Consider the following 53,596-nt stretch of genomic DNA (forward strand, 5'->3'; position numbering starts at 1 on the left):
TTTTCAAGTATAGGCATCTGGCCCTCTGGGCTCTCACATTTCCCAGAAGCCAGAGGTTTGGACACCAGGCCTTCAAGTTCTTAAGTGCAGTTTAGATCTAACTCCGAGGCTCCCCGCCCCCTCCTACACTTTGGTGTCCTGATACTGGTTGCATAACAATCACAGTCCCCAAAGCTCTGACATCACCCACTGAAGATTCTCACCAGCCTGGACAGCCAAGGGGGTCTAAGTGTGGCTGGGAATGATGGCGGGGGAATGAGCCTAATGGAACAGCCAGGACCTGGTAAGGGGGGGGGGGGGTCACAGGTCAGCATAAAGGTTAACTAGTAGTGACCCTGAGAGGAAAGCAGAAGTATTTGGGTTTTTTAATTTCCCCTAAGTTCCCACAAGATTTCATTGTTGCCCCACATTCCCCGTCCTCCCCCCACGGGGAATTTCCGATTTCACTTCCTCAAGACTCAAGCGGCCAGAGGGCCTCCACTTCCTTGTGCCCCTACCCACCCTCCCACAGATGCAGCCTCCTCCGAGAAGCCGTCTTTTCTTCCCATGTGTCAGCGGTCACGTGTCTTCACTGCCGCGTCCACCTCGCAATCCCCGGCACCCGCCCGAGGGGGTCCGGCCTCTGGCTGCACTGCCAGATTTCCCCGGGGGCCGCCTACTCCCGCCCCGTTCGTTCCCCAGTCACCACCCGGCCTGGGATGCTCCACTCCCTCGGCCTCCTCTCTCCACTACGTCGTTCCTATCTCTCCCTCTCCCGAAGCAGGTAAAGCAGAGGGGCAGGAAGGAGGATCGGGAGGTTGGGGAGAGCAGTTGGCCGGGGGCGGGGGGGGGCGAGGCCCCCGGGGTTCTGAGCCGGCGGGGGAAGGGCGACCGTTCGCAGGGCGACCGCGGCTGGGGCGCGCAGCCGGGAGCCGTCTCGAGGGCTCTGAAGGCACGTAGGCTCCGGGACCGCTTCGCGCGGGAGCCTCGCTTCCCGCCTTCCCAACCGCAGCACCTCCGCGAGCCGCCCCAGCCGAGGAGGGACCAAAACAGGTGCGGTTGCCACGGCACCCGGGCCGGGGGCGGGACGCGGAGCAAGCGGCGCTCGCGATATTTGGAGCCGGCCAATGGCAGGCGGGGGAGGGAAGGACGTGGCACGGGGTTCGCGGGGGAGGCTGCTTCCTCCGCGGCCCTCCCGCGCGCGCCCGAACGCGAGCCCGGCCCTATAAAGGCCGCCCGGCGGGGCGCGCGCTCCACTCCGCAGAGGGCGCTCCGCGGACCGTGCCGGGCGCCTGCGCAGTGCGGGCCGCTCCCCGCCCCCTTCCCTGCCGCCCCTCCGCCGGCTGGCCCGGCCCCGCCCCGGCTCCGCGCCCTCGCTCGGCTCTCAGCCGCCGCTCTGCCCCGCAGCAGCCAGCCCCGTCCCCGGCAGCATGTTCAGCTGGGTCAGCAAGGATGCCCGCCGCAAGAAGGAGCCGGAGCTCTTCCAGACGGTGGCTGAGGGGCTGCGGCAGCTGTACGCGCAGAAGCTGCTGCCGCTGGAGGAGCACTACCGCTTCCACGAGTTCCACTCGCCCGCGCTGGAGGACGCGGACTTCGATAACAAGCCCATGGTGCTCCTCGTGGGCCAGTACAGCACGGGCAAGACCACCTTCATCCGGCACCTGATCGAGCAGGACTTCCCGGGAATGCGCATTGGGCCCGAGCCCACCACCGACTCCTTCATCGCGGTCATGCACGGCCCCACCGAGGGTGTGGTGCCGGGCAACGCGCTCGTCGTCGACCCGCGGCGCCCCTTCCGCAAGCTCAACGCCTTCGGCAACGCGTTCCTCAACAGGTACCCGCCCCTCGCCCCCCGAGGAGCCGAGCGGGACCCCGGGGCCGCCCTCCGGTCCGGACCCTACCGCGGCCGCGGCCTGCCCCCAGCTCCCGCCCGTCCTTTGTCTCCGAGGCCCTAGCGAGCCCCTCAGCGACCGCTCCCTGGGACCAGGGCCCCTGCCGCTTCGCACAAAAAGCCCATCCGGAGGTCTCCGCCCCCTCCCCCGCTTTTATCACCTCCAGAATTTTCCAGGTTATCAGTTTAACTCCCAAACCTTCCAGCAGATCTCAGCCCCGCTACCCTCAGGACCGGGGTCAGCGTTGGGAAGGTGAGAGAGTCCTGTCTCCACCTCCTCCTAGGGTCGTCCCAGACTGGATGCACCTAATTCATTCAAACCAACCCCTTTCCCCTCTCTCCTTCAAGTGCCTGCTGCCGAAGTGTCATGGAAAAATACGTGAAACTTTTAGTTATTCCCTTTGCTGCTGTGCTGTGCTTCCTCCGTGACCGCTGGTTTTGTGTGGGAGGGAGGGACAGAGAGGATCTGCTGTGGCCTGTTGTATTTGGGGCAGCCCATGAGGTCTCAGACAGAGGGAGTGTGAACACTTCTCCTTGGAGGTCAGCTCTAACGGGGTTTGTGCTCCTTTAGGGGTTGCAGGAAGCAGCCTCAGGCTGTACCACTGGGAGCCCTGGAGTGAGATCTGGGCCCTGAATCCCTCACTAGAGGCTCAGTTTCCCCAATTAGATGGGTGAAGTCTGCCTCATGATCTGGGTCCTCCTCCCAGAGTCTAACCCTCCTGATGCTGGGAATGAAACACTTTGGCCTTCTTTCTTCTTTCCAACAATCAAGTTCACTCCTCTGGAAAGGAACTTGTCCCCACCCTTACCCCCAGCAACCAAAGGACTCCACAGATCTGCTTTTCCTGCCACCACCCCCACCCCCCATTCAAGGAGTGACTCCACATGCCTTTCAAAGTCTGTGTTGGGGGGAAGAGCCTAGGAAAGAATCCTGGACTCCTGTCTTCCAGATCTCCACCCTGTATGATCACATTCCTTTCCAGACACTGTCCAGCTACACAGGGTGAACCAGCTTGCTCCTGATCCAAGCCAGTGGCCAGCCTGCCTCTGTGCACAAGAGCTGACTTTTAGCAGAGAAGACAGGCAGACTTGTGATTTTTTTTTTTTTTTTTTGTCCCTTGGAGGCATTTAAGCCTGTCCACATGTTTGATGGCTGAGGGCATTTGTGTGTCACAGCCGGAGCTGAGTAGAGCCCTTCATGTGAGAGGCATGGCCCTCTTAGCCTTGAGCCCTCCTCTGGAGAATACCTGTGTCTGGGAATTACTGTGCTTATAGATAGGCGACTGGCCCAGACTGTCAGCTGGTGGGCGCCTTAGGATCTTGTGCACGGTTTGGCTGCTAGGCTGAGAATTCCAAGCATTATTAGGTCTTGACTTTCACATAGAACTTTGGAAAGCTAGAAGGAAGGGTAGCTACACTTCCTGTCCTTGGGCCTCCACTTCTGATTGTGAGAGCAGACTGTTTTTGAAAGGAGAAACGAGATGTGCCACTTATTTCTGAAGTTGGAAACCTAAAATTTCAGAGTTGGAAGGGATCAGAGACATCATCCAGGCAACCCCCATCTTGGTGGTTCAGGAAACCCCAGCTCGGAGGACTCTGCTGATTTGTCAAGCTCACTGGGGCAGCTTAATGCAGTGCTGATTGGCCTTTAAGCATCCGGTTCCCACCTGCTGCTTCTGGCCAAAGGTGCAGCTCGAGGATGCTGGGCACTCTGATGATGGTGCCACAGGATTCAAGAACCACACATTTCTTTCCTCCTTCTTTTTTTTTTAAGTAGGCTCCACACCCAACATGGGGCTTGAACCCATGACCCTGAGATCAAGAATCGCGTGCTCTACTGACTGAGCCAGCCTGGAGCCCCTTATTTCCCTCTTGCCACTTCATCTCCAGAGGGCTCCCGATCACTAACAGCCCTGCCAAAGGGGGCCTTATCAGCTGAGGGTTGGGGGGCCATGGGTTTGCAGTGGAGCAGGGGCCCCAAGCTGTGTCAGCCTATGGAGTACACTGAGTGCTGGCTAGCTAGCTAGGGCACACAAAGGGGGCTCTTTTCTGGCTGACACAGCCTCTCCCTGCTGTTTAAAAGACCCATTGAGACATAAACTTGACTTTCTGCCCTTTTTACCCTAAGTGGCTGCTCTAAAACTAAAATCCAATGGAGCAGACCAAGGCAGGGTACAGTCAGGATGTCCTAAGTGCATCTTTGAAAACTCCATTGTGTAGCTGGCACCAGCCACTTGTCGGGTGAGATGCAGTCGGTGTATATCCTTGTTGGTGAGAGATGAAGCGTCTGTATCTGGACTGTTTGCTCCCTTGTTTCCTGCCAAGCTCCCCAGGCTCTGTGGGGCCTCTTATCTCTGTATCTTACAGATGTTCACTTACTCAGAGGTCTCCTTTACAAGGCATTTTTATGTATTGTTACTTCTCAGAGTCAGTTCTATCTCAGATTCTTCTAGTTTGGTCTTTTCTCCATGACCCTTCCCCAGCAGGAGCCCCAGACCTGGCATGTAGTTAATCATGGCGTGGGTGCTCTGCTGCTGGCACTGGCAAGGCCCAGGTCCAAGGTCTGTGGGTCAGCTGTTTTTGCTCTGTTGTGCTTGCAGGCAACACCTCTCACCTTGGCCAGTTATCCTTAGCCTGGCCACTGGTCACTTGGGAGGTTGAGCCAAAAGGAGAACCTTATCAGCTCAGATTCCCCCCACAATTGGAAAGGCAGTTTAAGCCTGCGTCCTACAGACAAAAGGTCAGTATTTTCTTTGCTCACAATATCTTTTTCAGAGAAGTTTTTAAAGGAGCCTGTTCTGGGCTGTTCTAAGCTCAGAACTCAGGCACACATGGCTAAGCACTTGCTCATGAGTTGCCAGCCTCTCTGCTTCACTCGTTCTTCCTTGGCCTTCTCTGGCTTTCAGAGAATGGTGTCTGTACTTCCCCGCCCCACCAATCAGGCCATGTGTCCCCCAGCTTTTACTAGCCGCCCACCGGCAGCTGGGTGGAAGGGGTGGGCTGGTCCCAGCAGCAGGAGAAAAGCTGCTCCCCGCCTTCAGACTGGGAATTTCACCAAGTGGTTGAACATTTTAATATGGAATTCCAAGGTCCCAGTATCCCCTTTCTGTTTTCCTTCTGGAGTTGAACAGTGACCTAGGCTGGTGCAGTTTTCACTAACACATCAGCAACTTGAAAGCTGAACTCTTGAACTCTTGGGGGGAAAGCTAACGTGAGGGAACTGCTGATGTAGGCCTGTTTGAGCTGCTGCTTGGATTCCTGGTCACGGAGTTCAGCTGCCGCCCCTGGGAAGAAGAGAAAACCTCCTTTAAATTCCTAGCTTCTGGGAAAGAAGGCAGAGGTGGAGAAGAGGGTATACAGAAAGCCCCACGTTGCTTCCGGAGCAGTGATAGCTGAGTCTATTTTTTTTTTTTTTTTAAGATTTTATGTATTTATTCATGAGAGACACAGAGAGGCAGAAACACAGGCAAAGGGAGAAATGGGTTCCCTCTGGGGAGCCTGATGCAGGACTTGAACCCAGGACCCCCAGATCATGCCCTGAACTGAAGGCAGATGCTCAACCACTGAGCCACCCAGTGCCCCTGATAGCTGAGTCTTGATGTCTCTTCTGGTTCTTGCTCTTGTGCAGGTTCATGTGTGCCCAGCTGCCCAACCCGGTCCTGGACAGCATAAGCATCATCGACACTCCTGGGATCCTGTCTGGAGAGAAACAGCGCATCAGCAGAGGTAAACAGGCTCTGACACCGTACAGGGTGCCTCTGGTGTGATGTCTGTGATGTGGACCAGATGCTGCCTCTGAATCTTTCCCAGCCCAAGTGAGAACCCACTTGACATCAGACCTGGGTCCACCCTGTGCGCTGAGTCCTGATGGGACAGGAGTTGCTCTTTCTCATTGGCTCTCTTTGTTAAGGTTACTAAGAGCTGTCCAGGGCCAGAGCACAGCCTATTTCAGGGCTCCTGTGCTTTCTGACCCCTGGAGCATGCTGGGAAAGAGGCCAGGCTTGTGAGATGGCACCCTGGGGCTGGCCGTGAGGTCACAGGAAATCACTGGGCTCCAGGTACCTCAGCCAGCATTGCCATTCTGAACGGGCCCTGGGCTCCCCTGGGGCACCCTCACCTGAGCTGGGGTTTAACAGCTTTGCTCCCCGGTGTCATATAAATTCCTGGTGAGCCCAGCAGGCCTGTGAGAGAACACTTGACTCGAACAAGACAGCCAAGAGGAGAAGCTGCGGAGACGTGTTAAATGTTTAGGGGCTAGTGGAAACGTGTTTAATTTTGCTTCGGGGGTGGTGTCAGCAGCTTCCCTGGGTGCTGTGTGCAGTGGAAGGTTTTTGTGCAGAGAGTCGGTGTGCCAGGCCTCTAGTTGTGTAAACTCCTGTCTCGGCTTTGCCAAGCTTTCCTGAAGATCTGGTAAAGGAGGGGCCTGAACTGGGCGATATTTCTGCCACTGTTCCTTTTGCAGATGGGTGGGGGAGCCTTGGGGCCTGAATATTTTCTGGCAGGGGCGTGAGGGTTGGCCAGGAGTGGAGCCTACAGCTGCAAATGTGGAAATGAAATAAGATCACACTCAGGGGTTGAGGATAAGCTGCTGGATTTGTGTATCGTTAACTTGCAAATCTTTCCAGTGTTCCCTTTCCCCTTGGGCTGCCCGGCATTGGCAAGCTTTGCATTTGAAGCCAGCAGCCTGATATTTGGGGGATGTTCGTGTCTGCTGTAGCTCCAAGGGGGTGGGGGCCCTGTTCTTGGTGCTGAGAAACCTTGCTTCTCCTTTTTTCTAGGCTGTGGGCCCCTGCCAGTAAGAGCTTGCATCAGAGCATCCTGAAACTGCCCTGTCTCAACCTGGTTTAAGCTTTTAGGTTCTGCACCCCGGTGACACTCTTGGGCGTTCAAGGAAACAGCTTTTGGACCCCTTCTAAAATGGCAAGGGCTGGGCACTTGCCTGGCTCAGTCAAGGGAGCACGTGACTCTTGATCTCGGGGTTGTGAATTTGAGTCCTACATTGGGTGTAAAGATGGCTTAAATCTTTAAAAAATAAAAAGGCAAGGTCTAGTTTTTCCTCTTACTGCTATTATTGTTCCAGGCCGGTTTTAAGAAATGCCTAGTAAAGCATTCAAAGAAAGACATACAATGGGGAATTGATTCTCTCTTCCCTTTCTGGCCTGAGTTATCATCCTAGGTGGACTTTCTTTGAGGCTCTATAGCATTATCTTTGTAATGACCTGGAAGATTGGATGGAGGGGCTTCTTCTCACTGGGGCTATGGGATAGAGAACTAATGTGGGGAGCAGTGCTCCCAGCCCAGAGTCAGTTGATGTGTACACATCTTCAGATAGGGACAATAGCTCACGAGGAGAGGCTTATCTTCTGTGCAGGTTGTGTTTACTTTGGCTTTCAGAGCTGGGAGTTATGGGATTTGAGGGAAAGGGAAAGGGTTCTTGTGGGACCCCGTGATCTGGTGAAAGGGAACCCAGATGCCACCGCTTGCCACCAGTGCTGGGAGAAGTCTCCTCCCAGCTGGGAGGAGTCTTTGATCACTGAGCCTGTGTCCACAGAGTCTAGCAGGCTGACTGGTGAGGAGTGTAATGTTAATGTCTTGCTGCTTTGGGCACCTCAGCCCTGTCTGCTGGGATGTTTCCCTCCCCTGCCTCCTTTCCCGATTGGCAAACAGGTGGGCAGCGGTGTCCAGACTTGCTCTCTGCGACAGGCACCACCAAGGTGCCGTCCTGCGCTCCCTAGTCGGTGGATTGGCAGATGTAGGGTACACTTTGATTGGGGACCAGGGGAGGATGCAGCATGCAAGGCAGTCAGTCCCAGCCCTCAAGTCATCCGTGCAGTTGGCAGATACTTGGAGGAGGAGGCCAGTGAGAGGCACCAGGGCTCACCCCTGTTTGCCCATGCCCCCTCTGTCCTGGGGCAGCTGCAGAAGGCCTCCCTCACCCCATCATGGCATGAAGGAGGAGGAAGGCTTCTTCTGTGAAATAGCAAGATTAAACTGATTTCACTAGATAATTTCTCTTTCCCTCCATGACCCTAGGTGTCTTGGTTTCAAGTACTTTACCAAAACTTATCCAGGTGGGATTTGCTCTGCAATGTTTGGTGTCAGTGTTTTATCAGCCAGAGAAAGATCATGGCACAGTACCTGAACCTCTCAAGTATGCTAGCTGCGGTCCTTAAGGGATGACTGCTGGGTGGATGGGGAAGGAGTGGATCTCGGCTTTGAGGCCCCACCCATCAGTCATGGGAGGCCCCATGTTGCCCTGTCCAGCAGAGGAAGTCATGGTAGGGCAGCGCGTTCCAGACTCCCTGGCTAGCTTGCCTGTCTGCTCCCTTTGCTGACAGCGTGGAAAGCAGGTGTTTCCCTCTCAGAAAGATAGGACCAATAGAAAACACGGGTCCTGGGCAAGCAGCGAGAGTTTCTGTGGTCTGCCGCCCTTGCTCTCTGGAAACAGAAGGTTCTTCAGGAGGTCACATGTGTGTTAGAGTTGTTAATTACGTTTACTTCCATTTCCCACCCTATCTGCCTGGCCCCTCCTGGCTTTTTCCCCCTTTCCCCATGGTCCCTAATGTGTGCGGGAAATTCCATCTGGAAAGATAACGTAGGCCTAGAGCAGTCAGGCTATAGGCCAGGCTGTGCAACAGGCCACTGAGAATTTTTCCAGGAAGGAGTTGGGGCCTCCATGGGGGTCTCCGGCTGAACTTCCCTATCATGCTAATCTGAGCAACTTTATTTTTCCTAACAGTTTGATTTATTTTTTAAAATTTTATTTATTCCTGAGAGACAGAGAGGGGGCAGAAACACAGGTAGAGGGAGAAGCAGGCTCCCTCAAGGGAGCCTGATGCGAGACTGTCCCAAGATCCCAGGATCCTGACCTGAGCCAAAGGTAGACGCTCAACCACTGAGCCACCCGGGCGCCCCTAATCTGAGTAGCTTTAAAGATAAACGATCTCCTGTGTCAGCAAAGAAAGGTGTACTGTTAGGGACAACATTTATTCTTGAGTGCCGTGTGAGTGACAAAGGGCATTCCAAAGGACATCCTGGACCTGGTGGGGCTGGTACCCTTGGCTCCCGGGCTGCCGCCTGCCTGCGCAGTCTCAAGCTGGAGCAGGGATCTCCCACAGCAGATTCCCAGGAGGCCCGGGCACACTCAGGTGGAAACCCCAGCCTAAGGGTCAGCGGCCTGCCCAGGGCACTCCCTGCCATGTCACTACTTGGCTGTGAGCTGGCCATAACTATTGTGCCTTGGTTTTCACCATGCAAGTCATGTCAGCAGGGAAGTATTACTTAAACTTGGGTTTGGAGACTGATGCCCGGCCGGCCTTGTGCCTGGCTTTCCACAGACCGCCCGTACTGTCGCCATATGAACTGGCTCCACTTAGCTGTCACACAGCCGCACCCGTTGAGGACGCTGCTGCTTTCTAGATGAGGAGGCCAAGGCTTGGGAAGGTTGAGTAGTTTGTGCGAGGCCTCGCAGGCTAGTGTGTGTCTGCAGGCCTGGCAGGAGCTGTGCATATGCCACCCCGTGCTGAGAGGGGATGCTCCCGCTTGAAGGAGTGCGGGGGGGCGGGGGTGCAGATCGGGCAAGTCTTTGACCCTGTTTGGTGGACTGTGCAGGGTTTCTGAGCTCTCCTGACAGGCACAGGGACCACTTCTGGCTTCTCTCCCTGCTTAAAATCAGACTCGGAGCCAGAAATGGACCTGAGGTCCAGGGCTTGACCATGCTGGCAAGACCAGAAATTGGCCCCCAGACCCCCTGGGGATGGGTACTAGGACCCCTGGCCCTAGTTGGCTGGTTCCCTAGCTTCTCACTTGCCCTCCTGCTGACTGTCCCTGGTTCCCAGGCCCCATTTAAGCCTGGAAGCCATCTCAGGAGGTAAGGCAGGGCCTTCCAGGTCCAGACTTGGGGTCCTCTAACTCCGAGGAGGGCCTGCACTGTGGACAGCCCTCCCTGCCTACCAACCGTTGTGCTGACTACCTCCTGAGATGCCCCCAAGCATTTTCTGCAGCCCGTAGAATGCCCCACGAGGTTGCCTGCCAGCCTTGGGCCAGGCCAAGGGCTACATCCCTCCTGGATTCTTCGTGCCCCCGGTACAGATGATGACAGAAGCTTCAGGCCCCAGCGCACTACTTTGGGAGCTGGGGACCCCAGGGAGTTATTGCATCCTGTGTGTTTACCCCTTGCCCTGTTACCTAGTACTCAGTTGCATGTTCAGCACATGTCAGCTAATTCTAGATAACACCAAAAAAATCCAGGGATTCCCAGACTTTGATTAGAAAGACATTTTTCTGACTAACAAGCCAAAGAGGCCAGAGGCTAGGGAAGCACTGACTCAGCTGGAGTTTCCCTTCTCAGGGCCCCGGGCTGCCTCCAAGCCTCCCTCTCACCACCGCACCCCCTGCCATTCCCCGCCCCCTGTTCTGGTCCCCTGGACAGCTTTTGGCCGGAGCCTTTGGTGGGAAGGGTGCAGCTCTGCCTAAGGGCGTGGGCCACCACCCACGGAGGAGCCATACCAGTCGGTGCCGGGGCTCAGCACCTGTTGGATTGAAGGCTGCGAGCCGGCAGGCGGCCCCGTAGTAGCTGGCGCGAGCGCCTGCAGACATTCCATTTATATCTGGTGGGATGAGGCATTCTTCGAGCATTAGAAGTGGTCAGCGCCCACACACCCCTGAGAATCTGAGCTGCTTGAGCCCAAAATACAGTTCCTGTGTGTAAATAACAGCAAACATTTACCAAGTGCTTACAGTGTTCCAGGCGCTCCCTCGCTGCCCACAGCAGCTAGACAGTCACACCTTCACATTATAGACAAAGAAACGAGGCTCAGAGAGGGGCCGTGGTGCTGGGGTCACTCGACTGGTTGCCAAGGAAGGGGCTCCAGAGCCCGATGTCAGCCTGATGTCAGAGTCCACCTGTCTTTCCCTGCCCTTTGCCCATTTACTGGTCAGATTTGTAGAGGTTTTCACCCTCATTAGGTGCATAGCTCTGTGGAGCGGTCATGTAACCATCGCCACCACCATCAAAATCTAGTCTTTCCATTCAGCCCAGAAAGTTCCCTGCTCCCCTTTGCGGTCTCCTCTGGTCCATGGCAACCACTTAGTTGATACTTATCCCTAAGTTTTGCCTTTTCCAGAAGGTCCTATATGGGTCTTCCGTGCCTATCCTCCTCCACTTAGCATGTGCTTTGTGGGTCATCATGTGTGGGAGAGCATTGATCCATTGTTCCCTTTTGTTGCTCTCATTCTTCCTGTCACGAGTCTGCGCTCTCATTTCTTACCCTTCACCTGCTGAAGAGCCCTTGGGTTTCCAGTTTGGAGCGATTTTGAGTAAAGCTCCTACAAATATTGGGTATAGGGTGGATTTCAGTTTCTGAATTTCTCTTGGCATCAACCTAGGCATCAGGAGGCCCCCTGTCTCCTCGCTGTTGGGTGACCCCAGCAGAGTCCTTTCCTGAAGAGCGTGCCCCTGGAGAAAGCTCGCCAACCATGGGGGTCCTCTCCATGCTCCTTAACCTTCGTCTTGGGGTCCTGTGCGCCCCCCTCTCCCGAGCCCAGCACCCATTGGAAATGTGTGTGGTAGGGGCTACAGCAAGAAATACTGAGGCCCACGCAGCTTGAATGGCAGGAAGTGAAAGTCGATTGCAGACAAACCCTGTATTGTTGATGTTCTAGAAACTTGGAATGTATGAAAGCAGCTTTTCCCTCAGCCACTGGAACTACCTGTGTTTGGAGGGTGCCAGGATTGGGCGAGGACCTGTCATAACTTCCCCTCTTCCCACCTTTGTGCCTGTGGTGGGGAGTGGGACTCTTGTTGGAGGACAGACCCGGTGAGGAGGCCAGCAGGTGCTCCCGAGAGCAGGAGGGGCCCAAGGAGGCATGGTGGGAATGGACCGGAGATGGGAAGCACGTTTGGACCCCCTGTCCATGTCTCCCTATGTGCTTATGTCCCCAAGTCTGAGCCCAGCCCTCAGCCGGGTATAATGTTTCCAAAGTTCCAGAACTCTATGTGAGAGCTTGTCCCTTGTCAGAGATGGCACCGGCTCTTCCTTACACTGTGGGGTTGGCCTTCTCTTTCCAGGTAAGCCCCCTTGGACTGTGTTGTCCAAGGGACACAGGTGTCAGCGCCCTCACTCCTGTCTGCACCCAAGGCAGACGAAGCTACAGCAGGTCCTGTCTCCACTGGTGAGGATGTAGTTTGCTCTTTTACCAGGCGCACCAGGAACTCCTGCTTTGCAGAATTGCTGTGCATTAAGCCCTGTCTGATGCCCAGTGCAGGGGCCAAACGTATCCTGTCACTGAGGCTGACATCTAACATGTCCCAAAGCCTGGAGGCTCACTCCCTTGGGCAGTGCTGTGAGTGGGGGCGCTGGCCGGCATGCTTGTCCGTGTACTTGTCACCTGCTGCCCTGGTGGCTACAGCCGCCCTGCTGATTGCACGGACTTGATTGATGTTTTGGTGCTGCTGCTGTGAGTCCGGCCCTTGGTTCCTTTCGAGACACCATCACGGGTCAAGTGACAGTTTGGTGGACAGATGTGTGCTGGGTGGGCCTGGAGGTGGCTGCAGCCACATGGTTGTGTGTGGTCATACACCTGTGATGACATCACACACGCCTGTGTATTATGACCTTTTTCGTGACCCGTGGACATACTTGGCCAGCCATCATGTCTCCCTCACTGAAAGTGTGAGCATTTTTCATAATAAACAGGAAATTTCATTCACCTGCAAAAAAAATGGACTGAGTTCTGTTGGCTCCAACTGGAGATGATGGCAGGTAACTGGGATGCAGGTGGGGCAGGAGGGGCCACTTGGGGTCCTCCACTCTTCCTGCAGTGACTCTGGTGCCACGATTCAGAAGCAACTCCTCCCCCTCTTCTGTTTGTCCTTCCTGGAGTCATCTTGGGCCCCTTCCATTGGGGAGGGGGTGTGAGGCCACATTGGGTGGAGTCTGGGGGGTGAGCTCAGCTCCCTGTGCGCCCTCCTGACTCCCAGGCCAAAGCTAACTTGGGCTGGAGCCCAGTCCGTCAGGGCGCCTCCGTTCCTAGTACCTCGCCTCTGGCACCGCTGCCTTCCCAGCTATGTGAATTTGTGGTCATTCAGCTTGTGGCGGTTTGAGGACGAGCAGCTTGACCAGGGGAGGAATGGGGCCTCATATTTGCTGAGAGGGAGCCATCATTCAGTCCTGAGTCATTGCTTTTCCAGCACTGACCTGCTGCTCCCAGAATCAGCCATAAAAGGCGCTGGCTGTGCAGCCCAGGCAGGCACTGCAGGCTCCTTGGCCGCTTCCTTCGCCAGCCCCTCTGTCTTCCTGTTCTTGTTTTCTGCTGGTGGCTCCTCTCCGGGCATGCTGTCCCGTGGCTCTTGGAGCGAGCTGCATAGTGTCCAGGGACTGTGGGGACCGTGTCCTCTGGACCCGGCAACCTGTGATACTGGCTGGCTGCTGGCACAGGGGTGACCATGCCTTCCCACGCTCTCTGAGCACAGAGAATCAGGTGGTCTGGCTGATTCTGACCATCGGCATGGGCCTCAGGAAAGTTGGTGGCTGCCCTGCTCAGGCTCAAGTTCACATTCATGGGGGCTTTACTGCCCTCCCCTTCACCCTGTTAGAAAGTCCGGCCTTTCAAGGGGCTGCTTCAGATCAGAGTGCTCCGTTTGCCTGGGTTGCTGTGGCAGGAACAGGCTGCATGTTGCTGCCATCACGAGGCTGCTGTGCTAAGTCAACAGAAACAGTGAATTGGGGGTTTTCCTTTCAATGTCTTACCCCAATGACGAAAGCTGGCCTCTAGCCTCAGAACCAGGCTGGACTTTTGTCACTGTTCCTGACCAGTAATGCTGTCCTAGGCCAGTTAGCCCCTCCTGCCGTGGGGCCGGTGCTAGAAGCCTGCTGTGGTACCTGATCTAACCCTCCCCGTGGTCGTAGGAGGAAGAATTGTTATTTGAATTTTACAGAAGTAGAAATTAGAACTCAGAAGTTAAGAACCTCAGATCGCAGTCAGTGGCCAGTGCTGGGAATTGACTCCAGAGCTGTCTTGTTTAAGAGCCTGTGTTCTTTCTGAGCGCTGAAGTGTGGGGAGAAGCTTGGAATGCTGTGCATTCGGGTACACAGCTCTGAAGCACTTAAACCTGGGGGGCTTTATCCAGAAGGTTTATCCAGCCCAGCAGACCTTCACCCCCTAGACATGCCCCAGTGTCGACTGTTGGTCTTAAAGCTCTTGTGAGTGAGAGGGGCCTAGTTCTGGCCCAAGTGGAAGCAACCTCTCAGGGACTCTCCTGTGGACTTGTCTTCAGTCTGGGAGGCTTGGCAGGACCAGGAGCAGCTGAATACCACTCTGATGACCAACTCAGCAGGTTCCTCACCAGCAGGGTGGGGAGGGCTGCCCTCCCTCCTCACAGCACTGTGGTCGCTCTGTTCTTTTATTTGTTCTCTCCTTCTACGTGCTACTTTCCTGTAACCTGCGGTCTAGAGAGTATGTCTCCATCCCAGTTTGGTCAGGAGTAGTGGTGTGTTTTGTGAGGGATGCGAGCTAGAAGCAGGCTGTCAAGGGGAGGAGGTTGGTCTGGTCCCGTTTCTGGGCAGCATCTCGGGCTCTTCTCTATAGGAGCAGCTTCTCTGGCTTACTTTCAGGAGCCTGACTGCATTCTGGGATGGATTTGTGCTGGTTAAGAGGGCTGGCCTATGCTTGAGGTGGCCTGTGGGTAGTGGGTGAAGAGCGAGGAGGAGCCCAAGGATGAGGAGGCTTGCCCAGAATTACCCAGAGAGGAAATGGCAGCTCAGGGCCTTTGAACCAAGCTTCCCTAAGACTCTCAGGCTGTGGCCATCACATGATCTTCCTATCTCTCCTCATCTTTTATTCCTAAAAGGTTAGAAATAGAGCCATCACTTCTTCTGGAGGCAGTGGTAAGAAGTAGAAACATTTTAAGAGTTGTGATTGTAAAACAGGATACAAACTAAACTGCCGTTAGAGAGACCCAAAAATCCACGGACTTAAATCAGTTATCAGATCATTTACATGGAAAATAACAGTCCAAGGCCATCTCTGAACTCAAGGTGGTTGCTCCAGTTCCTACCATCACGTCTGCATTCCATTCTTGAGGAAGGAAGAAAAGCAAAGGGCACATAAACTTCTTTTGTTCATCTGCTGCAGGAGAGGCTAGGAAATGTGGTCTTAAAAGGAAGGGCCCGGGATCCCTGGGTGGCGCAGCGGTTTGGCGCCTGCCTTTGGCCCAGGGCGCGATCCTGGAGACCCGGGATCGAATCCCATGTCGGGCTCCCGGTGCATGGAGCCTGCTTCTCCCTCTGCCTGTATCTCTGCCTCTCTCTCTCTCTCTGTGTGACTATCATTTAAAAAAAAAAAAAATTGAAAAAAAAATAAATAAAAGGAAGGGCCCTGAATTCAGCTGGAACTAGGCTGTTCTGTTATTAAAGGAAGAGCTCCAGTTAGCACTCTCTGCTATAGTTGGCCACGTCCACTAAAAAGGGCTTCCAGAGGATGGTGGGAAACAGCATAGAAGCATTTAAGACCTAGAGAGGGGAAGTGGTGTGTCACACTTTGTAGGCTTGTCATAGGGCAGGGGCCAGCAAAGTTTCTGAAGGGTCAGAGTTAATATCTTTTGGCCTGGGAGGCCTGTGGTGGTGTGTGTCACAACAACTGGATTCTGCTATCGTAGACAATAGCAGCTGAACAGAGGAGTGTGGCTCTGTTCCAATAAAACTAATTTATGGGGGCACCTGGGTGGCTCAGTGGTTGAGCATCTGCCTTTGGCTCGGGTTGTGGTCCTGGGATCAAGTCCCACATCCAGCTTCCTGCTCAGCAGGGGGCCTGCTTCTCCCTCTGCCTGTGTCTCTCATGAATAAATAAATAAAATCCTTAAAAAAAGAAAAAAACAAAAAAAAACAACTTATTTACAGAACAGGTGATGGGCCAGGCCAGCTGCAGTTGGCCAGCCCCTGTTGTGGAGAATAAATGAGGTTCCTGGAGAATGGGGGCCCAGCACAAGCACCCCACGAGTAGCAGCTGCAGGTGTTATGGCTGTTCCTTACTGTCCTTGTCATGTAAGGACATCCAGCCAGCAGGTGGCAGACCCCAAGTCTCTGTCCTTCTCGCCACACGGTGCCGAGCCACACTGCTGCACTCTCCTCTTCACTCTTGACCTGGTCTGAGCTACTTTAGGGCTCAGACTTTGTGACAACTTTTATTTTTTCCTTTCTAAGATTTTATTTATTTGAGAGAGAGTGAGTGAGCACAAGCAGGGGCAGGATCGGGGGATGGAACAAGCAGACTCCCCGCTCAGCAGGGAGCCCCATGTGGGGCTCCATCCCAGGACCCTGGGATCATGACCCAAGCCACAAGGCAGACGCTCAACTGACTGAGCCACCCAGGTGCCCCTGGGCTTTGTGACTTCTTTTGCATTATTTATCTGTGGCACACCTCTCCTTGCCAGGTGCTGTATGCGCTAGGGTACTGAGTGGGCACAGAAACGGGGGAACAGGAGGGTGCTGTGCTGGCCCCTTGAGTATGTGGTGGAAATTTAAATAAATACCAGCTTGAGTCCGGGAAGAGAGCCATCAGAGCTGCCTGGCCATGGTGCCCCTGAGCTCACCCTGCTCTTCCCGTAGGTTACGACTTCGCAGCTGTCCTGGAGTGGTTTGCTGAGCGGGTCGACCGCATCATCCTGCTCTTTGACGCTCACAAGCTGGACATCTCTGACGAGTTCTCCGAGGTTATCAAGGCCCTCAAGAACCATGAGGACAAGATCCGCGTGGTGCTGAACAAAGCCGACCAGATTGAGACCCAGCAGCTGATGCGGGTCTACGGGGCTCTCATGTGGTCCCTGGGGAAGATCATCAACACCCCCGAGGTTGTCAGAGTATACATCGGCTCCTTCTGGTCCCACCCACTCCTCATCCCTGACAATCGCAAGCTCTTTGAGGCGGAGGAACAGGACCTCTTTAAAGACATCCAGTCTCTGCCCCGAAATGCTGCCCTCAGGAAGCTCAATGACCTGATCAAGCGGGCACGGCTGGCCAAGGTAGACTAGGAGTGGGGGGCTGGGCCCACTGCTGGGTGGGGCCCAAGGGGATCCAGGACTGGCACTTGGGGCTCTAGGATTGGTCTGCTTTGGCTTTTGGGGTGCCCAAGACCCATTCCCACAGCTACACCTGTGTGTGCTGTGTCTGAACAAGTCCTCTCTGCACCAATGGGTGTAGCCCTTGATTCTCAGCTGAGTCTTCTTGATGCACGCAGACATTCAGCGGGAAGGTAGCGCTATGCCCAGGGGCAGCCTGAGAAGTGGGGTGCAGGCGGGGGTGCAACTCCAGTCCTCACCTCCCAGGCCTGTTGAGCCCTCAGCCTATGCTGGGGACACAGTGGGGACTGACACACACAGTCTCTGCCCTTCCAGCACACATTGGTGGCAACGGGAAAGTGAACACGTAAAGAAAAACCAAGCTTGGTTTATTTGTCCTGTCATGGTATGCCATAGAAGCCGGCAACTGGGGGGCCTCAGGTGGGTGATGCTGCATAAGCCAGGACAGGAGGGAGCTAGTGGAGAGATGGTGCACAAGAACCCTGGGTGGCCTGTGCCCCCAAGGGTCTTGTAAACCATCTCTGCCCCTCTGTGGAAGCACAGGACCTGCTGGCACCTGCTGGGTGGCATCTGAATTGCTCAAGACCTTGGAATCTCAGTGCCTGGCCAAGAAATGCAGTGAGACCCTGGTGTGGCTAGAGCTGGGAAAGAAGGTTGATGGCACCAGTGGGCCCCTCAGACACGAACATGTGCTCTGATTTAGCACCGTAGCACATCATGAGCCCACCTGGATAAGTCTGTAGGCTGCATCAGTGCACACGTGAGAATCATGGGTCCTTGGGCTCAGAGCTCAGCTTCAGCCCAGGCCCCATCAGTGATGGTTGTTAGCCGGGACCCTGTAACCCTGTGCATCACCACTTCTCTGATGAAATGGCCAGAGGATGGGGTTATTTACACATACCTGTGTAAAGTGGCTTGTGGAGGAGTAAGAACATGTTCTCTGGGTGTGAGGGCTTCGGCGAAGGCAGTCCGGGGAGATCCAAAGAGGAGCCCCACGGGCCATGCTTCTGCTTCCAGGGAAACAGCCACCTGGATGTAGCTCACAGCTTTTGAGAGTCTACTGTAGGCCAGATATAGTGGTTCAGGTTCCCTGCACTATCTTGCGGTGTGAAGTCGAGTAGCATTTTGGTGCTCAGTCTTGAGTAAAAAGAACTGACCTTTCATCTTCTCCACACTGGTTACCCGGAGTGCTCAAGGACCATATTGGAGCATGCTGGAAGTGTAGGTTCCCTGCCCTACCCTCCACTACTGAACCATCTGCATTTGAACACCATCCCCTGGTAATCATTATGCACAGTTCAGTTGCAGAATCCTGCTCTGCGGGATCCAGGGCTACACGGTTTCCCACATCTCACTTCTGGAGCCTTCCCAGTGAGTGGAGCTGGTTTTAAGAAAGAAACCCATGAGGAAACCTGCATAACTGGCTCCTGGTCTTTCCCATATCCAGGCTGCAGGGAAGGGCAGCTCTACTTTCTCTTTGAAGAGCCTCCCATTGCCAGGGCCGCCTGTGCTCTCATGCAGCCTCCTTTGAGGACCGAACAAAGGATAGGCTCTGTTCAGCAACAGAAATGGTGTGTAGTTGCTGGGCCTGCATGCGCACTGAGTCACCATGCCTGGAAAACCCCAGGGCCTCCGATCTCATCCCGCACCTGCGGTTTCCAGACTATTTCCTTTTCCTGGAGTGAGTGGCTCTCTGTGCCAACTTGCACAGGCCCTTGATAGGCAGTGTGGTGACTGCCACTTTCTCACACAGCCCTGCTTACCTTGGGCAGTTCTCAGCCAGGCTCCCAGCCTGTGGTGGACAGGGTCAGGCCGGTGGAGGGGTTTTGATGGGGTAGAGCTTGGCAGCCTGGGAGAAGGAGGGTGAGGCTGGCTCAGTGACCTGATCAAGGGCTGGCCGCAGCCCTTCACGCCTGGACATTTCTCGGAAGGCGGAGGGATCCGAGGGCCCATGCCCTCAGAGGGTTGCCAGTGTCACTGGCCTGCTGTGGGGAAATGAAGGGTGTGCCGCCCTCAGTTGGCAAACATCTAAGTAAGGTATTGAGCTTAGATAAACTTCAAAACATCTAGGAAAAGCTTTATGTGGTTTTCCTAATCCTTACTCATTCTGAGCCAGCAGGGTGATAAATGGAGCATAACATGGGCCGTATTGGAGTTTTGTGAACTTGACAGCAGCCACTGCTATGCGTGTGTGGGACATCGGGGCCCTACCTGGCTCTGGACAGTGTGCTCCACATCTCTGCTGCATGGAGGGGGGACAGGGGGTATGCCCAGCACCGCGGAAGACAAGAGCCCTAGATGGCTTCAGGCAGCCCCCAGTTTCTCAAGTGTCCTGGGAGCGCCTGACAACCTGACATCTGCCCTTTCCTGTCTTCTAGGTCCACGCCTACATCATCAGTTCCCTCAAGAAGGAGATGCCCAATGTCTTTGGTAAAGAGAGCAAAAAGAAGGAGCTGGTGAACAACTTGGGAGAGATCTATCAGAAGATTGAGCGGGAGCACCAGATCTCCCCCGGGGACTTCCCAAGCCTCCGCAAGATGCAGGTATGGCCATCCCACACACCCTCCTTTGGGCGGGGCCTCCCCAATGGGAGCCCCTGAGTTAGTCAGCAGCACCCTGCCCGAATGGAAGAAGGTGACACCGCAGAGGGGAATGCAGTGACTCACTCTGAGCAGTGGGGAAGGGGTGGGGCGCCTGGCCTTCCAGCAGATCCGCCGCCCCCCCCAAGCCCCTCAGGGAAGGTATTCTTGTCACCTCTACTTCACAGACTAAGAAGCCAAGGTCGAGGGAGAAGTTAGGTCACCTGAGTGGTTGGGTGGTTGGGCCTGTGACCTGGCACCAGTTCTTTTGCTTGGGAACCCCAGCTCCACCCACTCAGCCTGGAGTCCCCAAGGGACCTGACCCACCCATCCCCTCCCCTGCCTGCTATAGGAACTCCTGCAGACTCAGGACTTCAGCAAGTTCCAGGCCTTGAAGCCCAAGCTGCTAGACACAGTGGATGACATGCTGGCCAATGACATTGCCCGGCTGATGGTGATGGTTCGCCAGGAGGAGTCCTTGATGCCCTCCCAGGCTGTGAAGGGCGGTGCCTTCGACGGCACCATGAACGGGCCCTTTGGGCACGGCTACGGCGAAGGGGCCGGCGAGGGCATCGATGACGTAGAGTGGGTAGTGGGTAAGGACAAGCCCACCTACGACGAGATCTTCTACACACTATCGCCTGTCAATGGTAAGATCACGGGCGCCAATGCCAAAAAGGAGATGGTGAAATCCAAGCTGCCCAACACGGTACTGGGGAAGATCTGGAAGCTGGCCGACGTGGACAAGGATGGGCTGCTGGATGATGAGGAGTTTGCCCTAGCCAACCACCTCATCAAAGTCAAGCTAGAGGGCCATGAGCTGCCTGCCGACCTGCCCCCACACCTGATCCCCCCCTCCAAGCGGAGGCATGAGTGAGCGTAGCACCCCCGCCCAGCAGGGCTGCTGTGGAGAGGGGAAGGGCCATAAAGACTGAGCCATGATTCTGCAGCTCTTGCAAAGAAAAACCACCATCTTTCTTTTCAGGCTGTTCCTGGGCCCAGCAGGGAGGCGGGTAATAGTCGTATGTGAATGATGGAATTTTGTGCACAAGAACTATGGATATTTTTAATATATAACGTTAGAGGCAGTATTCTTTCGTGCCTCCTCCATCTGACAGCCCCATGCACACGAGCCCCTGTCCTGCCCTGTTCTCCTCTGCTGTACAGCAGCGCCTCCCATGGCTCACTGACCTCCCTATCCTGGCAGCTGCGGGGGCCGCGGGGCCCTGTGTAAACAGGAACCCCAGAATTCCAGTTCATTTCTGAGTTTGAGTGCTACTTTGCTGGGCCAGTGGCTCCTGCCCTGTCCAGCTCTGCCCTCTACCCCTGCTCCTGGATTGACTTGGTTCTGGTGCCTTCTTCCCTTGCTCCGCCATGCACAGGCCTTGCTCTTTGTTCCTATCCACCCCCCGCCCCCAGTTTGACTACCCCAACTACCTTTATGAGGTCCAGGGGATGAACAGGAATGCGAGAACATTTCCCAGAAAAACATAAGCTAGCTGTGTTCTGTAAAGTAACACCTTCCCTACTTGATGGAATTTTCAGTAACTGCCCAACCACTTGTTCAGAAGCTGTGATTTCTGTCTCCTTTCCCACAGTCCAGCTAGGGGCAGCTCCACCCAGGGGCCATTGGATGTGCAGAGTACACCATTGGGAACCCCAGAGTTTGTGTTTCCTGCTTTTCCCTTTCACTTTCCCGGAACATTCTGGTTTGCCTCCTCCCCCACCTCGGCTGGGTGGTGGGCCCTCACGGACCTGGCAGGCTCGGTGCTCCAACCTGGGCCTAGTGTCCAGACAGCAGAGACCAGGGACAGCCCAACCCCTTCCCTCCTCCTGTGACCATTCATTTCCCATGGAAGCTCTGTCCTCCCTCCTCCCATCAAGCAAAGGAGGGCAGCGTATGTCTTGGATCTCCTGAAAATGACCTCCTTACAGGCTGAGCATCCAGGCTGCCTCGTCAGCTTTGCTGTGGCCAGGTTGTCCCAGCACACCTAGAGGGCCTGGATGCACTTGCTGGTTCCTCACAGGCTCCTGGTTGGGGGGAGCAAGCTTCGCACCAGGCACTCCCAGGGTAGGTCTCAGGGACTTCTCCATCTGACCTCTTCTGGCCCCCACCGAGCCCTTCAGTGCTGCTCTCTGGGCCTCCACTGGGTCTGACTCCCTGGCACTGGCCTCTCTACCTGCAGCTGGCTTTGGCCCACCACTGTGCAGCATTAGGCGAGGATGGAGGCAGCCTCCTGGTCGGGAAGTCACTGCAAGGTGCTGTGGCTCATCTGCACTTGGCTTTGGGAAGAAAGGGCAACTGAAGACAACTTTCTTTCTTGTATTAAAAAAAGGTTTAATTGTGCCAAAGCTGGCTTTTGGTGCTTAGTTGTGTCTTCCAGGGCCTGCACCACACAGTGCCTACTGTGACGCTGGCGGAGCATCTGGAGGGCCAAGATGCCAGCGGAGACAGATTGGCAGGCCCGCAGGGGGGTGAGGGCTAGTCCTTGCCCGCCATGCTCAGCCCAGCAGCAGCTGCTGCCTCGTATTAAAGTGAGGCCTGTGGTGTGGCTGACACACACACACTCCCATCCCCCACCCTGTCTTTGCTTAGGAGCGGGCTGAGCGGGAGTATTTTATTTGTGGGGGGAGATTGAGGTAGAGAAATCAGGAGAACTTCTGGTGACTGAGGATGAGGCTGGTCCCCCAGGGTCTAGGGAAGAAGGTACTCTCTGCCTTCTGTGACCTTCACAGCTTCTCCAACCTGGGCCCCTCCCTGGCCTCAGACATGGGGACGTCATGGGGCCCTCGGCACTGGGAGGGGTCCAGTAGACAAGGGTTTATTGTGTGTTCCCTGCTAGCCCCGGGGTGGCTTGGAGACAGTGCAGCAGGCCCTCTGAAGACAGACCAAGCGGACATACCAGCGACAAAAACAATTATGGAAATTACGAAGGGTGGGGCCAGCCAGTGTCAGATAGGGGGCCTGTTGGTACCAGCGGAGGGAGGGGTGAACACTTGAGGTGCAGTCCGGATAGAGACTGTTCCAGGCCAGCACATTTGTGATGGTAGGCAGGACGCACACAAGTGCCCACAGGTTTTCAGGGCCAGGTCATGTGCCACAGCTCATGTGACAAGCGTCCGGTCTGCTGGCCAGTAGCTGAGCTAGTGGGGGGTTCACCAGCCTTCCCGTTACCACTCAGAAGGTTTGTCTTGACCATTGAGACCTAGGAGGTCACTTTTTCCCCATTTCACAGCTGGGAACCAGAGACTCCACAGAGCTGGGAAAGCCAGTGAGACGTGACACTCAAACCCAGTCCACCTGACTCAAGCATGAGCTCTTGCAAGTAGCCTTTATTTTATTTTACGATTTCTTTGAAAGAGAGAACGAGAGAGAGAGAGAGCATGCACATGAGCCAGGGAGAGAAGCAGATTCCCCACCGAGCAGGGAGCCCACTGGGCTCAATCCCAGGACCGTGGGATCATGATCTGAGCTGACTGAGCCACCCAGGCACCCCTGCAAGTAGCCTTTAAAAAGGAAAAGCTCAGGGATCCCTGGGTGGCTCAGTGGTTTAGCGCCTGCCTTGGCCCAGGGCGCAACCCTGGAGTCCCAGGATCGAGTCCCACATTGGGCTCCCAGCATGGAGCCTGCTTCTCCCTCCTCCTGTGTCTCTGCCTCTTTCTCTTTCTCTCTCTCTCTCTCTCTCTTTCTCATAAATAAATAAATAAATAAATAAATAAATAAATAAATAAATAAATCTTTAAAAAAAAAAAAGAAAAGAAAAGCTTGCAGCTCTCTGTGCCCCAAAGTCTGCTCTGAAGACTCAGATTTGAGAACCCCACACTGAAGGTCCAGTGCAATCACTCCAGCCGAGGGCCTTCAAGACCTGGGGCAGCCCTCCGTTTCCAGGGGTCACCCAAGAGGTGGAGTGCACTTGTTTTCAAGCTGTTAGGGAAAAAACAGAACTTTAAAACAGTTCTTCCAGAATGTGGGTAAGAGGCGCTGCTGGCTGGCTCTGCCCTTTGCAGGCTCTCCGAGGGCCTGCACTCAGCACGGGGTGCTGCCCCAGGAATTGGCTGTGCCTCTAAGGCTTGAGGGAGAGGCCCTCAGCAGGTGTCTGCCCCCTGCTGCTTCAGAGCTCAGATCCCCTGTCTGGGTCTGTGTTTTACAGTTGGGGGCGGTGAGGGGCTGCTCTTCTTCTCCCAGGCTGAGGTTTAGGCATGGCCACTCTCCTGAGGGCCAGTCCCTCATCCCTTCCCCCTCCCCCACTCCAGGATCCTGGGCAGAAGACCTCCCCTTTAGAGATTAGTCTGCAACACAGGGGGGCTGTTGCCACCCAGTCCCCACAGTTCCTGGAATAAGATGCATCTGGGGTCGTCATCTACCCACATGGCACCTCAGAGTCCAGCACCCAGGAGGCACTGGGGCCTACCCACTGTCTAGGCCCCACTCAGCAGTTCTGTTTTATATATTGACATCCCGTGAGAACACCTCAGAATGAACATTCCTCCTAGTGCTTAGTAAACAAAAAAGTAAACCATGAATCCAACCCAGTGTCCTGTTCTTATCTCAAGTGGGCTAGTCTTAGGATTTGCCCAAAGCCACCAGGTTGTGATAGGATTAGGACACCAAGCCACCACTCCTGCCCCTCCTCATTCAAAACACCACAGCTGAGAAAGTGCACAGAAGGCAGGCCTTAGGCCAGACAGGCAGGAGTTAGAATCCCAGCTCTGCCACTTGCTGGGACTCAGCCCCTCCCTCCTGGAGACTGTTTCCTCATGCACCAGATGCAGTGACCCCAGCTTCACAGAGGCTGGGCCCCTGGGGTGCCCAGCTTGAGTGGCCTATGTGGTGGGCCAGAGGGGCGGGTAAGTCTTGGCGCAGGAAGCCCAGCACCCCACCCCACCCAGAACAAAGCAGGCAGGACCCACCCTTCCCTGAAGCAGCTCGCAGACTGGGTGGCGCCCATGGGCCAGAGGGGTGGTGGCCAAGGGGGGGCTTAGAGCCTGGCTTCCTGTGCACCCAGAGGGATTGATAATTATAAAACCACGTGGAGTTGCAGCCGCTGTGGAGTGTGGGAGCCCCTATAGTGTTTTGGAGCAGCCCAGAGAAGGTTTTTGGAAGAAAAACCAGGATGATGAAATCACCATATGTCCATCCATTTGGAGCTTTGGATTTTTCAAAGGACACACCCCTGGTGTGCTAGGGAGGGCAGAGGATTGAGTATGTGGGGCTGCCAAGACTAGCTTGGGGAGTGGGGACCCTTAACCTCACCATCTCTACCAGCACTTCCCCAAAAAGCCATCCCAGTGGACACTGAAATAAACTCGAGTGCCTGAGCAGCACGACATAGCTTTTATGTAAGCTCTGTACCACCCCCACCTGCCCCCCTCAACCACACACTCTTCTAGGCAGATGGGCTCCAGCAGCCATTGGTGGCCGTTCTGGGTTCCATTTGCCTCTCACACCTGAGCTAGACATTTCTCCCTTGTGCACAAAGACTGGCCCAGAGAGAGGAAGTGACTTGCCCAAGGCCACATGTGTGCGTGGTTAAGAGCAGGCAGGGCTGGATGACGCCACAGCCAGCCTCCTCTTTCCCTGGCTCTCTGGGGCAGGAGTAGGTTACGACTTATGGTGTGGCCAAGGGCAAGGGCAGTCTGCCACTCTAGTTAGCCTGCAAGACCATCTGCTGAGAGCAGCTTCCAGGGCAGCTCCAGGAGGGGTCATCCTCAGTCACTGGAGCTGAATCTTACTTTTGCTTCACTGGGGTGGGGAGTGGGGGCACAGACCAGGCTGGGGAGGCTGAAGATGTGGCTGTGGATGCAGGAGACCCTGGAGACTGTCTTGCTTCTGGTCCCCTCGCAGACCGGGAGGACTATGTTCAGGGGTGGGAGAAGCTGGGTTCCCTGTCACTTACTTGGGGCCCCCTTATCTGGGCTAGCCTCTCCCTCACCCCCCCCACCGCTAGGCCTGGGTCTCACCATCTAAAGGCCCTTGGCAGAAGGTCTATGTCAAGTCCACCGCAGTTTGGCCTTTCCTCGCCCCTGTCCCCAGCATCTGAGCACAACACGCTGCCCTCCTGAGCTGCCAAGCCCTGGCCAAAGCCCGCAGCCTAGGTTAGGAGGCAAAGCTGGCACCACTCACCTCCCATCTCCTCTGCCTCAAGGTATTAATCCTTTTTGTTGTTGTTAAAGATTGTATTTATTTATTCATGAGAGACTTAAGACAGAGTCAGAGACGCAGGCAGAGGGAGAAGCAGGCTCCATGCAGGGAGCCCGACAAAGGACTCGAGTCCGGGACTCCAGGATCAGGTCCTGGGCTGAAGGCAGCGCTAAACCGCTGAGCCACCCGGGGCTGCCCTCAAGGTATTAATCTGTCAAGGGAGGGTAATAATAGGTCCTGAAAAGAACATATCCGCAGTCACTTTGAAATGCCAAGAAGCATCATAGGAATATTCCTAAGGTGTTATCCAGGTGATCTGCTCCCTGCAAGGCTGGGTGAGAGATAGTGCTGGGCACCTCAATACCAAAGGGACTCGGAGTGGGGGAGGGAGAGGTTATGAGCAAAGAAGCTGCCCCTGCACCCAGGAGGGCCTCCTACAAGCAGTGACTGAGAAGGTAGTGGGGGTCTCCTGCTCAGACTCACCTGCTGAGCACCCACTGAGCTGGGCCAAGATCCTCGCCCCACACAGGGCTCCGTGGGGCAAGGACTCTGTGGCCCTGGCAGTCTGGCTCATACAAGCTCAGAGAACAGATCTACTGTGGTGAAGCAGCACCACATGCAAGAACTTTCTGCTGCCAGGGCTGGAGGACAGGCTGCTTGTGAAGGCTGGAGCAGTTCAGGCACAGATGGAGTCCCGAGAGGCTTTCTGACCTTGGAGCCACAGTGGAGTGGGCAGGGTGCCCAACCGCCTTTTACAGGCAAGGAAACTGAGGCTTGGAACAAGAATGTGACAAAAACGAACACAGGACCAAACAGAGTCAAGTATGGGATGGGATGGGGAGTGCCGTGCACCAGTCCCAGCTCTGTGCAAGCAGACCTCGGTGGGACTCAATCCTTGTTGCCTGTGACTCAGTTTCCTCTCTGCTGTCCTATGTGGGGATGGAGTCTTTTTTTTTTTTTTTTTTTAAGATTTTTAATTGTTTAAAGTGATTTCTATACCCTGGGGCTTGAACTTAAAACACTAAGATCGAAAGTCCCATGCTCTAGGATTGAGCCAGCTAGGTGCCCCTATTGTGACAGCTTTTATAGGGAGCCCCAGTAAAAGGCAGGAATTCCAGGCATTCAGGTCCAGGCGCCCCCGTGGGCATGGTCTTCAGGGCTAGAGGACAGCCTTGTCTGAGAACAGCACTCAGAGAGGCTAGGGACTTGCCAGAGGCTGCACCTGCAGTGATCCAGGACCCAGGGACCTCACTGGTTGGCCCGTGACTGCTGCCCCCTGGGGGCCGTGGTGGGCCAGGCGGGGAATCAGGCTGTCCAAGAGGGGCGGCGGGGAATAGAATAGCCCATCTCCCCATCCAGGACACCTTCCCTCCGTTCCTTAGGAGATGGCACTTGGGCTCCTCCAGGGCACCTGGCCCTCCTCTGGTCTCTGGCGCCCCCCTGTGGCCGTTGGTGGGGGGCTCTCCCTGCGGGGTCCACCCGGCCCTGCCCCAGGAGAACCTAGAATGCTTCAGGTAAGAGTGCACCAACCGGCCGGACTCCTGCCCGCACGCCTGGCCAGCAGTGAGTGAGCCGGCCTGACTCCGTTTCCCCATTTCGCAGACGGCGGGCACAGGGAAGCCACAGGGCATGTCTCAGAGGACGGCAAACGGGAAACCTGATAGAAGGCCCCCTGTGTGCTGCCAGGGAGGCTCAGCCCAGCTCCAGACACCCAGAGCGCCTCCTCCCTGAACGCTGGCAACGACCCTGTCTGGGCTCAAGGAGGTCCCCGTCAGAGCGGGCAGGCAAATCCTCAAAGAGATCTTTTAATGGAAGAATTTGTTGTCTAAAGCCACTAAAATGCCCCACCCTTCGTTCCCTCCTCTTGGACCGACGCACAGTCCCATGGCGTCCGGGCCAGCCCAGCTGCAGACAGCTGGGCAGAAATCAGAAATGCCACTGGACAGACAGACTCAGTCCCTCCCCTCTCCTACCTCGTCCAGCCCAGCTCCCACCTCTCTCTGGCCCTCCTGTTCCAGGCCGGCCGCAGGCCTTGCTCCCGCCTAGGCTTGAGGAGCCTGTGGGGAGTTCCAGCCCGGCCCCACTCCGGGGGCTTGTTGCGGGGCCTCCCACCCTCAGCCTCTCCATTCCCCTTCGTCCTCCTCAAGCCTCGGTGTGTCCATCTGCCAAATGGGTGTAATCGTCCCTGCCTCACCTACCTGTCTCCCAGGTCGGCAGTAACGATACAAATAAAATGAAATCAGAAACTAGCGAGTTACCCCCCGCCCCGCCCCCGCTCAGGGGTGGGAGGTTTGCCAAGCGCTGCGGGCATCCCGGGGAGGGGACTACAACTCCCATCCGGCTCCGGGGCGCGGGCGTCTCCAGGCCCCTCTCCCAGAGCAGAGGGAGAGGCTGTCGCTGTCCCAGGGGGCGAGGGAAGCGCTCCTGCCCCCGGCATCCCCTACCTAGCTTCGGGGCCGGCGACGGGCCCGGTAAGGCTGGCTCTGGGGCCGCGCGGGGATCTAGGCAGCCTTCCCGGCCCCCACGGGAGACCCCCTAGCCCAGCCCCGCCAGAGCTTACTCTTTGGGGTCCGCCCTCCCCACTTCCTGGCCGAGGGTTGGCCCAGTTCCCGCGCGCCTCCGCCCTCCCACCTTCACCTCCAGTCGCGCCTTCCATTGGCCAGCGCTCACCTGCCCGTCCGTCGAGGGGCGGGGCAGAGGGCGGGGCGCGGCGCCCAGGTGTGGGCGCGCAGGCTGCGAGGGAGGAAGGTGACAGCGGGGAGGGCGGGAGGGGCGGGGGGAGGACTCGCGGACGACCCGCGGACAGACGGACGGACGCGCCGGCGGGCGGGCATGCGGACGGCGCGGCTCTAGCCCGGGCGCTCCGGCCTCAGCCATGGAGCGGCGGCTGCGCGCACTGGAGCGGCTGGCGCGGGGCGAGGCCGGCGGTGGCCCCGGGCTCGACGGCCTCCTGGATCTGCTGCTGGGGCTGCACCACGAACTCAGCAGCGCCCCCCTCCGGCGGGAGCGCAACGTGGCGCAGTTCCTGAGCTGGGGTGAGTGGCCTGGGCGGGACCGAGGTGGGGTGGCCCGGGGGACCCTGTGCCGGGACTCTCCCCGCACGCCCCGCGCCCTCAGATTCTCCCGCCGGGAGCGGCACCCCCGCGGGCTGGCCTGACATGTTACTGGACCCCTTGGGCCCTCTCTGCACACCTTACCCTCCCTTAGACTCACAACACGCTCCTTACTACTCAGACCCTGGCGCGTGTGCGCCACTCACACAAACGTGGTCCCAAGCATAGACCTCGGACTCAAGTACATAATACGTGTGCTACGGGTCACGTCAGAGATTCCTCACTCACACTCCTACCTCATGACCCTGGAGAACAGTCACACATGCAGACCTCCATGTGTCTCATGCACTGACACACATGCTTTCTCTGGCTCCCACATACCACACGGACACACTGAGGTACTCACAGCTCAAGGAGAGACCCAGAGAGCCCCACACTTCACCCCAAACACCATCCGGACCACCTTGGCTATTACATGCTTGCCTACTTCTACTCCCAGATCCATGGGGATTGCACACCTACACACATTCCCACATGCACACTTCCATCTCTCGGCATCTCTCACACCCCAAACTGGACACAGAAACCAACCTCAGCCCCTTTCCCTCTGCAAGTCGCCGGCCAGGCTTCCTGAGGTCTATTCCCCAGCGACAGGGAGAGGGGCCTGGCTGGAGGTGGGTCTGTACCCCTTCCTGGTTGACTCATGAGTCACCGGAAGTGGCTGACCTGGAGTAACCCTCCACCCAGTGTGGGTACCGGCACCAGCCCCAGGCCTCCCTGGTTATGCCTGGCCAGGCCAGGGGGGAGGGCTGAGGGGCCTGGCCAGGAGGATGGGGTGAGGCTGGTGTTTGCCCGGTGGGTGACCAGCGTTCCCGGCACACCTTAGCTCTGAGCAGGCCCAAGGCCTGGCCTGGCATGGTTGGGGGGCCTGTAAGACATTCTAGTGAGCTGGCCCCCAGCCCGGCCCTGTCCTCCAGAGTGAGTGCAGCTAGGAAGCCCCTACCTCTGGTGCCTGCCACTCTCCCTGGGACTTCACCTTATTCATGTGTATCTGATTGTGTTGTCATCACCTGCTGTGATGCCTACGCACCTGTGTGTGCGTGTGTGTGTGTGTTTGCACACACATGTGCTTCTCCCTGCCTGCCTCTGGCGTCTCTGCCTGAGACCCCGGCATGGGGGCCTGTCTGTTGACATCTCCCAAGGTAACTGGCAGGGTGGTGACTCACTCTGCTCCCGCTCTGACTTGTCCCTGCTCCTGCCCAGAGCCCCCATCCCCTGCGGCAAGGCAAGAGGACTGGGCAGCCTGTCCTGGGGACCTTGATCCTCCTGACCATGGACTCCAGGTTTTGGCTCCTGTCTGGCTGATAGGTAGCCACCCTGGCCTCAGTTCCCCCTTGGAGGCCTGTGGCTCCTCCTCTCCAGCTGCACACACAGACCTGGGAAAGAGACAATTAATTTCTGTAATGAGGTTTCCACACCACCCCTGCTGCAGGGGTTCTCCCTGACAAACCTGTGGAGCAGCTCCCTGTCCTGCCCACAGACCCGCCCAGCTGGCAGGGAGTTACCTGGGGGAAACTGAGGCAGGGGGCCAAACTGCAGCTGCCCCCAGCCCCCACCAGGCACTCTTGCCTCCCTAAGCCTCCAGACTCCACTTCCCTCTCCGGGCCTGGAAAGGGTCCGAGAGCGGCTGGAGATGCCCCTCAAGGGAGTCTCAGGACTGGGAGAGGAGTAAGTTCTTGCCCAGATAAAGGCCAAGTCCAGATGGGAGGCAGTGCCTAGAGTTGTAGGGTTGGTCAGGCCTGCAGGACATCTTGAGCGCTCACTCCCTCAGGTGCCAGTGTCAGGGGCCAAGGAAAGGTTTTTTGGCTCTGTTTTTGAGTCTTGTGAGAACACGGGCAGAGCTATTTATGCCTCCAGACCCAGAAGGCCCCACACGGGAAAAGCCTATCGTCCCAGAGCAAGCCCTGCAGAACCATCTGACCTCTCCTCCAGGGCTGCCCCAGGCCTCACTCCCAGCCAGATACCTCTGGGCCTGCAGGCTCCGAAGAGGAGGGCTCACAGCTCCCAGTGGCAGGGAAGCCTCTCTGGGGACAAGGAATGTTGCCCGTCCAGTTTCCCAAGACAGGCCCAGGCCTGGTCCTGCCAGGCGCCAAGAACTGTGAGCTGAGGGTGGGAACGGTATCCCCTTCCTCCCCAGGGTGACCTGGTCAGCCAGGTTCAACCCCACCCAGGCTGGGAAGGACTACAAGTTCCATCAGCTCCTGGGATGGAGACTGCCTACCTAGCATCTGTGGACAGGGGTCCAGGGAACCATGGATTCCAGGAGGTCTCAGGGCCAGGTGGTCAGCAAAGCCTGGACCCCACCTTCCATGCTTCCTACTCACAACTGAGGGGGTTGTGGCCCCTCCCAGTCCTGGCCTCATGGGGGTTGCAGCTCCTGCTTTCTCCAGGCAAGAGAGAGAGCTGGGACCCTCCCTGCAGGTGCCCTGAGCCCCACTCTGTGTTCCCCTCAGCTAGCCCCTTCGTAGCGAAGGTCAAAGAGCTGAGGCTACAGAGAGATGACTTCGAGATCTTGAAGGTGATCGGCCGAGGGGCATTTGGGGAGGTGAGCAAAAGGCAAAGGCCTGGGGTAGATGGGAAAGGGGGTTTGCACCCAGGCAGAGCTGACCCCTATGCTCCCCATGGCCTCAGGTTGCCGTGGTGAGGCAAAGGGACAGTGGGCAGATTTTTGCCATGAAGATGCTGCACAAGTGGGAGATGCTGAAGAGGGCCGAGGTCAGTTTGGGGTCAGCTGGGACTTTGGCACCCTACGAATGGGTGGGGGTGTGGGGCAGGGTGAGGGTGCTGCCTGTGGGGAAATCAGGGCATGCTGGGGAAGGGGCAGGCATGGCTGCTGAGCCGGCAACCATGTTCAGTTCAGGTTGGCTGAACTGCCAACCTCCCCCATTGCTTTCCCACGATAGGCCTTTCTCAGAGACTAGCCTAGTTCCCATTTTCCTTAGAACTCTGAGGCCTGGAGCCATAAAGCACAGGCCCACCTGTGCCTGGCCCACACAGGCAACCTTGACCAGAGCTTCTAGACTTATTCTTCCTCTGTCCCCTGAGCTAGCAAGGAGAGTTTCCAGGGCTCTGATCCCATCCTTCCCCCTGCTCCCCAACCTGCTGCAGACTGCCTGTTTCCGGGAGGAGCGGGATGTTCTGGTGAAGGGGGACAGCCGCTGGGTGACTGCTCTGCATTATGCCTTCCAAGACGAGGAGTTCCTGGTGAGGATACTCAGCAAAGCTGGAGGGTGTACCCTAGGGACAAAGGAGAAGGCCCTTGGGGGCCAGAAGTGCTGGGTCCAAGGAGAGAGAGACCCCTGCTCTGGGCACCGAGAGGCACCAGCTGCTGGGCCTGGAGGCCCTGCCTGAACTCTGGCTGGTGGCTGGCTACCCTAGAGCTGCTGGAGACACTCTTGCCTTCCCAGAACCCCTCAGGACCATGGGGAGGCAGGCAGGAGGCAGGGCCCCGGGACAGGTGCCCCTCACCCTCCCCATCTGATCTTTGCCCCACCTCTCCCCCATCCACCACCACCCAGTACCTGGTGATGGACTACTATGCCGGTGGGGACCTCCTCACTCTGTTGAGCCGCTTTGAGGACCGCCTCCCACCCGAGCTGGCCCAGTTCTACCTGGCTGAGATGGTGCTGGCCATCCACTCTTTGCACCAGCTGGGTTACGTCCACAGGTAGGGCCCCCAAGGCCCCTGCTGCCCTGTCTAGCCCCTGCTAACTGCTCTGGGACAGCTGGCAGTTGCTGAGTCCTCACCACATGCCAAGCCCTAGACCAGGTGCTTTGTACACACAATGTCTTTGAATTCTCACACCAAAACCTTTATGTGATGGGGGCTGCTCTTGTGCCCACTTTACAGGTGAGAGAGTCAGAGTTTAGCATAGGTAAGCGCCTGGCTCAAGGTGACTCAGCTAGTGGTTTGCACCGGGTTAGTCTAACTCCTGCATCCCTCACTGCGTGCCCTGCTGCCTCCAGGGGTCATCCTTATGGGTCGCTTTTCCCAATCTAACCACCTTCCTTCTCGGGAGCCAGGAGGCCTCGCCACCAGCCTCCCTCCTGCATGCATGCACACACACGTTGTATCTTGTGAACAGATAGTGAACGCTAGTGTGCATGTGTGCCTGAACTTACACCTACACATGCAGGTCAAGCCCCTCTCTTTCCCTGCGCTCCTCAGGGACGTCAAGCCAGACAATGTCCTGCTGGACATGAATGGTCACATCCGCTTGGCTGACTTTGGTTCCTGCCTCCGTCTCAACAGTAGTGGTATGGTAAGGCCCCAGGGTGAGGGCAGGGGACACCTGGCCTGGAGAGCTCCCAGGGGAAGGAAAGACTGGGTCTAGGCCCCAAGTGGGGTCACCAGGCCAGTGAAGCCTTAGGGAATGGGGGTGTCAGGGCCAGAGCCGGGGCTACGGTGAAGGGGCATCAGGCCGAGCCAAGTCCAAGGCTGTCTTCATGGCATCTTCACCACCAACACCCCTAGGTGGATTCGTCAGTGGCAGTAGGGACACCAGACTACATATCTCCGGAGATCCTGCAGGCCATGGAGGAGGGCAAGGGCCACTATGGTCCACAGTGTGACTGGTGGTCACTGGGAGTCTGTGCCTATGAGCTGCTCTTTGGGGAGACGCCCTTCTATGCTGAATCCTTGGTGGAAACCTACGGCAAGATCATGAACCATGAGGTCAGGCCACCAGCTCTGGGATTCTGGGAGGACGGCAGGAGGCCTGACCCCATATGGTTGGTATACCCAAGGGGGTAAGATCCTGGACAGCCACCTGCACCCCTTCCCCTGGCCTACAGGACCACCTACAGTTTCCCTCGGATGTGCCTGACGTGCCAGCCACTGCCCAAGACCTGATCCGCCGGCTGCTGTGTCGCCAGGAGGAGCGTCTGGGCCGTGGAGGGCTGGACGACTTCCGGAACCACCCCTTCTTTGAAGGTGTGGACTGGGAGCGGCTGGCAACCAGCACGGCCCCCTACATCCCTGAGCTGCGCGGGCCCATGGACACTTCCAACTTCGATGTGGACGATGACACTCTCAACCAGCCGGTGAGCAGTGGGTTCCACTGCACTAGGAAAACTGCCTTGACCCTTGCTGGCCAAGGGAAACCAGAAGTTCTCCAGAGCAGTTGCTGGGTGGAGGATGAGGCCCTTGCTTTCCAGAAGCTCACGGGAGTCATGGTTCACCTGGGCTGGTTCACCTCTACCGAGGTGGGTTGTAACAGGTGAAGGTCCTTGGACCCCAAGTGTTATCCTAGTAACCAGAAGTCTTATCAAGAGGAAGGCTCTCAGCGGCACCTGGAAGGCCATGACCATAAGGGCTCATGGGAATTGTGGTCTGTTTAGGTGGGGGCCGTGGCACCCTCCTAGGTTCCATCTGAGCAGGAGGTCAGCACTCCCAGTCCCAGGGATGTCTCCTGGGTCTTGAGCCTCAGCCTGGAGCCATGCCTGGGAGTCTGACACTCCTTCCCCTCCTTCTGCAGGGGACCCTCCCACCACCCTCCCATGGGGCCTTCTCTGGCCACCACTTGCCATTCGTGGGCTTTACCTACACCTCCAGCAGGTGAGTCTAGTCATCACATACCTAGTGGGAGGCCAGGGGCTGCCTGGCCTGGTGGACACTGGGAATGCAGCCCACTGGGACCGTGGGAAAGGGGCTAAATGGCCTATCAGGTGCCTGTATGTGGCAGGGAGTGTGCTCTGAGCCCTCAGGAAGACAACTCTCACGTCCTCAAATTCTAGTGGAGCCATGCCTATGCCTCCTATGAGTCGCGTCCCAGCCTCTGGCCCTCAGAGTACCCTCCATAGCAGGCTCAGAGTGTTTTAGCCTCAGAACCAGAGGCCTGCAGTTGGAAGGACCCCTCCAAGTCCTGGAGACGCACTTTATGCCTCTTTATGCCCATTTTACACTGGGTCAGATGATCTAGTTCATTCGAGGGGCTGGCCTGAGATCACGGTGAAGAGGTACTCTGTGGTACAAACAAATGTGTCTGACCTGCACTCTGAGCGCCACTGGGTGCCAGGCATGGGGCCAGCTGGCCTAAATCACCATTTCCTCGTGGCAGTCCTTGAAAGAGGCCCTGTGAGGAAACTGAGGATCAGATATATTAGGTGACTATTCAAGGTCACACAGCCTATAAGGGCCAGGGTTGGGGCTTGAGCCTGAGTCTGGGATCTTGTGGGCAGTGCCTGGTCTGGTCTCTTTCTTCTGGCACAGAGCCCAGGGATGGACACAGAGCTGAGCTGGCTCACAGAGGGTGTTTCTTAGATGAATAAACGACTTGGATGAAGGAAGATGGAAGGGCTCTGGGCGGGGTGGGTTTTTTTTTTTTCCTTAAGATTGATTTATTTACGATAGACATAGAGAGAGAGAGGCAGAGACACAGGAGGAGGGAGAAGCAGGCTCCACGCCTGGAGCCCCATGTGGGACTCGATCCCGGGTCTCCAGGATTGTGCCCTGGGACAAAGGCAGGCATTAAACCCCTGAGCCACCCAAGGATCCGTGGGGTGGGTTTTTCTGCCAACCCATGTCGCCCTGCTCTCCCCAGTCCGGGCCCTGAGAGCAGCTCTGAGCAGTTGGCTGCCCTAGAGCAGAAGCTCCATTGTCTGGAACAGGAGAAGATGGAGCTGAGCCGGAAGCTCCAAGGTACAGGGGGGCCCGGTGGGCTAGGGCAGGGGTGGGTCTGACTCAGGAGCTACTGCTGGACTGGCTACTCACCTACGAGTGCCCCCTCTGCAGAGGCCCTGCAGGTCTCCTCAGACCACTGGGAGCTGGAACGGCTACGGAAGGAAGTACAGACTCTACAGGGCAGGCTGTCAGGTACTCCGCCCCCCAACGCCACCCCATCTCTTTCCCCCATCCTCACCCTGGAGGTTGAGGTGCTTTCCTAGCACACACTGGAGTCCAGCCTGGATTCCAATCCTGCCCTTACTGTATACAAGGTGTGATCTTGGGGAAGTATTTTAAATTCTCTGAGCCTAAATGTAGAAAATGAGCCAAGGAGACCCACTTCCCAGGCTGTGGTGAGAGTTCTGTGAGATGCTGCATGTGGAATGTCAGGCTGAGGCTGTCAGTACTTGTGGGCCTCAGTGACAATTCCTGGCAGAGACACCAAGGGATGGTGAGGCCGAGATGGATGGCAGCAGCCCAGGCCAGGACTGCAACCTATGGCAGGAGAGAGACCGGCTTGTCCAGGTGAGAGCTCAGTGAGGTGGGTGAGTGGCCTGGGGCTCCATGCTAAGGAGGTCAATACCCTGACCCCAGGCCTTGCCCTCTGCACCCCCTCGCTGACCCTCTCCCCGCCAGGAGCTGGCCGAGGCTCAGGCAGGGCTGCGGGCGCAGTCACAGGAGCTATGCAGAGCCCAGGAGCGGCAGGAGGAGCTGCTCCAGAGGCTGCAGGAGGCCCAGGAGAGAGAGGCAGCCACAGCCAGCCAGACCCAGGCCCTGAGCTCACAGCTGGAGGAAGCCCAGGATACCAGCAGAAAGGTGAGCGATGGGGGTAGGTAGGGACAGCAGCAGAACCCTGCCCCCTGTGAACCCCAGTGTGGCTGGAGGGAGCCCAAGGAGCTCAGGGCTGGGTGCTGGCAGCACCATGTGCCTTTGCATCCCCATTGTGGCTGGCTGAGGCCCAAGTGAGGGGATATGTTTAGAGTGGGGCCAGCTGGAGGTCCACTGCCTACCTTCCTGCTAGGGCTGACAAGGCCCAACAGTCTGCAGCAGGGGAGCGGGTTGGGGTGGACAGGGTCAGCAGTGGCTGCCTCTGAACCTTGTTACAGTTGCAGGCCCAGGTGACCACACTTTGCCGGGAGGTGACACAGCTCCAGAGACAGTGGGAGCAAAGTCTTGAGAAGGAATCTTTCCGAGTCAAGGTAGCAAGGTCTTAACCTTCTTCCAAGTAGCACTCCCTTTGGCCTGACCTACTCAGGCCTGGTCCCTAGGGTGGGGTGGGCCATGGCCTCTCAGGCCCCTGCCCTGACCCCTCTCGATGTCCTCAAGACCATCCACATGGCCTCTGAGACCAATGGCACGGGGTTGCCTGAGGGTGGGCCGCAGGAAGCACAGCTGAGGAAGGAGGTAGCTGCCCTTCGCATGCAGCTGGAGGCAGCCCACAGCCATGGGTGAGTCGGGCAGCCTGGGTAGGTAGGGGACGGGAGGGGGGGTCTGAGCTGGGAGTCATTGAGTCATCCACTCTTCCCCAGGCTGAGTGGGAAGGAGGAGGCTCTGTGCTGGCTCCAGGAAGAGAACCGACGGCTGAGCCTGGAGCAGGAGCGGGTGAGCATGGCAGATGGAGGGCACAGAACTGGTGGGGGCAGTGGGAACAGAGGAGGGGAGCTGGCAGGGTGAGTGGTCCATGCTGCTGGGGTCCCAGAGCAGGCTGTCTCCCAGCCCTGTAGGACCCACAGCCGGCAGGCAAGTGATGGTGAGTAAACAAGGGTGGACGTGGATTGGGATCGGGGGTGCTGGGGTCCCTGAGGCCTGACCCATCTTCCTACCCGGCCCCCAGCTGGTGGAAGAGCTGGAGCGGGAGCAGCAGAGCAAGCAGCAGCTGGAGGGCGAGCGGCGAGAGACGGAGAGCAACTGGGAAGCCCAGATCGCTGACATCCTTAGCTGGTGGGGGCCGAGGGGCTAGTGGGGAGGGGCTGGCCCCAGGCAAGGGGGCTGAAAGCCCAGGCCATGACCCTGAGCCCCCTTCCCAATCAGGGTGAACGATGAGAAGGTCTCAAGAGGCTACCTGCAGGCCCTGGCCACCAAGATGGCCGAGGAGCTGGAGTCTATACGGAACGTGGGCACCCAGACACTCCCTGCCCGACCACTTGTGAGCCCCAGAAATACCCTGGGGGGAAGGGGTACCACTCGGCAGGTGGGGACACTGAGCTCTGGGAAGATCAGGGACTTGCTTGAGCTCACAACAGATCAGTGGTCTATCTAGGGCTTTGAGTCCGGCAGTGCACTCTGGTGGGCAGGACCTCTGAAGCAGCCAGGCCCAGGGATGTCTTACATGGGTACCCCTCTGGCCACCAGGACCACCAGTGGAAGGCCCGGCGGCTGCAGAAGATGGAGGCCTCAGCCAGGCTGGAGTTGCAGTCGGCCTTAGAGGCCGAGATCCGGGCCAAGCAGAGCCTGCAGGAGCAGCTGACACACATGCAAGAGGCCCAGCTGCAGGCCGAGAGGTGAGAGTGGAGGAGGCCCTGCATGGGGGCTCGGGACCCACGCAGTGGCCTCTGACAAGCCCTCACCCCACTCTTAGCCGTTTGCAGGAGGCCCAGAAGCAGAGCCAGGGCCTGCAGCAGGAGCTGGCTGCGTTGCGGGAGGAGCTGGCGGCCCGTGGGCCAGGGGGTAGGTGCTCGTTGGCGTGCCTGTCCCTGAGCAAGGCCCCCACTTGAGCCTCACGGGGACTGGGCTGGGGAGGGGCATGACAGCCCTGCAGTGCTCTGGAGACAAGATCTGGTTCCAGACTCAGCTGCTTTACCCCACCATCCGTTACCCAACACTTAGCAAGCACCTGCTGTATGTGTACCCACCACAGCCTGCAGTCACTGCTCCATTTTCCTGCTGGCCCCAGTTCCTCAGGAATGAGTGTTGGGCCTGGGCCAGGGCCACCCCCACCCCGAGTGACCTTTGCTTTCTGTCTGCAGACGCTAAGTCCTCAAACTCCCTGATACCCTTCCGGTCCCTCTGGAGCTCAGAGGTGAGAACTGTGCGCAGGGGCTGGTTGGGAGGCATCCTCCGGTGAAGCTCAGGGGCCTTGATTTCCCCCCCTCATCTCACTCCCCAGAAGGATTCCAGCAAAGACCCTGGCATCTCAGGAGAGGACCTGAGGCCCAGTGTGGAGCCAGAGCTGAGGCCAGAGGGCCGCCGCAGCCTGCGCCTGGGGGTGAGGAGGCGGGAGTCCCGCTTTTGGAGGGCTGGGCCACCCACCACCCGCCGGGCCCTCCTCACCTGTTTGCTTGCCCTCCCCTGCAGGCTGTGTTCCCCAGAGTGCCTGCGGCTCCCACCACCCCAGCAGAAGGACCCCCTGCAAAGGTCAGCACCCAGAGGGCTGGAGCGGGGTAGGGGCACCAGGCCATCTTGCCGGGTCTCCAAGGACCTGCTTGGGTCCCTCCGCGTGCATCATGCTGGCCGACTACACTGGGGACGGCGGCAGTGAGTTTGAGTGCTGTGACAGACTCATTGCAGCTGGGTTCACACTGCCCCAGGCTCATTCCCTGATCCCATCAGACATCTCAGGGTGGCCTCAGGGGTGGGACACAGGGCCCCAAGAGGCCGTGGACAGGCGTGGGTAATGCGTGTCCTGCCTCCCCAGCCTGGCTCACACGCGCTGCGGCCCCGGAGCTTCCCGTCCCCTACCAAGTGCCTCCTCTGCACCTCGCTGATGCTGGGCCTGGGCCGCCAGGGCCTGGGCTGTGATGGTGAGACCCCACACCCCACCCCCGACACCCGCATGCCCACCTCCTGTCCCCAGGTAGAGAGAATGAGACTGCTCTGATCCTGACCCATCCTGGTTTTCCTCTTAGTCCACCCCTCATTCCCGATGCTCCATTTAGTTTTTTTTTTTTTTTCTCACTTGACTGGGGAATTGGTGACAGCTGGAGGTGCCACCACAGCCTCAGGGAAGCCCAGGGTGGGTAATACTTAGAGTCCTGGTTCTGGGCTGTCCCCACCCAGCCTCACACCGCCTGCTTCTCCTGCTTCCCCCATAGCCTGTGGCTACTTCTGTCACTCCGCCTGCGTCCCCCAGGCCCCGCCCTGTCCCGTGCCCCCTGACCACCTCCGCACAGCCCTGGGTGTACACCCCGAAACGGGCACAGGCACTGCCTACGAGGGCTTCCTGTCGGTGAGCTGGGGCTGGCTGGGGAGGGGGAGGCAGCGGGGGCCATCTCAGAGCCTGGCGGGCCCTCCCATGCCTGCCTTCCCCCCAGGTGCCCCGGCCCTCGGGCGTGCGGCGCGGCTGGCAGCGGGTGTTTGCTGCCCTCAGCGACTCTCGCCTGCTGCTGTTTGACGCCCCAGACCCACGACTCAGCCCAGCCAGTGGGGCACTCCTGCAGGCACTGGATCTAAGGTGGGTGCCAGGGAGGGGCAGGGGCAAAGGGGTGCGGCAGTGGGGGGCTGAGGGGGCGGCCAGAGGCAATGTGGTCTCTGACCAGCCCCATGGACCTCCCCAGGGACCCCCAATTCTCAGCCACCCCTGTCCTGGCCTCTGATGTTATTCACGCCCAGACCAGGGACCTGCCACGCATCTTTAGGGTGAGCGCCAGGGCAGGTGGGCTGGGCCACCGTCGGCCTCCATGTGGCCCTGCTCCAGCCACTCTTCTCTGTCTCCTTTACCATGGCTGCCCTCCTTACCCGCACCCCAGCCCTCCTTACCCGCACCCCAGCCCCCCTGCCCCCCATTGCCTCCATAGGGACGGCTTCGGTAGCCTCCACTCCACAGCCGCGGTACACTTTCTGTTTGTGAAGCTGTGTCCTGCTAGTCTTGGGGCCTCCTGTGGCTTCCCATCACCCTCGGGGCGCTCCTGCCCATGGCCTTGAGACCTCACATGTCTGACCCTGCCAGCCTCCCCAGAATTCCTCTGGAGCCTCTCCCTGCTATGAACATACGTCCCCTTCCCCAGCTCTGAAAGTGCCCTCTAACCATGGATCCTGCACATCCTGTTTCCTCTGCTGGGCCCAGACCACACCCCAAGCGTTTCCCCACCCTGGACCATTCCTGGTTCTTCCACTCATCCCCTGGGCTCCAGCAGAAATGTCTCTTCCCCTGAGAGGTCATCCTGGCCTGGGTTAGGGGCTCTGCTGCATGTGCCCACGATGCCCTGTCCCCTACTCAAGCACTGGTTCAGGGCTCTAGACTTACTGGTGTGCTTGTCGAACCACCTGCTGCTGTAAGACAGCTTCTAGCACTGCACCTGGCCACTCACGTTGGTGCTAAGAGGCATCAGTGGGTGGAGAGAGGGAATGGCCAGCCCTCAACCCACAGCCCTCTCACCTGAGTCCCTGCCCACAGGTAACAGCCTCCCAGCTGATGGTCCCCCCCGCTGTGTGCACTGTGCTGCTGCTGGCAGAGAGCGAGGCCGAGCGGGAGCGCTGGCTGCAGGTGCTGGGCGAGCTGCAGAGGCTGCTGCTGGACTCACGGCCAAGGCCCCGTCCTGTGTACACCCTGAAGGAAGCCTATGACAACGGGCTGCCCCTGCTGCCCCACGCGCTCTGCGCTGCCATCATCGGTGAGTTACATGCTGAGGGGCATTGCCCCGGGCAGGCTCTGGGGAGGACTGCCCAGTGACCACTGCCCAGTCCCTATAGCCATGAGCTGTGGTCTCCACATTACATATGTGACCCTCCCCTGGGTATGGGTGTGTGGCAGCCTTTGCTGGGGGGCCGGGGGCTTGGCTTCTGCCACTCCATTTCTCTGTGCCCCGGTTTCTGCTTTTGCTCAAATAATCTTAAGTGAGTGAAAAGAGCAAAGGCTTTAGGAAGAGACAAATGAGGGTTCCAGGCCCGGCTCTCTTACCAGCAGCAGGGTGATCACGGGGGAGCCTGGACGTAGCTGAGCCTCACATGACCTCCTGTGGGGCAACTGTGTTCATCCCAGAGCCTGGAGCTCGGCGGGACCTTCATGACAGCTGGGGAAGAAGTGAGGGAGTGGTGCTTCCTGGCTTCTCCGGGCAGCTGCCGGGGCCCTGAGCCAGCCCCTGCCCTGGAGAGCTGGGACTTCCCCTGGCATGCAGAGTGGGAGCTCCTGGAGAGCCTATGTGGCTCCTCCAAGTCCCCTGTGTCAGTCAGGAGCTGGGGGGACAAGGGCATTGAGCAGGGACTGCTGTGAATGTACTCTCAGCCTGCACTGTTTCAGCCTCCAAGCAGTGCTGGGAAAAGGACCCATTGTCCCCACTTTGCATAAAGAAAGCCAAGGCTCTGAGCGGTGACAGGTCTTACCCCAAACCCCACAACTTGGGGTAGGGGCTCTCACCCAGCCCCCTGCCCTTGTGGGCCTTCCATCCAGTACAGCCAGCCCAGACTTTGAGAGAGAAGGGTCCAGTGATGCAGGGACAGTGGGATTGCCATCCCCACATCCTCAGGAGAAACTGAAGCTCAGGAAGGACAGGCAGGCTGTCTCATCTCCGGCTGTCAGATGGGCTGTCTGACCCAATCCTCTCCCTCCCTCTACTAGACCAGGAACGGCTTGCTCTGGGCACCGAGGAGGGGCTATTTGTGATCCACCTGCATAGCAATGGTATGTGCCAGGCTGGGCTGCCAGGGTGGACCCAGGTGGGGGTCAGCCCCAGAGGACAGAGGATGGCATGGGGCTGTTCTTCACCCACCTACTGGTGACTCTTCTTTGCCAACCCCGAAGACATCTTCCAGGTCGGCGAGTGCCGGCGGGTACAGCGGCTGGCTGTGAGCCCCATGGCAGGCCTTCTGGTCGTACTGTGTGGCCGTGGCCCCAGCGTGCGCCTCTTCGCCCTGGCCAAGCTGGAGAGTGCGGAGGTGGTGGGTGCCAAGATCCCCGAGTCTCGAGGCTGCCAGGCGCTGGCAGCCGGGCGCATCCTGCAGGCCCGCACCCCTGTGCTCTGTGTAGCTGTCAAGCGCCAGGTGCTCTGCTACCAGCTCGGCCCAGGACCAGGGCCCTGGCAGCGCCGCATCCGTGAGCTACAGGCACCCGCACCTGTGCAGAGCCTGGGGCTGCTGGGCGACCGGCTGTGCGTGGGAGCCGCCGGTGCCTTTGCCCTCTACCCACTGCTCAATGAGGCTGCGCCCTTACCGCTGGGGGCCAGTCTGGTGCCTGAGGAGCTGCCAGCATCCCGTGGGGGCCTGGGCGAGGCTCTGGGCGCTGTGGAGCTCAGCCTCAGTGAGTTCTTGCTACTCTTCACCACTGCGGGGGTCTATGTGGACAGCGCCGGCCGCAAGTCTCGAGTCCATGAGTTGCTGTGGCCAGCAGTGCCCACAGGCTGGGGTAAGGCCTGCGGAGGGTCCTCCTGCCTGACCATACCCTGCTTTGCCCTAGGTGGGCTGCACCAGATCTTCCTCTCCCATGCCTCTGCTTATGCTCTTCCCCCTGTCTAAACTCTTCTTATACCTGGCAAACTCTTAAACAGGTCCTGCCCCAATGCCAGGGCAGGGCCTGGAGCTGGTAGGCTCTCCATAAATGACCACCATGATTTCTGTCATAGTCATTACTGCTTTCATGCTCCCTGCCCTGCCTTCCCCCATCACTGGCCCTTTGTTCCTTTTTGCTCCCCATCTGTGTGTGCAGACCTCTGCCCTACTGCTCTTCGCACTTTCTTGTAATGACTGGTTTGGTACACCGGGGGCCTATGAGGGGCTGTGATGGTTTCTTTATCACATCCTGCACCCAGTCCAGGGAAGCACACCTTCGGGGCTATGAATGTTTGGAGGAATGAATGAGTGAGTCAATGAATGAATTAATGAATGAATGAATGAGCAAACAAGGCAGTGGAAGCATCCAGCACATTCACATGTAACTGTGAGATGGTGTTCGGGCTAGAAGACGGGGACAGAACTCCCTTCATAAGCAGTGGCTCTTCTGGGGTTGGGCCTGGGAGTTGGGTGTAGCGTAGCACAGACTTAGCCTGTAGGAGTTGGAATCAGACTGCCCCGGGCTAATTCCCAGCTCTCTCCCACCACTGCGTGACCTTGGCCATTACTTAGTTCTGGGGTTCCATTCTGTCATCTATAAGTTAGGGATAATAGGATCCCTGGGTGGTGCAGCGGTTTGGCGCCTGCCTTTGGCCCAGGGCACGATCCTGGAGACCCGGGATCGAGTCCCACGTCGGGCTCCCGGTGCATGGAGCCTGCTTCTCCCTCCGCCTGTGTCTCTGCCTCTCTCTCTCTCTCTCTGTGACTATCATAAATAAAAAAATTAAAAAAAAAAAAAAAAGTTAGGGATAATAATACTACCTGCCCAGAGCTGTTTGAGAAGTCAAGGAGAGGGCAGCCTTGGTGGCTCAGCGGTTTAGTGCCGCCTTCAGCCCAGGGCTGATCCTGTAGTCCTGGGATCGAGTCCCACATCGGGCTCCCTGCATGGAGCCTGCTTCTCCCACTGCTTGTGTCTCTGCCTCTCTCTCTCTATGTCTCTCATGAATAAATAAATACAATCTTTAAAAAAAAAAGAAAAAAAAAGAAGTCAAGGAGAAAAAAGTTAGCCAAGTGGTTGGAACTATGCCTGGCATGCCACTGAGCGAGTGCTCCATAGACTGTAATCTCTGATTGGTTATGGACGGTGGGTGGGACAACCTGAAGTCTTCAGAAGGACCTTGGGTTGGGCATGGAAGTCACTGTGCCAGAGCCGAGGACAAGCCCCCAGAGGTGCGGGACTTGCCAGGGCGGCACAGCACAGTCTCCTGCCCTGCAGGTTATGCAGCCCCCTACCTGACAGTATTCAGCGAGAATTCTATCGATGTGTTTGACGTAAGGAAAACAGAATGGGTCCAGACGGTGCCACTCAAGAAGGTGAGGGTCGTCCCCCCCCAGGCTCCTGGCCCTGGCCTCGGTGCAGTTGGGTAGCACGGCTGACCTCTGTGCCTGCTGCCTCAGGTGCGACCCCTAAACCCGGAGGGCTCCCTGTTCCTCTTTGGCACGGAGAAGGTCCGCCTGACCTACCTCAGGAACCGGCTGGCAGGTGAGGAAGCGCGTGTGCATGAGAGTACGGAGAGTGTGCGTTCACGTGTGGCTGTGACCCTGAGCTCCAGCGGACGGGGGCACTGGGGGCTTGTGAGCACCGTCCGGCTCTCGGCTTCTCCCACAGAGAAGGACGAGTTCGACATCCCCGACCTCACTGACAACAGCCGGCGCCAGCTGTTCCGCACCAAGAGCAAACGCCACTTCTCCTTCCGCGTGTCGGAGGAGCAGCGGCAACAGCGGCGCAGGTGTGCGTGCGCGATGCGGCCGCTGGGCGGGGCCTCCCACGCCTGGGGGCGGGGCGACGTGCAGGCCAGTCCGGGGGGAGGGCCGGGGAAGCGTCCCTTTCGCCACCGCCCCCCCAGTACTCCCTCTGCCCGCAGGGAGATGCTGAAGGACCCCTTTGTGCGCTCCAAGCTCATCTCACCGCCCACCAACTTCAACCACTTGGTGCACGTGGGCCCCACGGACGGGAAGCCGGGCGCCAGGACCCAGCCCCCGGTGAGTTCTCCGAAGCCAATCACAAGCCTCCCCGGTGGGGCTCAGCCAATCACCGGCCCCTCCGACGCGCTGGAGCCAATTGCAGCCCTCTGCTTACCTCGGGGCCTGGGGCCTCGGCACCCCAGGCTGGCGCGCCCCCTGGTCCCAGCCCTGCCGCACTGTCCCCCCAACAGGCTCCAGAAGGGAAGGGCCGTGGTAGCCGCGGCTCTGGCCCGCAGCGTCCCCACAGCTTCTCGGAGGCCTCGCGGCGCCCAGCCTCCGTGGGCAGCGACGGGCTCGCTGGTGACGCGGACGCCAGTAAGGACAACCCCTCCGTTTCCCCTGCCTCCACAGCCCTCCCCCAAATTTCCACCCCTTTGGACACCTGATTTGTGACCTTGGGTTTGTGTTCCCTCTCTCATCCTGCCCCTGGCTCAGGGAAGAGGAAGCCTTGGACATCTCTGTCCAGCGAGTCTGTGTCTTGCCCCCAGGGACCTCTGAGCCCGGCAGACTCCCTGATACAGGTGAGCTGGTGGGGCTGTTCCCCCTCCTATAAAAGGACAGGTAGCTCTGTTCTTGCTAGGCCTTGTGCTGGGACCTGAGGCTAGAGAACAAGCTGAGCCCATCCCTCCCGGGATCCTAAGAGAAAGACTAGCCCCACAGTGGGCCCCAACAGAGGCCTGGAGGCAAGTTGTCCCAGGTGGGCATTTTAGCTCAGACTGCTCCAGGATTGTGGCCCTGGTTGAGATGTCGAGCCCCTCTGAGCTTATTTCACCTATAAAATGAGGTTACTGTTTGATATTATTATTATGTAAGTGATAACCAGATGAGGTGATGATTGCTTCAGCAGGGTACCTGGCACATGGGGAGAAGGCCACAGAAGGGGAACTCTTTAGAGGCCCGGCCTGAGGTGAAAGGATCAGGGGAGGGCACAGTCCACTCTGGGAGGGGACCTAGGAGGAGCTGGGAAGGCTCCCATTCACCCTCTGGCCACTTCTCCACTGCCACCCCCACTTTAGCCACACCAGGCTGCTGGGAGCCCTGGAACTTGCCATTTTCTTTCACACCTTCAGGTTCTTGCGCCTGCCATCCTGTGTCCCCCACCCCCACCCCGTGTCGTCCCCCACCCCTGCTTGGAATCCTCTCCTTAACATCCAGGCCACCTTCAAGGCTTTGCGCTAATAGCACTTTTTCCAAAGATCACCTAAGTGCCTGGCAGCCACCAGCTTCTTTAGGGCCCACGCCCTGCTCCCTCCACCCATCCTTGTCAGTCCTTATGTGCTAGGGTTTTCCTTGGATGCCAGTCCTCCTCCCTCAACTCTGGGCTCCCTGATAGTGAAGGTCAAGTTTGTTTTCTGCCTGGAGTAAACCATGTTTGTTGATAGATGAGGAATAGAGTAAATGAACAAACGGATTTTGATTTGGGCTCCAGAGTTAATTAAAGTTGGAGTTGCCAGGGTTCTTCTGTAGGCCCACCCCCACTTCACATCTGGCCCCCTCGGAGGGCCTGGATGCAGCAGGTGATGGGTCCTGGGGAGGCCTCTGGGAGGCACTGGGAGTCTTTCCTTCTGTTTCCCCTCCAGGTGTCAGAACGGCCCCGGAGCCTCCCTCCAGCCCCTGAATCAGAGGGCTCCCCTTGACACTCTTTGGCAGGGGCCACCCTGATCCCAGGACCAAGAGACAGGAATGAACAAAGAGCTTGAGGAATGCCATGCTCCGGCTGGCCCGGGATGTGTGGAAATTTGGACTCAGGGAGGCCCTGTGTTGGAGGCGACTCAGAAGCTGGTCTGGGTACCCAGGCCCTGGGGGACCTTGACTCCCAGCCCTCATCCTGCCTTTGTTCTCTGCTTTCACCTCCTATCTGTGCTAGCTACTGGGAACACAGTGGCCCCCTTTCTGCTCTGAGGGCCCATCTGCCCTGGAGTCCAGGGGCAATCGTGCCAAAGCTCTCCTTTCCAGTGCCAAGCTTCAGAAAACCTGCAAGCAAGAGTTGGGCTGAGGGATGGAGAAGGACAGAGGCCCTGGGAGCAACCTGGGGTCTTGGCTATGGACTGTCTAGCTCTTAGGTGGGGCCAAGTTGGGGCATAGCGCTGTCTCTGCTTGGGGTCAAGGTAGGAAAGACAGAGTCTGATCCAAAGGAAAGGAGGGTGGGGCTTCTGGCTGGTTTAGTCAGTAGAGCGTGCGACTCGAGTTCAAGCCCCATGTTGGGTGTAGAAATTACTTTAAAAATTAGAAGGATTAAAAAAAAAATAGATGGATTTTTTTTTTTTTTAAAGAGGAGAGACAAGGAGCAGGAGCAGGGAGGATGTAGGTGAAGGAGGGTGTAGGTGAAGGAAGTGAGGGGGGATGGGAAAGGAAAGGAAGTGGAAGAGGCAGTGTTAGTGACTGGCAGGAAGGGAGAGCCATCCAGAGGAGGAGACAGATAAAGGAGGAACTCTCAAGAGGAGCCAAGAGGAGCCAAGGAGCAGAGAGCCGAGGGGAGCCAGAGGAGCACACTACTGAGAGGGGCCTTTCTCTGTGATCAGGAACAGAGAGGGACCCTGTGAACCAACTGACATTGCATCTAATCCGCCCAGGGGGGAGGTAATTCCTGGACAGGGACAGGATGGGGAGGGTATTTATAAAGGCTATTTGGTAGGAGATGGACCCTGATGGGGGCCTGCTGGAGGGTCTCCAGACACACCCTGGCCCTTGCCAGAAAAGGGGTGGTCCTTTCTCTCAAACCTTTAACCATCTGTGTATTAGGGAGCAATAGGGGGCATTTTATTATTGATCATAGTCATAATAATGACTAATATAATAATTGTTATTATATTGCTATTTTTATTAAACTTCCCTCTACTGATAAGTTGGGGGCAAAATAAGTATTTATCTCTTCAAACACCATATTCCCAGGAGGGATTGACCTGATGCTCTGTGAGGCAGTGAGAAACCAATAAAGATAACTTTTTCAGCTGTTGGCCTCCCTGCTTGAATCTGTCCTCCTTGGGTTCAGAAAACTGGGGTAACAGATGGAGGGAGGAATGGATGTCTGGGACAATTGTCTTCCCTGCACTTTCGGGAATCAGTACACACGCAAATGGGGGTAGCAAGGACAGTTCGATAGCAAAAGGACAGTTTATAGAAGTATGGGCAGTGTTCATGGTGGCTACCAAGGAGTGGCAGCACTTTTGAGCCCCAGCAGTGTGGGAAGCTGTTACCACCACCAGGCCACACAGCAGGAAGATACCAGGGTGTCACCTGACAGGAGCTGTGTCTCTCCATAGAACTTGGCTGTGGTTGAGCAGAAAGGTGGCAGCCAGCCCAGGGAATAAATTCCTCATACCTCACTCTACTCCCTCCCTCCATCTCCTGCCTCCCAAGCAGCATCCAGAGGACTTTAGAGCTTGGTTTCTGCAGCTAGTGGAGCGCAGCCTTGGGGGTACTGAGCTGCGGGGAGAGGGGCAGAGGGAGAGAGATGGAGCTCCAGGTTGGAGCAAGGTGGGAGGGGAAGGGCAGGGCAGGGCATGCCAAGGGTAGCCAGCCCACTCTTGCCCCACCCAGGCTGGGAGGTGTGGGAGACCAGAGGAGACCTGGGAAGGCTCCTGTTCTGAGCTCAAGGGTCCCCGACTGAGGGGGACGCCTGGGTGGCTCAGTGGTTGAGTGTCTGCCTTTGGCTCAGGGCCTGATCCCGGGGTTCTGGGCTTGAGTTCCACATCAGGCTCCCCGCAGGGAGCCTGCTTCTCCCTCTGCCTGTGTCTCTGCCTCTCTCTGTGTGTCTCATGAATAAATAAATAACATCTTTAAAAAAAAGGGGGGGGGGGTCCCTGACTGAGCAGGACATAGGCCTGATGTGCATGAAGAAGAAGGGTACAGCCTGTGCATGCCCTGGGATCAAGGTAGGCCTGGGGAACTGATGGCTATGCTCTGAGACTAGAGCCAGCCCTAAACTGAGGAAAGTACCAAGACAAGGCTGTAGTGTCACATCTGGTTGGGGATGGAAGGGTGTCCAGGGAATTCCAGCCCTAAGAGCCCAACAACTTCAGAGGCATCTCTTAAGAATAAGAAGTCCTAAAAAAAATAAAAAATAAAAATAAAATAAAATAAAAAAAAGAATAAGAAGTCCTGGGCAGCCCAGGTGGCTCAGCGGTTTAGCGCTGCCTTCAGCCCAGGGTTCCTGGAGTCCCGGGATTGAGTCCCGCATCGGGCTCCCTGCATGAGCCTGCTTCTGTCTCTGCCTCTCTCTGTGTGTCTCTCATGAATAAATAAATAAAATCTTAAAAAAAAAAAAAAGATTCTGTCTCTCTCCCTCTGCCCTCTCCCCCACTCATATTCTCTCTATATATAAAATAAATAATAAATAAATAAATCTTTTAAAAAAGAAAAAGGAGCCACCAGAAGTCACTTTTAGTGTCTCAAGAGATTTAACATTGATACAAGAATACCATCTAATGACAATCTGTTATTGGTATACTATGATCCCCCAAATTCATATGTTTAAGTCCTAACCCAGCCCTCTCCCACAATACCTCACACCCTTCCTTTCCAACTAGGGCCCAGCAGAATGGCTACCACAAAGAAGGGTGGTGAGAAGAAGAAGGGCCATTCTGCCATCAACAAGGTAGTGAGTGACCAGAGAATACACCATCAACATTCACAAGCGTATCCATGGAGTGGGTTTCAAGAAGCGTGCCCCTTAGGCACTCAAAGAGATTCGGAAATTGCCATGAAGGACACAGGAACTCCAGATGCGTGCATTGACACCAGGCTCCACAAAGCTGTCTGGGCCAAAGAAATACGGAATGTTCCATACCATATCCGTGTGCGGTTGTCCAGAAAATGTAACAAGGTTGAAGATTCACCAAACAAACTCTACACACTGGTTACTTACATACCTGTCACCACTTTCAAAAATCTACAGACTGTTAACGTGGATGAGAACTAATCGCTGACTGTCAAATCAAGGTATAAAACTGCAAAAAAAAAAAAAAAAAAAAAAGAAAGTCCTAACCCCAAATACCTCAGTAAGTGACCTTACTAGGAAAGAGCCATTGCAGATGTAGTTCATTAAAATGAGTTCATTAGGGATCCCTGGTGGCGCAGCGGTTTGGCGCCTGCCTTTGGCCCAGGGCGCGATCCTGGAGACCCGGGATCGAATCCCACATCGGGCTCCCGGTGCATGGAGCCTGCTTCTCCCTCTGCCTGTGTCTCTGCCTCTCTCTCTCTCTCTCTCTGTGACTACCATAAATAAATAAAAATTAAAAAAAAAAAAATGAGTTCATTAAGGGGAGCCCTAGTCCAATATGACTGGTTCCTTTAAAAAAGAGGAAACTTGGGATGCCTGGGTGGCTCAGAAGTTGAACATCTGCCTTTGGAACCAGGGCGTAATCCTGGAGTCCCAGAATTGAGTCCCGTGTCGGGCTCCCTGCATGGAGCCTGCTTCTCCCTCTGCCTGTGTTTCTGCCTCTCTCTATCTCTCATGAATAAATAAATAAAATATTTTTTAATAAAAATAAATAAATAAAAAGGGGAAACTTGGGGACACCTGGCTAGTTCAGTCAGTAGAACAGGCGATTCTTGATCTTGGGGTAATGACTTCAAGCCCCATGCTGGGGTTAGAGTTTACTTAAAAACAATTTTATCTTTTTTTAATAATTTTTTTATTTATGATAGTCACACAGAGAGAGAGAGAGGCAGAGACATAGGCAGAGGGAGATGCAGGCTCCATGCACCGGGAGCCCGACGTGGGATTCGATCCGGGTCTCCAGGATCGCGCCCTGGGCCAAAGGCAGGCGCTAAACCGCTGCGTCACCCAGGGATCCCTTTTTTTTTTTTTTTTAAGATTCTATTTATTTAGTTGAGAGAGTATGAGTAGGGGGAGGGGCAGAGGGCCAAGTAGACTCCATGTTGAGCTTGGAACTCAATGCAGGGCTGGATCCCAGGACCCTGAGATTACAACATGAGCTGAAGTCAGATGGTTAACCAACTGAGCCACCCAGGCACCCCATCCCCCAATATTTTTTAAATTAAAAACGGGGAAACTTGGACACAGACATACACATACAGGGAGGAGGCCATGTGAAGGTGAAGCTGCAGGCAGAGATCAGGGTGATGCTTCTACAAACCAGGACCACCACAGATTGCCAGCAAACCCCCCACAGGTGAGGAAAGGTCTGGACCAGATTCTACCTCATGGCCTCGGAGGGAATCAGCCCTGCCAACACTCTGACCTCAGCCTTCCAAACTCCAGATGGGGAGACAAGGCATTTCTGCGTTTTCAGTTGTTTAAGTTGCCCAGTTGATGATACAGCTGTGTCAAAAATGCTCTTTATAGGGCAACCCCGGGTGGCTCAGTGGTTTAGCGCCACCTTTGGCCCTTCTGCCCAGGGCCTGATCCTGGAGACCCAGGATCGAGTCCCACGTCCGGCTCCCTGCATGGAGCCTGCTTCCCCCTCTGCCTGTGTCTCTGCCTCTCTCTCTCTCTCTCTCTCTCTCTCTCTCATGAATAAATAAATAAAAATATTAAAATTTAAAAAAAAATGCTCTTTATAGCATTAAAAAAAATAATCAAGTATCTAATTCTGGATCGCATGTTGCATTTGGTGGTCCAGGCTCTCTCTAGTCTCCATTAACCCAGAACAATTTTCTTGGTCTTCCATTTTTTGTTGCCTCCATGATATTAACATTTTTTTTTTTTAAGATTTTCTTTATTTATTCATGAGAGAGACACAGACACAGGCAGAGGGAGAAGCAGGCTCCACGCAGGCAGCCCGATGTGGGACTCCATTCTGGGTTTCCAGGATCACACCCTGGGCCGAAGGCAGGCGCCAAACTGCTGAGCCACCCGGGCTGCCCTTAACATTTGTTTAAAAGTCCAGGCCAGTTATTTTGTAGAATGGCCTGCCATTTACATTTGTTCTGATGGTTTCCCCATTAAATTCATATTCAACTTTTTTGGCTTTGTTTGTTTGTTTAAGATTTTATTTATTTATTTGCTCATGAGAGACACAGAGAGGGAGAGGCAGAAACATAGGCAGAGGGAGAGGGAGAAGCAGGCGCCATGTGGGGAGCCTGATGTGGACTCGATCCCGGGACCCCAGGATCATGCCCTGGGCCAAAGGCAGGTGCTAAACTGCTGAGCCACCCAGGGATCCCCTGCATTCAACTTTTTTGTCAAGAATATTATGTAGCTGGGGCACCTGGGGGGGCTCAGTCGGTTAAGCATCTGCCTTCCGCCCAGGTCAGGATCCTGGGGTCCTGGGATGGAGCCCCTGCTTAGCAGGGAGTCTTCTTTCCCCCCTCCCTTTGCAACTCCCCCTCCCCTCCTCAAGCTCTTTCTTTCAAATAAATAAAATCTTAAAAAAAAAAACTATGTAGCTGATGCTATTTTAAATTAATTTTAATTACAATATATTTTTTTTGAAATTAGAGGGTGAATTCCCTGTGACTCTCTCTGCTCCCCCCATAAGGTTAGTTCATGTCAATGTGTTGCCATATATGCCCGTACATAGATACTGGTAGACATCAAGAGGGTCCACCTTACCCCAGCCTCCTTGCTTCCATTAGTGGAAATCAAGTCAGAGCCTCAGGGCGCTTCCTACTCTCGGCAGGAAACCCTGCCTTTGGTACAGTCACATCACACTTGCCCCCCTCCCCACCTCACTCCTGCCTTAGGACCATCAGAACAAGTTCTGAGAGACTCAGGCCTCCTAGGTTCTCCAGAGCTCTGACCATCCCCTTTTCTGACCCCCATCTCCAAAATTAGCTCTTAATAGCTGTCTGGGTGCCCTCTTGGCTCATCTCATGGTCCATCTTCAGCAAACCACCCCCCCTCCTTCTGCAAATGGTCCTCAGCCCACTGCTCTGGCAGAAACCTTGAGGTCACTACTGCCCTCTGCCTTCTGTCACTAGGTCTGGAGGTCGGGTAGGCACTCTCCATGATTCTCATTGCTGCTTACAGACCCCTTCCTCCCTCCTTGCAAACACTCAAGTTGGCATGCACTCAAGTTATCAGGGTATGCTGCCCACTTTGTTTCTGACATCTCCCAACCCATGGATCGCTCCTTTCTTGACTATTCCAGCTCCTGGCTTGCTGTCACTCTTTTCCCTCCTACTCTGGTTTTAATTCTTAGAGACTTTGGTATAACATATAGATGATCCAGCGTTGAGTCTTTCAGTTCCTTGGAACCACCTCTCCCTGACCGTGACTGTGTGTCTTCCATCCTGCCTGAACCACACGTTCCTGTAGCCATACTGGGAAGAAGCTCCAGCCTACATGAGAGCCACCAAGTAGGCTATAAAGCCATTGACAAGTGATTAGCCTGAAACAAGATGTGCTATGAGTATAAAACACATAGCAGATTCTAAAAACTTATGTGGAAATATAAATTTTCATTAATAATTTTTATATTGATGACAAGTCGAAATAGCCTCTTGGATGTTATTAAAATTAATTTCAATTAAGTCTTCTACTTTTTTAAAAGATTTTATTTATTTATTCATGAGAGACACACACAGAGAGAGAGAGAGAGAGAGAGAGAGAGGTGCAGAGACACAGGCAGAGGGAGAAGCAGGCTCCATGCAGGGAGCCCGACACGGGACTCGACCCCAGGTCTCCAGGATCATGCCCTGGGCCAAAGGCGGTGTTAAACTCCTGAGCCACTGGGGCTGCCCTCTACTTTTTTTTAGATTTATTTATTTATTCATTCATAAGAGACAGAGAGAGAGGCAGA

At 56.5% G+C, this 53,596-nt stretch overlaps 2 protein-coding genes across 7 annotated transcripts; both read left to right on the forward strand.

Annotated features, from left to right (window-relative positions):
* Positions 1–1,232: 1,232 nt before the first annotated feature.
* Positions 1,233–21,877, forward strand: EHD1 (EH domain containing 1). The gene is made up of 5 exons (XM_041722207.1): positions 1,233–1,813; positions 5,499–5,596; positions 16,477–16,889; positions 19,325–19,489; positions 19,878–21,877. The coding sequence occupies exons 1-5, from the start codon at positions 1,410–1,412 to the stop codon at positions 20,400–20,402; spliced, it is 1,605 nt and encodes a 534-aa protein (XP_041578141.1). The 5' UTR covers positions 1,233–1,409; the 3' UTR covers positions 20,403–21,877.
* Positions 21,878–27,954: 6,077 nt separating this feature from the next.
* Positions 27,955–47,840, forward strand: CDC42BPG (CDC42 binding protein kinase gamma). 6 transcript variants are annotated; one of them, XM_041723042.1, is made up of 37 exons: positions 27,955–28,702; positions 31,234–31,325; positions 31,412–31,495; positions 31,889–31,984; positions 32,299–32,447; positions 32,949–33,042; positions 33,255–33,455; positions 33,575–33,823; positions 34,258–34,337; positions 35,323–35,420; positions 35,514–35,594; positions 35,881–35,969; positions 36,081–36,260; positions 36,551–36,643; positions 36,771–36,892; positions 36,974–37,046; positions 37,279–37,385; positions 37,476–37,590; positions 37,797–37,945; positions 38,023–38,111; positions 38,411–38,463; positions 38,554–38,649; positions 38,739–38,798; positions 39,079–39,184; positions 39,476–39,609; positions 39,695–39,834; positions 39,938–40,019; positions 40,777–40,993; positions 41,938–42,000; positions 42,121–42,720; positions 44,140–44,237; positions 44,322–44,406; positions 44,533–44,653; positions 44,789–44,906; positions 45,080–45,203; positions 45,324–45,409; positions 45,733–46,451. In XM_041723042.1, the coding sequence occupies exons 1-37, from the start codon at positions 28,543–28,545 to the stop codon at positions 46,168–46,170; spliced, it is 5,022 nt and encodes a 1,673-aa protein (XP_041578976.1). In that variant the 5' UTR covers positions 27,955–28,542; the 3' UTR covers positions 46,171–46,451. The 6 variants fall into 6 exon arrangements, with proteins under 6 accessions (XP_041578976.1, XP_041578977.1, XP_041578974.1 ...); XM_041723043.1 differs by having other exon boundaries at positions 27,956–28,702; positions 36,557–36,643; positions 38,551–38,649; XM_041723040.1 differs by having other exon boundaries at positions 27,957–28,702; positions 38,551–38,649.
* The last annotated feature ends 5,756 nt before the right edge of the window (positions 47,841–53,596 follow it).

This window comes from Vulpes lagopus, chromosome 11 (assembly GCF_018345385.1).
Source record: "Vulpes lagopus strain Blue_001 chromosome 11, ASM1834538v1, whole genome shotgun sequence".
NCBI classification, from domain to species: domain Eukaryota; kingdom Metazoa; phylum Chordata; class Mammalia; order Carnivora; family Canidae; genus Vulpes; species Vulpes lagopus.

Excerpts from the sequence above, each read along its gene's own strand:
- EHD1 (XM_041722207.1), top strand. The coding sequence starts at position 1,410 with ATGTTCAGCTGGGTCAGCAAGGATGCCCGCCGCAAGAAGGAGCCGGAG. Across the intron at positions 1,814-5,498 it reads GGCAACGCGTTCCTCAACAG|GTTCATGTGTGCCCAGCTGC; the intron begins GTACCCGCCCCT and ends GCTCTTGTGCAG. Across the intron at positions 5,597-16,476 it reads GAAACAGCGCATCAGCAGAG|GTTACGACTTCGCAGCTGTC; the intron begins GTAAACAGGCTC and ends CTCTTCCCGTAG.
- CDC42BPG (XM_041723040.1), top strand. The coding sequence starts at position 28,543 with ATGGAGCGGCGGCTGCGCGCACTGGAGCGGCTGGCGCGGGGCGAGGCC. Across the intron at positions 32,448-32,948 it reads CAGCTGGGTTACGTCCACAG|GGACGTCAAGCCAGACAATG; the intron begins GTAGGGCCCCCA and ends TGCGCTCCTCAG. Across the intron at positions 33,456-33,574 it reads GCAAGATCATGAACCATGAG|GACCACCTACAGTTTCCCTC; the intron begins GTCAGGCCACCA and ends CCTGGCCTACAG.